The sequence below is a fragment of the Aotus nancymaae genome, unplaced genomic scaffold (assembly GCF_030222135.1).
Source record: "Aotus nancymaae isolate 86718 unplaced genomic scaffold, 86718_ANA_hifiasm-v0.15.2.pri h1tg000040l, whole genome shotgun sequence".
In the NCBI taxonomy this organism is placed as follows: Eukaryota; Metazoa; Chordata; class Mammalia; order Primates; family Aotidae; genus Aotus; species Aotus nancymaae.
Window position 1 is genome coordinate 112503239 of NW_026988454.1, and position 72089 is coordinate 112575327.

General features: G+C 35.2%; 1 protein-coding gene across 3 annotated transcripts; it reads left to right on the top strand.

The window, feature by feature from the left end:
* The first annotated feature begins 15382 nt into the window (after positions 1 to 15382).
* CRISP1 (cysteine rich secretory protein 1) lies at positions 15383 to 51137 on the top strand. 3 transcript variants are annotated; one of them, XM_012441520.2, is made up of 8 exons: positions 15383 to 15489; positions 27940 to 28007; positions 33125 to 33253; positions 36695 to 36785; positions 38592 to 38740; positions 44502 to 44599; positions 46920 to 47008; positions 49981 to 51137. In XM_012441520.2, exons 2-8 carry the CDS (start codon positions 27942 to 27944, stop codon positions 50106 to 50108), a joined length of 750 nt encoding a protein of 249 aa, XP_012296943.1. In that variant the 5' UTR covers positions 15383 to 15489; positions 27940 to 27941; the 3' UTR covers positions 50109 to 51137. The 3 variants fall into 3 exon arrangements, with proteins under 3 accessions (XP_012296943.1, XP_012296944.1, XP_064216494.1); XM_012441521.2 differs by lacking the exon at positions 46920 to 47008; XM_064360424.1 differs by lacking the exon at positions 15383 to 15489 and having other exon boundaries at positions 27937 to 28007.
* Positions 51138 to 72089: the final 20952 nt, after the last annotated feature.

A 72089-nucleotide genomic window follows, 5' to 3' on the forward strand; every position in this document is an offset into this window, starting at 1 on the left:
AAAGAGAAATAACATTTGAGTACCTGCATCTAGTCACATATGAAGTCAAAATCATCTCATACGACATCCTCTACACATAAGTTAAAAAATACGACTTCTGACTTCTTTTCATTTGCAGCTATACTGATTCATATGAATTTTACATTTTGGTCAAAATTTCCCTAAATATCCTTAAGGTGGAAACTAAATTTAGGGTGCATAAAATTCCCTAAAAAGGCTTATTAATGACAGATTGATGGCTTTATTCCTAGAATTTCTGATTTAACAGTTTTGAAAAAGAACCCAGAACTTTTTATTTTGCAGCCAATACCCTATTGTCTCTTATGCATCTGAAGGCTTGAATGCAGTAAGAAAAAACAGCTAGAAGGAGTAAGAAATGGTATATTTGCTTAGAAAACATCAACAATAATGCCTCATGCAAATATTAGGGCTCCTTCTTATACCTCCAAGTATACACACAGTAAGTAACATTTTCTTTGCTTAGTCAGATTACTGAAAAGATAAAATTAATGACTGTATTCTTATAGAAGCATCATCCTGCTCAATAATCACTGGTGTCTTTCCTCAACACTCGATATCCTTGCATACTAACAAATGATCATTGAAATTAAGGGCTTCGTATTGTACTAGGTTCAGGACAGCTGTTCCAGAATCTTCTAACATGAACTTACAATACTTCTCACTGCTGATGGCTGCCGTGGCCTATGCCATTGCACCATCTGCTCAGCTCTCACTCACCAGCAGCTGCTATTGTTGCTTTGGCACCATCTGCCTAGCTATCTCTTCATCCCATCTGTACTACTCGTTGGCACTGCTAAAATTACAACACATTTCACCCTTTATTCCTAAACAGAGGAATTCCTGAGTCATTTCTCCTTTTAGATTTAGGGAAGCCCTTTGTGGAAAATCTATAAGACTCACTTTAAAAATCTCTTTTCTCTCACAATTAAAAATTTCACACTATTAACGATTTCTTTTAATCTATAGGGAACTCTGTCTTGATTGACATCAAAAAACCACAGAGCTTCATAAATGCAATTATAATGATAACTGATGTTTGATAATGTGTCTCCTGTAAAAAATTTTTAATATATATCCAAAAATAGAACAAACTTTTAGAGATTTTAGCAATTTACATGTATAAACCAATCTGGTAACTATGTTTGTCAAGTATTTGATCAACAAACAAGTATGAGGAAAATATTCATACTATCAATGAGAAATATAACATTTGAAAGACATAAATTTGTAACTCAGCTTGGGAAATAAAAATGAGTATAAATGATGGAAATATAAGACCCAAAATGACTGATTAAAAGTTGTTATTTAGAAGAGTTAAACCTTCTCCCCACCACCCTTCTTCGGTGTCTTCCTTTACTTATGCAGTCAGATGACTCTTCCTCTGAAGAAAGTAGGAAACTTAAAAATTGAAGAAACTAAAGAAGAGCTTTGAAATTAGAAACCAAAAATGAAGCAGAGGGCAATGAAAAATCACAAGAAAAAAATGATAATTTATTACATGCTGAATCAGAATTCTCAGTTCTAACCTTCCACTCTGCTCCTATAATACCAGCAGCCAGGTCTTCAACTCTTTGCTAATTTAAATTAAAGAAATTTTTCCTGGTCAGGGGTGAGGGGCTCCAAATTTTGACATTTGAAGCGTTCAAATAATTTTTTCATAAAAACAGAAAACCATGATTTTTATATAAATATAACATGTACATGTCAAATGTGTCAAATAAAAAACAAATCCAGATTTAGTATAGACATTTATTTGAAAGGAGTATTGCACAGGAGGAAAGGGGCTATTGCAACAGGAGAGAGAGATCAGAACTAAGTCTGAACTAAATTATGCAGGAGCAGGAGGCTGAAGGTTTTTAAAGACTGGGGTGACTAGTGGAAAAATATTTTTAAAATGTTAGAGTTCAGTCACAGGGCATCTGTGTTTGCTAATTGGCTTTATCCAATGGAAAAATAAATTTCTCATATCTTTATGACAAGAGGAAGTTTTTTAAAACTTGGAGCAAGGTACTTACCAGAGTTAGATTCCAACATTTTCACAGAAAATGCAAGATAGGGTTACTATCTTCTTTGAAATAAATGAAAACAATTCTGGTAAGATAGAGATTTTTTTTCTATGTAGGTAAATTTTATAGAATGTAAAGGATAATCTTTCATATCAAAGGGGAAGAAATTAGCCAAAACACAAAAGCATAAGCCCATCAGAAATGAGCAAACGTTGTAAAAATTTTAATATGTGTTATGGCTTCTATTTAGACACAGCTAAGATAAAATTGTCCTTCTTTATATGTTCATTGCTATATATGCTTTCATATTCTAGAAGAAGCTAATACTTTGAGATAAAATTATTCCATATCTCCTTGGGAAGAAAGAGCACACACACATATTTATGTCATTGTTGCTTATTATATCGACTCCACTAGCAATATTAACTTTTAATGAGAATGATCTAACTTACATAGTACATTTAAAAAATAGCAGGTAGATAAATGAGAATTGATTCATGCAAATATTATAAAATACTAAGTACATGTAACTGTCGATGTCAAATTTTATCTCAGCCCTGTGTTCCTAGAAAGCGGCAACAACAAAGAAGTTCCCCACCCTTGTGATAATGTGCTTCATGGCAAAGAACCATCATGCTCTCACATATTTTGAAGTAAAATACTTCTCCCTCCTTATTCATGACTTTCATATGCTTGTAGATTACTCCTTTGTTTTCTAGCTTCTCTTAAATCCCAGATTCTTCTTTTGCTTTTGGGACGTTTCTCATTAATTAGCAATCTCCCTGTTCCAATAAAGTAAATAAGATCACCTCCCAAATTGTCCTGCGCATTTTGTCTTTTAAATAGCACAACATTCTACAGCCATGCACATTCTTTTATAATAATTTATCAATATATTTTGGAGGCAAAAAAAGACATTTTATAGTCAAAGGTAAATGTCAAAGCCTTCTTGTTTATAAACTCACAGACAAACAAGCACATAGAGAGCTTGTATTATAGTTTCAGCTCTACAACTTCAACCACAGATTACAAATAAACACACACACAAAAAAACTCACACATTTCTTCCCAGGGAGCATAAAATTATTCATTTATTTGAGCTCAAAATAGACAAATATATGAAAAATATTAACAAACTGCATTCGTCATCATCTCTCATAGGTGATAGAACACATTTCTCTCTTCCATCAGCCATAGTAATGAAATGATCAGATGATAAAGCCAAACTCTTCCTAGTTACTGCTACTAATGGAGAATAATTTAGTGGTTGTTAATTAACAAAAACAAAAACACAATATCAAAAAAGAAGATGAAAAAGTTTAAAATAAAAGATAGTCAGCAAAGCTAAGGTTCTATTGTCACTTGGAATTCTCACCAGGAGCCAAAAAAAAGACATCTCTGGGCTTTAGCATCCTATTAGATACCCTTCTTTATCAATACACTTTACCTGTCAGAGTCAGATAAAATGTATTGATATACAGCTTATACAAAATATAAACTACATCAATGTTTGATTAATCTACAGTAAAGTTTACCAATTTATAAGACCTAACATCATGTACTACCAATGAGTGTCTATAGTGCTTCACTGATAAAAATGAGCTGATAGCCAAGGACCAGCAAATGTTTTAGCATCAAAATAAAAGGTACCAAAGTCAGCAAACAGGTAGAAATATATACAATAAGCAGAGGTAGTTCAGTTTACATCTTTTGAAGAGAGAAAAATGACTACATGTTCTCAGATAAATACGCTCGTTGTATTATCACTCCTGTCAGAAATAGCTGTTACATGATTTACTCAACAAAACAAATGCTGATGTTCCAAATAAGGTTTAAGAGGTAAAGAAGGCAAATGAGCACAAAAAAGTTAGGAAGAACATATTCTGAGGGAAATTATCTGCTGACAAATAATATAAAATACATCATAAAAGCTATGAAGAACCGCTGGAGGATACTATGTAGGAGAAAATAAAGTATAAAGTGCTTTCACAAATACTGGCATTGCTGAAACTTAACACACCATAGATTTACTTGAGGATTTTTCTAATGTTCATCCTAACTTTTTAAAAAACAAAATCCTTACAATAAGCTACATATGATTTCCTTCTAGTTCCTTCTTTTCTAGAAATTAAAGTTCATTATTCTACATTCCAGAGTTTTAAGGTCTAGAGTTACTGGTTCCAGTGCTATGTAATCCATACGAGATATTTCTTTGTTTTACTAAGGTTGATTAAGGATGATGAAAGAGAAGCAGTTGGGGAAGTACAAAAGAATATGCCTATGAAAGCTCCAGTTTTGTAGGTTATCCTATCTAACTGTATATCTATAGGAAAAGAATCATTTTCCTACTGACTGTTCAGACGTTATCTGTTTACCCACCTGTTTTGTGCAATAAGAATGTACAAAGTTCATGGATTACTTGGCAGAGGCTTAAGGAATTTTGTTTATTTTTGCATTTTTAAATTAGCACTTTCAAATGCATCTCTTTGTTGTTGTTTTTTTCTGATTCTCTAAGTGACCTGTGTCTTCCTCTTGACATCTTTGCTTTAAATGTTTTCTCCACTTGTTCTCCATTACTCCTTGAAAATAGATTCTGGACCACTTGACCTTCTTGTTTATTTCATTCAAGCATCCTCTGTTTATGAAATATAAAGGATGACTTTCTCTACCCAAAATGTTGCTGTATCTGAAGTGAGGAGGACTGAACTTGGCTTCCATAGAAAATGATGACATTTTAAAATTTAAATAAGCCCAGTGTTGTGTGGGGAGAGTTATATTCTTGAGTTCACTTTAGTCTCATTATCCTTTTGTCTCTTGGAAATGGATGTCATAACATCTGACCTAAAGTATAAAAGATAATGAGGAACTGCAAAGGTAGGGAGACAGTAGGGAGGTAGTATAAAAGAAAACTTGCACATAATACATAATAACATAATACTTGTTAAAAATGACACTAAAATTAACTCCAGATGGATTAAGGATTTAAACATAAGGCTTAATACCATAAAAACCCTGGAAGAAAACCTAGGCAAAACCATTCAGGACATAGGCATACACAAGGACTTCGTGACTAAAACACCAAAAGCAATGGCAACAAAAGCCAAAATAGACAAATGGGATCTAATTAAACTTAAGAGCTTCTGTACAGCAAAAGAAACAATCATTAGAGTGAACCAGCAACCAACAGAATGGGAAAAAATTTTTGCAATCTACCCATCAGACAAAGGGCTAATATCCAGAGTCTAAAAAGAACTAAAACAGATTTACAAGAAATAAACAAACAAACCCATCCAAAAGTGAGCGAAGGATATGAACAGACACTTTTCAAAAGAAGACATCTACGAAGCCAACAAACATATGAAAAAATGCTAATTTTTTCTGGTCATTAGAGAAATGCAAATCAAAACCATATTGAGATACTATCTCACACCAGTTAGAATGGCGATCATTAAAATATCTGGAGACAACAGATGTTGGAGAGGATGTGGAGAAATAGGAACACTTTTACACTGTTGGTGGGAGTGTAAATTGGTTCAACCATTGTAGAAGACAGTGTGGCGATTCCTCAAGGACCTAGAAATAGAAATTCCATTTGACCCAGCAATCCCATTACTGGATTTATACCCAAAGGACTATATAGATTCTATTATAAAGACACATGCAAACCTGTGTTCATTGTGGCACTGTTTACAATAGCAAAGACCTGAAACCAACCCAAATGTCCATCAATGATAGACTGGACAAAGAAAATGTGCCACATATACACCATGGAATACTATGCAACCATAAAGAACAATGAGTTCATGTCCTTTGTAGGGACATGAATGAATCTGGAAACCATCATTCTCAGCAAACCGACACAAGAACAGAAAATCAAACACTGCATGTTGTCACTCGTAGGTGGGTGTTGAACAATGAAAACACATGGACACAGGGAGAGGAGCATCACACACTGGGGTCTGTTTGGGGGGGGCTAGGGGAGGGACAGTGGGGGGAGGGTGGGGAGGGATAACGTGGGGAGAAATGCCGGGTATAGATAATGGTGGGATGGAGGCAACAAAACACCTTGCCGTGCATGTACCTATGCAACAATCCTGCATGATCTGCACATGTACCCCAGAATCTAAACTACATAAAAAAAAAGACAAGGAAAACTTTATTCAATACTATTGTAATAAGTGTTAAAATTATATTGCAATAGGAAAGACAGATTAAATTCAACTCCACTGAAACAAAACGCTGGAAGATTTTAAAACACTGGAGCCAGCTAATGGAAAAGTCCTGTAGGACATTGAGGGTATCTTGGTCAATGTGATTAGGTTGTCCATGTTTACTGATTGTTAGGTGAGGTTCAACTTCTACTCTTCCACAGAGTTTAAAAGACAGTCTCTAGGTTCTATATGATTACAATTCAAACTGATGGTTTCAAAGTTCTTGAGAAAGATGTTCCTGGGTTATATAAGATTTACACCTCAAAGGGCCAGAGAAAAAATTTACAATTGCAAGTTTTCCCAAGTACATGCTCTAAGAAAAGGTAGATCAGAAGCCTATAATCAGGAAGAATCCTGTCTAAAGAGCAGGCAAACTGAGGGAAACATTAAGGCAGTCAATAGCATTCTAAGAAATGAATACTTAAAATCCTGTGCCCAGATGTGCTATAATAATAAAGGAAGTGTTTTTTTATCCTCACTTTTCATTTTTTCATCCTCACTTTTCATTTTTTTCTTTCTTCAATAAATCTTTACTGTACAACTTTTATTTGTTAAGTATCTTGTTTGAGAACCATGAAGTACACACACATTAAAAAGGAATGTAAACTTTCAACAACAGTGTGAATTAAGCACTAGAAACTACGACTTTTGTTCAGATCTATCAAATGCCAGGATAAATTTTTGCTAAACAATATTCAGATGAAAAATTGATCCAGAATGGTAGATTCATTGGCAGAAATAGGGTTATTGGAGAAACTATCAATAATTTCTCCACATAATTATATTCATTTTACTAGGAAATTATAAGAAAGTCAAAGAAAGGTGGGCACCAATTCTTGCACATAAGAGCTGCTTTTTAGAATGAGCAAAATATAGTGAGTCCTTGAACAACCATGGGAATTGGAGGCATCAACCCCTTGTGCAGTCAAAAACCCATGCATAAGTTTAGATCCCCAAAACTTAACTTCTTATAACCTGTAATTGACTGGAAGTCGTACGGACAACGTAAACAGTCAATTATATATTGTATATTATATGTATGTTTTACTGTATTCTTACAATAAAGCTAGGAAAAAGAAAATTTTATTTTTAAAAATCGTAAGAAAGAAAATATATTTGTTATTCAATAAGTGGAAGTGGATCATCCTAAAAGCCTTCACCCCAGTTGTCTTCACTTTTAATAGGCTGAGGTGTAGGAGTAACAGAAAGTATTGGTCTTTCTGTCTCAAGAATGGCAGAGGCAGAAGAAAATTCACATGTAAGTGGCTCCACACAGTTCAAATCTATGTTGTTTAAGGGTCAAGTGTAATAACCCTTCATTAGCAACTCATTTTTTAAATTAACGTTAGGACCTCCATTATTTCGTTTTAATTGAAAGCCCTTGTATTTAGGATTTATTACTTGAAGAACAAAAAAAAAAAAATGGCAAGTTTTAACAGCTATTGGTGTTTTTTGTTTAGTTGTTTCGTTTTCTCTTATTCACAATAATTAATCAGACTATTTGATATTTTTAGATAGTTGATCTGTCAGTAACAGCAGAGTCCTTAGATTATCAAAATTCTATTTAATAAACAAATAACAAACACACACATAATAATTAGATATTATTCATATTATTCTGCCATTTAGTTGGTTTTACAAGCATGATAATTTTTAATCGCAACCATGGTGACTCTATATTGAGGCAGGTCTCACTAAATAATAAAAAAGCTAAATAAAAACTTAAAATAAAAACAACAACTCAAAAAACCTGCAAAAACAAACTCTAATTTGGATAAGGCAGGAGGGAGTCATGGAATACCTCACCTTCGAGACTGGATCTTGAGGGCCTGGAGATGAAAGCAGACCATGGGGCAACTGTCAAAAATTAGATTTGGATCATATGAAAAATCTCTAAGAATGGTGGTGTAGCAGGTTAAGTAAGCAGTGGGCACTGCAAAGGTTTATTTATCAATAGTATAATTAGATCACTTTGGGCAGTCAAACCAAATAAATATGTCTTTTTACAATAAAGGAAAAACTCCCTACTGTAACAATCTAGACTGAAGATTTTTCCTTTTTGTCCAGAGCAGATCGTCTGATGGTAGGTGGGTAGAAAATGGGAATGGAGGAACCATGTTAGTATATATAGGACAATTGGATCTAGGGAAAAATTTGGAAGCAGTAACTGAACTAAGTTTGAATGTGACCCAGCAATATAATTTCTATACTCAGTAGGAAAATGTGCACATGTATCCCAGAGAAGTATCCAAGAATTTGTAAGACAATTACTAAAAGTTATAGAATTACACAAAATTATCAAAAACTAATAAAAATGTTCATTGTCAGTTAGTCAAATAAAGTGTGATACATTTGTAAAAATGGAATTACTATTCAAAAATGAAAACATAAATGGCATACCACTGACATCACCAAATTTCACAAATATAATGTTGAGCAAATAAAAACTTTAAAAAACACTGTGCTATAAAAAACACTGTGTGACTTCATTCATATATAATTCAAAAGCATTCACAAATTATCTGTGCTGTTAGGAAGAAGAATGCGGCTGGAACAAGAGAGGATTCTTAAGTGTTATTAACAGTCTCTTTCTTGACCTTGGTGGCTATGTGTTTATTAATATCTTAAGACTGGTGTAAGATATCATGCCAAACTAGATTGATTACAACAACCAATTTTTTTTTTCTTCACAAGTCTGGAGGCCAGAAGTCTGAAGTCAAGGTGTCAGTGGGGCTGTGCTCCCTCTGAAGGCTCTAGGGGAGAATCCTTCTTTTGCCTTTTCCACCTGTTTTCTGTTGTTTCTTGGCTTGTGGTTGCACAATTTCAAGATAGTCTCTGTCTCTGTCTTTCCCTTTTCTGTCCTTTATAAAGATTTGCTATGAATTTAAGGCCCACCACCCAGATATACAGGATGATAATATCTCAAAATATTTTGCTTAATTATATTTGCAAGAACCCTTTTCCAAATAAGATCACATTTATAGTTTCTAGGTATTAGGATATGGGCTTTTCCTTTTGAAGCCACCATTCAACCCACTACATGTGAGAATATTTATTTTGTAAATAGTCATTAAACTGTATACCTGTGTTTGTGTACTCTCCTCCTTATGAATTTTACTTCTTAAAAAAAATGTTTGAATGATTAATGACTCATATTTTATAAGCTTTCCAGTTAATTATGAAAATCTTGTTTGATTTGGCATATATTGGACATTGTAATCAGGAGAGAATATTGGTTTCCTCATGACTCCAAATTTTTTAGCCACAGAGTATACAATAAATCCACAGGCAGATTTATAATATAAAACATATATATGTTATGTTTAATAGAATTATTTTATTTTTTAATTTTTCTTACTTTTTAAAATTTTTATTTATTTTTTTCCATAAGTTATTGAGGTACAGGTGGTATTTGGTTACATGACTAAGTTCTTAAGTGGTGATTTGTGAGACTTGGTGCAACCTTCACCAGAGCAGTACACTGGTACACTGCACCATATTTGCAGTCTTTCATCCCTCACTCCCCTCCTACTCTTACCTCCAAGTCCCCAAAGTCCAGATAAGATTGGAAACTTCTCCCACAAACAGACCTTCATCTTCTCCAGGGGAGGTGTGTGTTCAGAAGAGGAGGGTCTCCCTTTCCCACTTCCACAGTTAGGGCACTCACAGTTTTGGAGATGTCTCCCAGGTCCTGCAGGAGCAGTTCACTTCTTTCAGAGGGTCTATGGGTCCTCTCAGGATTGCTAGTTTGTCCTTGCAGTCCGTTTAGGGCTAAAATTCACAATTCGAGCTTCTGCACGTTACTCTGTCTGGAGTTGCAATCTATCCTGCCTCCCATCTGCCCTGATGCAAGTCCTCCTTCTAATAAAGATATTTTAAATAAAACAGGCTGACAAAAATTAACACTGCAGAAATTAACAACAAAAACAAAAATTTCCATACAAATAAAAATTATGGAAATAATGATAATAATAATAATACATGACACTTTTGAAAACATTTTTACATTTAGACAAGGGTTTTTTTTTTTGAGATGGAGTTTTGCTATTATCTCCCAGGCTAAAACGCAATAGCATGATCTCGGCTCACTGCAACCTCCATCTCCCAGGTTCAAGTGATTCTCCTGCCTCAGCCCTCTGTGTAGCTGGGATGACAGGTGCTCACCACCACACCCAGCTAATTTTTGTATTTTTAGTAGAGAAGGGTTTCACCATGTTGGCCAGACTGGTCTCGAATTCCTGACCTCCAGTGATCCACCCACCTGGCCTCCCAAACTGCTAGGATTACAGGGGTGAGCCACCGCACCCAGCTCGCTCTTACAAGGGCATTTTAATGTACTTAGCTTTAAGTAGCTTCATCAACCCCCTTCCTCAAACATACACAATTTCTGCACTGGAAAGGCTACAGTGAAATGCCTTGCTTTGTGTTAAATATAAGCACAATTATGAAAACACATAAAGACAGGGAGACAGACAGGGAGACTTCCTGAAGCAATGGGCCTTAATCATTAACCTAATCCAAGTATGCGTCACCAAATATAGTTGCTAATTATTTTTTTCTGATCATAAAATGTACTAAACATCTTTATATCTCATTTTGCTGTGTACAGGTTAGGTTAAGCATCCCTAATCTGAAGATCTGAAATCTGAAATGTTCCAAAATATAAAACTTTCTGAGTGCCATGACACCAAAAGTGGAAAATTCCACACTTGATTTCATGTGACCAATTATATTCAAAATGCAGGCACACAAAACACAGTTTATTCCGCATCCCCAAGGGAAAAAGACTCACCTGGCTCCTTAAGCTCCAATATTTTTTTTTCTGCACATGCCCAGATTCATCCACACCAGTACACACACCAAGGGTAATAAAATGGCATGTGTACAGGTTGGACGCACTAACAACAGGTTTCACACAGTACCTTACAACTCAAGTAAATTTGACTGGGTCTCACAAGCAGCTGAAGTTTAGAAATTAAAACACATAAATGTGCAGAATTATCTACATTAACAGCTCTCTTAACCTTGACTTTGGGTCGATTTTGGCCAAAATGCAGGGTATATATTTTCTTACCTTCCAATCTGAAGGAGTTCTATGGGCTAATTGTGTTTCTATACCCGAGGCCACAGCTTCTTGCAAGGCAGCCCTTTCCACACAGCTCTCTCACTTTCCAACCTACAACAACTCCTCCTTTCTCTTACACATTCGGGATAGGAATGATGAATTTACTATTTATCATTCTGGTTCCTCTATTGTCCATACTGTTATTATTATACCCCACTTTTAACTTTGGAAATTCCCTTTATTAAACTCTACCTCAATTACCCAGTTTGAGTATGTCATCTTTTTCTGTTGGCATCCCAGTGGATGCAAATTCCAAATTAACTGTATCTAAATCTCTATAGTCATTTTCGAGGAAGATTCATGTGATTGCTATACTTCGTATTGGTTAGGAAGTTTGTTTGCTTTTGTGACAGTGCAATTTATTTATCTATCTTTTTTTTCAGTCTGTTTAGGCTATAATAAAAAAATACCTTAGACTGGGTAATGTATAAAAAACAAAAATTTATTTCTCACAGCTCTGGAGTCTGAGAAGTCCAAGATCAAGGTGTTGTCAGATTTGAAGTCTGATAAGAGACCTGTTCCTCATAGATGGGACCTTCTAGCTGTAACCTCACATGGCAAAAATGGCACAGGCACTCCTTTCAACCTCATTTGGGTTTAATGTCATGGGATTAGTGTGCTTATAAGTGAGTTTGAAAGAAATAGAACCCTCTTGACTTAGTCATTTCCCAAAAGGCCCAAACTCATAATACAATCACATTAGGTATTAGGTTCCAACGTATGAATTTTGGGGGAACACCGACATTTAGACCGTGGTACCTTCCTTTTCCATTTAGGTTTTTGGCATAATTTTTAAACACTTTTGCTCCTGGGAAAGAAAGGATACACTGTTTTTGTATTTCCAGCTTTTATACTGACATCTTCCTGATAACTCGAGAGGAATCACAGGACTTTCCTATAGAAAAAACTGAATTTAAAGTTAAAAAGAGGTTAGGGGTAGGAATGTATGATGGCAGCTTCCAGGATGGCTGCAATAATCCTTGCCTCCTGGTAGTTATGCTCTTCTGTGGTCTTCTTTTTAATCAAATTAGAGTTAGACTCAATGACCAAATAGAATATAAACGGTGTGACTTCTTACTCTATCTCATAAAAGGTAATTCAGCCTCTCCTGTGTTCTTGGATCATTTGCTCAGGAGTAAGTAGCTGCCAAGTTGTAAGGATAGTCAGAAGCCCTGTGGAAAGGCCAATCTGGAGAGCAACTAGGGCTTCCGACCAACAAAAAGAACCAACTTGAAAGTCATATAAGTAAATAAATTTGGAAGCAGGAAAGTCATCAGAGACATAAGTGTCTGCAGCCTCAACTGACAACTGATTGCAATCAATGAGACACCACAAACTAAATATGCTCAGTCAAGCTATCCTTGAATCACCGATTCCCAGAAAGTGAGAGACCACTTTTATTCCTTTAAATCATTGAGCCTTGGGATTGTTTATTATGAGAAATAGCCAACTAAAACAAAGTTGAATAGAAGAATAAATGTATATGGACTTTCATTCTGATTATGAAAGCTATAAATTGTAGAACAAGGGGGAAAATTTCAAAGGGCTACTAATCTCACAGGGTTCTTACAATTCAAATTCAAAAACTGACTTGACTTTATTTCATGTGCAACATAAGTTTGAATTTGTTAAAGTCTAGAGCACTTTTTGGCCAGAGTTTCTGAGCAAGTCTAGGGTCACTGAGGCCTTGCAACATAGAGGACTTTGAAGCATAAGCACAATTTTACTGAGTGGTGTGAAGAAGCAATCAGACACAAATGGGACTGTTGAAGGTAAGAGTTCAGCCATGGAGAAAGTGAACGGAGAGGAAAAGATGTCTGTGTCCAGTGGATAATTAGAATAAAGACACAGCCAGAATATGTGCAACAATTATTTAATAAATATGATTTAAAGTCACATTTAACACGTGAATGTTGGTTTTTTCCTTCAATATGTATTTTATATTTGTGCTTTCTAAAATTTTTGTTAGCCAATCTCAGAGTAAGTGATTGATTTTAAGGTTCTTTATAAAATGAATATATCCTCATAAACATGATATGATTAGACACATCAGCCTTCATCTATCTCTCTAAAGTTTTCTAGAATAAACCAATTAAAATATTATATCAGGTTGTTATATGCTAGATAAACATGTCAGATTTTTATTTTAGGGAAAAAAGTTATTGCAGATAATTTCCTACTATGCAAAAAAGCTTAAACAGAAAGAGAACAATCTATGAAAATAGGAGATTTATGAACAGAAACAGCAACTGGCACCCACGTTTGGGATTCAGATGCAAATCAGGTTATTCTTTGCTTTCCAACACTTCCCAATTTCTTTAAAAATCATATTTGAAACTGGATCGCAGCTCTATATGAAGACATCAGTGCTATAAATACAGACAGAATTGTGTTGGGTAGAGCAATGCCAGAAATTGACAGTACCAACAGATAAAACCAAAGCAATTAAGTTTCCATAAACACTTGACTTGATGTTGAATCAACACTCTACTTTATCAGCAGTTTAGCAAGAAATAAATGACAATCATACATTTCCAGTATATAAACCATGCTGGTTTGGTGAAGTAACAGAATTCTTTTCCAGCTTTCTTTTTACAATGTATTTCATTGGAGAAAGTTGTTCAATAATTTGTAAGTTTTAATTCCGAGATCATGTAAAATTATTTAAAGATAACCCATCTTATCTGTAAAAGAGTTTACACATAAGCTTTTTTATGTTTTTAGTTTAATACTGTCTCCCTCAACCAAAAAAATAAATTCTTCTGACTACAAGTGAGCAATTTTTTAGTAATGTTTAGTTCTCCTTTCCTTCAGACTGTTTTCTGGACATTCATTATATACCTTGGCAAGACCAGAAAATTCTGTCTTAAGATTCTCTGATCTTTCTTTTAATTTTTATTTTCTAACCACCAACCCAAAACTAACACAAAATAATTTATGACTACACACTTCTTACTTTATTTTCACTCTTTCCTTTTAGATATTCAAATGACCTTTCTCAAGCAAGACATGAGAAAAATATCTTTATTAAATAATAATATCTTCTTTCTTCCAAAGAACAAAGACTTAATTCATAATTTCAAAAAGATGCCAGCGAGCTATATAGAGGCTTCAATATAAGCAGCCATGCACTCACACTTACAAACATTTGCCAATTTTTCAGAATAATAAAACGATTCAAAAACATTTGATATATCTAGTTACAAAGTAAATTTTCTATTCTCATATCTAATTTCTGTCTGTATGATATTTCTTTCTTTGTTTCTATTGTCCTATTTATTTCTAAATGTCCTATTTTGTTTCTCATTATGTGACTCAAATGACATCTGGAATTTTTCGTGTTTTGTAATTTAGCGTTCAGTATAACACTGTTCAGTATTTCTAGACCTCTCAAGGTAGTTAGTTGCTTCCACATTGTTTCTGGACAAATCTCTATTAGCATTCTCCCAAACTGCAGATAGTTTTCCTGTTAACCAGGAAGTTCTTAGGAAAATTGACTATTTAATTTTTCATTCCCAGAACCTCTCCAAGTGTATGACACATTATAGAACAGTTACTATAAATGTACTGCACATACTGTATGCCAGGCACTAAATTGCAAACTCCATAGGACTGTGTAGTTTACGTGTTTCGTTATTTTATGTATCCTCAGCATCTAGAAGAGAGCATAAATCATCTTAAGACCTCAGTAAATAATTACTGAATGAATTTAACAAAGCTGAGAAGTTGCTACCCTCTTCTGGACCAGCAGTCATTTTCCCTTACAGTGACCTTTGTTATCTGATTGTGGCTCTACTGAATCATGCAGCTAATCTTTGCAGCTTGTTCCCAAGGTGAAAGTTTAAAAGTGGTGAGGTCCATTGATGATGTTGCCTGGGTTGCAAACTAGAAATGTCCCCACAATCATGATTTGTAATCTTCACAGACTCTAGATTTGTTCTGATTTTCATGTATTCATGCCTAGTATCCACTGTAATCCCTTGATCTGTTATAGGCATTTACCTTGTACTGACTGCCTCATTGAACAAATCTCCCCTGTGGACTACCATTTAAAAGCAAGAGTACACTGCAAAGGGAAAGGCTGGGTTCTCATCAGGACACAAATTTACAAGCTGCGTGGATTTGGGTAAGTTATATAATCTTTGTCAGATTCTTTATTTGAAAATGAGTTTCAAAAGTGACTACCCAATAGCATTGTTATAATATTAAACGAGATTACATACAAAACTTTATCCTAATACTATTGTTAGCTAAAAGTAAATGTTAGTTATTTCCATGCTTTTAATAAAGGGATATATAAGCTAAAATATACTATACAAATACAAAGTAATGTTACATGTTGAGTTCATTCTCATTAACTTCTTGGGGAGGGCTTAGAAGAAACATTTTTTCATGTAGGGACAATTACCATGTGGTTATATAGATCTGAAAATGACAAGGTAGGCATCTTTTATTTCATAAAATATTGAAAACAATGCCAAAAGAATCAGTCAGTAAAAAGGGGCCATAGTCAAATAGGTATTGGTTCTCTTTTATAACTTTACATTTTATTTTGGGGAGTTGCTAGGCATTTAATGGGTAATGGTGATAAAAGATTTGTTTTACAAAGACTGTAAGTCAGCCTCTATCAGAAATGGGGAAGCATGAGGGAGAAACTGAGAACCGAGTGGTGGGTGCAGGGGGCAGGATTTTAAGCTGTCCAAACTCCTTTCTGCCGTCTTTCCACCTGCCAGTCTCCAATCTTGCTTCAAGTCTCCAGAGTCTTCATGCTAGGTCTTGGACTTGTAAATCACACAACTTTTGTGCCCTACCTGAACTCAGCCTTCCTAAAAAACTTCCTTTGGACATTTCCTGCTCCCTCACTCCCTTTCCAGTTTCTATCTCCATCCCATTAATGTTCTGTATTATCTAAATAATTCTCCCCAAAACTGCTTATGGAAAATCTTACCTTTAGTAGTATATACCAAAGCTACCACCAACCGCCTTCTTCTCATTTTTACAAAGATGTTTTACATATAACGCAATGAACCAAATTTACTATAATGAAAGAAAATCATTAGACAAGAGAATTTGAAAGAAATGTGACTGCACCCTTCAAATAATATCAGACGATCATCAAGCAACTGGAATTTATCTCTTACAAACATGATAGCTTTTACATTTAAATCTGTAAAAATAAGGCGGTACTCACATTTGTGTTTGTTTTTTGTTTGTTTGTTTGTTTGTTTGAGACAGAGTCTCACTTCGTTGCCCAGGCTGGAGTGTAGTGGCAAGATCTCAGCTCACTGCAACCTCCGCTTCCCAGGTTCAAGCAATCCTCCTGTCTCAGCCCCCCTAGTATCTGGGATTACAGGAACGTGCCACCATGCCTGGCTAATTTTTGTATTTTTAGTAGAGAGGGGGTTTTGTCATGTTGGCCAGGCTGGTCTTGAACTCATGACTGCAGGTGATCCACCCATCTCGGCCTCCCAAAGTGCTGGGATTACAGGAGTGAACCACTGCACCCTGCTGGTACTCACATTTAAATCTCTGATTCAAGTGAAAATAATTTTTGTTTCAATGGAAGGTAGCAATCAGAATCTGTATTTTTTTAACCATTGGATATTCCACTGACTTCATGTTTTTTATAAAAATGATCATTCTTTCCCCATTCAATTGCATTTCAGACTTTGTCATAAATCAGGTAACTATGTGAATTTGTTTCTGTATTCCATAATATTCCATTTGTCCATTTATCTGTATTTGTGTTACTAGTACTCTGTCTTCATGACTTCAAATACTATAGTGAGTTTTAATACTTGGTACTGTAAACCCTAAAACTTTGTTCTCCAATATTTTGTCAATGTTAAATCTATCTTCTAGAAGAAAATACCTTTTATAACTCATACTTTTGGATAACCAAAATTTCTTAAATAGAATATACACAAAACACATGCATAAACACTAATACAAGAAAATAAAAATTAGCTAGATTTATCTGAATTAGAAACTTTTTTAACAAAAGCTGCAACTAAGATAGTTTAAAACATAAGCCATAGGCTAAGGAAAGATATTTGTAAAATATTTAACAATTGCCTTATCAAGAACATATAGAGAATTCATACAAACCAATAAGAAAAATACCGTCAACCTAATTATAACAATGGGCAAAACATTCAACAGAGATTACACAAAAGATGGGATCTAAGTGGCTTATAAACACATGAAAATAAGCTCAATATCTTGTTATTAAATATAAATTAAAAACTGCAATGAAATAATATTACACAAACATAATAGATAAAATTGAAAAAAGTTGAGAATACAAATAATAGGTGAATATATGAAGCTGATGTGAGAATGAATGGATAAAACTCATTTGGAAAACTATTTGACAATACCTACAAAACATGTATATACTATATGGCTCAATAATTCCACTCTGGGGTATATATCCAAACATGCACACACACATACACACACACACAGTGAATAACAGAGGTACAGATAAAATGTTCATAGAAGTTTTATTCATAATAGTTTCAAACTGAAAATAATCAAAATTCTTATAAATAATAGAATGATTAAATGAATTATACTGTATGTGTACAGTGGAATATTCTGCAGCTATTAACAAATACAAACTTCTTCACGTGCAACATGAATGAATCTCATAAGCATAATAATGAGTAGTGAGAGAGGTTAGACATTAAAAATACATATTCCATTTATTTAAAGTTCTAAAACTGATAAAACTAATCCTAGTTATATCAAGATAGTTTTCTTATTCTTGGGGACTTCAGACTCAAAGGGGCCCAAAGGACCTTCTTGAGTGTTGGAAATCATCTATATATTGATTTTGGTAGTGGTTACACTAGTATATACATAGTTATAAATTAATCAAACTGTATGCTTAAGACTGGCATGCTGTGCTATATGTAAGTTATAACTCACCTTCACTGAGGTGAGGAAGATTAAAAATAAGATGTATTTCTTATAGAGCTCATGTCTTAATCGTTTGGTTAAGGCAAGGAAGGGACTGTTCTTCATGTAAGTGCTTTCTGAGAAGGTCATGGTCTAACAATTGAATACATGAGAATGCATTCCCCAGGGCATGCCATAGGGCAGTACCCAGTTGTCCTCAGTCTTTCCCCTCATCTTTGATCTTTCCTCTCACAAAATATTAACTTTTGGTTGTTTAAGATCTACAAATTTGTCAATAAGAAACACAGTCTGAAACTAAAGTGTAAAGAAATACATTTAAATAGTGTATCAAGTGGCTGGTATTATTATCTAAAAATATTTTAAGAGTATTGACTTAAGATTGTCTTTTGTGAACATGGTAATTGTGTTAAGAAGAAATTGATGCTAAAACCAACGAAGTGATGCTTCTTCTGTTATACTTCTGTTCAGAAGAGCTAACTTTACCGGGGTTCAACCAGCTATGTAATTCCTCGGTTGAAATGGACATGGGCTTAGTACAACGTCTGAGACTTACCTCAGTCTGGATCTGCAGGGTCTTTTACTCTGGGCTCATTTCTATTTCCACCCTCACAACCTCTGATCCAGCTCTGAGTCATGCTCTACAATTCTAATCTCTATGTGTGCATTTTTCTTACATCAGCAGGATTTGCTGTTTGCCATCCTCTGTCTGTTTCCTGCAGTTCCCTTCAGCCCTACCCAATTTTGAGCTATACCTCCTAGAATTATCCCAGGCCCCAAAATCTGTACTATTATACTTCTGGGACAACAGAGATACCTTCATAATTGCCTGTATTCAGTCCTCATTCTAAAATATTTAATTTACTTCTGATATTGAATTATTAACTTCTACTGTCATGTTTTGACTCAGTTCCCCAAGTGACTATTTAGACCTCAAGCAAACAAAAATGACCCTTCTGTTTTTTCATAGTTTCTGGTTCTCTGAGAAGGTATAACATTGAGTATACACATTTTACCTATTCATTGACCTCAAGCCAAAACTTGGGCTTAAAAATCTAAGGTCCTTTCTTAGCAGTTTCCCTTAGCATAGTTGCCCTAAACGTTGATCAAACAGAATTCTTTGGACATGCCAACATGCTAAGGTAAACATAATCCCAGCTGACACCAATTATCCCATAATCATTTGTAAGAGATCATGATAAGTTTTCTTCTGGATGCCTTTAATACTTGCACAGAAAATAAGTTCTGGCATTAAGTCACCTAGATTTAGTATTATATCAAATTTCTTACGCATCTTATATTATACAACAAAGAATTTTTTTCACGTTTTTGACAAAAAAATTTAAATCTCTATGTAAAATATGCAAGTTGTATGTATGTGTGTATATATATTTTCTAACAATATCAATGACACTATTTTTTCAAAGATATTCTATTAGAATTAATTAGAGTCCATTTATAAAATATAGTATGCCTTCAACTTTGGATTTTGAAGTACAAACCTTTCTGAAAAGAACAACAGCAGTTAACTCTAAAGAATTGTCTCATGTAGTCCTATGCATTTCATCTATGTCTTCAACATGTTAGATTCATTCTAAAGAAAAGAAAGTTGATTTTCACAGAATGCATTTAGCAATCTTGTAGATAATAGTATAAACTAGATAAAATATTTTAACTTCAGGATTGGTATGACTTTTATTATAGCACACTGTATTGAATTAATAGGTTGTGTATGTGGTCAGAGTATGAGGTTGTGTCTGTGGCTCCTAATATCTGAAATAGCTAATTGTTGCAATTGTAAAAGAGTAAATTCATTTATTAAATATTTCTTTCTTTTTTTTTTTTTTTTTTTTTTTTTTTTTTTTGAGACGGAGTTTCGCTCTTGATACCCAGGCTGGAGTGCAATGGCGCGATCTCGGCTCACCGCAACCTCCGCCTCCTGGGTTCAGGCAATTCTCCTGCCTCAGCCTCCTGAGTAGCTAGGACTACAGGCACGCGCCACCATGCCCAGCTAATTTTTTGTATTAGTAGAGACGGGATTTCACCATGTTGACCAGGATGGTCTCGAATTCTTGACCTCGTGATCCACCTGCGTCGGCCTCCCAAAGTACTGGGATTACAGGCATGAGCCACTGTGCCCGGCTATTAAATATTTCTTAATCACTTATTATGTATTAGATACACTTAGAAGTAAAATTAGATGTATATTATTATTTTTTAAAGTCCACAGATAGTAATTGATTTTCAGTCCTGGGGCTCAAACTCTGCGATAATTCATAAAAAAAAAAAAAACTCAGCAAAAATAGTAAGGGCATTTGTGTCAAAATAGTCACAATAGCATTACTTAGGAAAAAAATATTAGCAGATTAAAAACAAAACTTTAGCCAAAATCATAAGTAACTTACAAATTAATCATATTTTCAAAATATTTATAATGAATAAGTAATAACAATGGAAATTCTGGGAAAAGCAAGATAATATTTTATATAAATTATGTTTTCATATGTAAATTCAACTAAGTATTGGTATTGTATATAAGGAAAAAAGGATACTTGAAAGACAAAATCTAAATTATCAGTATCAATTTTGGGCAGGTGGAAAACAAATTTGGGAGGATATTTCTTAAGCTTCTCATAACAGCTTTTTTGAGGTATACTTTAGGTACATGTAAGTGTACAATCATGAAAACATCATAACAATCAAGATAATGAGCACACATCACCCCAAAAACTGTCCTTCAGAAAATGCAAAAACAGCAATTATAGACAGCCTCATAATGAAGACTAATACGTATAACACTTCAGTGTGTATGTATATATATTCTGTATATTTATATGTATTTACATATATGCAATATATAATGTAGGTAGAGGTAAATATGTAAGTATATATATGCATGTGCATGTGTATGTATGTGGGTATATATATATGTGTGACTGTATGTCAATCTACTTTGTGTCAGAAGCTCCTTTTCTACTGAAATATAATATGTGTATATATTAAAGGGGCACATGTGATATCTTGCTACATTCAAAGACTGTGTAATATTCAAGTGTGACTATTTGGGGCATTCTTCACCTGGAGTAGCCTCACCTTGAATTGTTTTGGGAACAAATTAAGTCCTTGCTTCTTATTTGGAAATATACAATGCATTGTTGTTAACTATAGTCACCCTACTCTGCTATGAAATGTTAGAATTTATTTTTTCTATCTAACTGTATGTTTGTACCCATTAACCAACCTCTCTTTGTCCATTCCCATGTGCCCCAACCTCCACACACACTCTTCCCAGTCTCTGATATCTATTATTCTACTCTTATCTCCATGAGATCAACTTTTTTTTAGCTTCCATATGAGTGAGAACACACAATATTTGTTTTCTGGTGCCCAGCTTATTCACCTCAACTAATGACCTCTAGTTCTAGCCATGTTACTGCAAATGACATAATTTCATTCTTTTTTTTATGGCTGATAGCATTCTATTGTGTATATATGCCACATTTTCGTACTCCACTCAGCCATTAATGAATACTTAGGTTGATTCCTTATCTTGGTTATTGCAGATAGTGCTGAAATAAACCTGAGAGTACAGGTATTCCTCTGATATACTGATTTATTTTCTTTTGGATAAATACTCAGTAATAGAATTGCTAGATTGTATGGTACCTCTACTTGTAGCTTTTTGAGGAATCTCTATAATGTTTTACATAGTGGCTACTCTCACCAACAGCATGTAAGAGCTCTTTTTTCATTGCATCATAACCAGCTTCGGTAATTCTTTTGTCTTAATAATAGTCATTCTAACTGGGGCAAGATAATATCTCATTGTGGTTTAATTTGCATTTCCCTGATGATTAGTGATGTTGAACATACTTTTCATATATTCTTTGGCCATTTGTATGTCTTCTTTTGGGAAATGTCTATTCATGTCCTTTTCCCACTTTTTAATAGGATTGTTTGTTTTTTCACTGTTTAGTTGTTTGAGTTTCTTAGATATTCTGGATATTAGTTCAGCATATTTGCAAATGTTTACTCCCATTAAACACATTGCCATTCACTCTGTTGATTGCTTTCTTTGCTATGAGGTTTTTCAGTTTAACATAGTCCCATTTGCCTATTCTTGTTTCTGTCGTCCGTGCTTTTGAGGTCTTAGTAATAAAAGCTTTGCCTAGATCAATGTTCTGAAGTGTTTTCCTATGTTTGTCTAATAATTTTATAGTTCCAGGCTTTGTGTTTAAGTCCTTAATCTATTTTAGGTTTATTTTTGCATATGGTGAAAGATAAGGGTCCACTTTCATTTTTATGCATATGAATATCCAACTTTTTAGTACCATTTATTGAAGAGGATATCCTTTTTCTGATGAATGTTCTTGGTGTCTTTATCAAAAATCATTTGGCTGTATATATGTGGGTTTATTTCTTGGTTCTCTCTATGTATCTATTTGTCTAGGAATACCATGATTTTTATTTGCCTTAGTCTTGTAATATATTTCGAACTCCAGGAGTATGATAACTAGTTTTGTTCTATTTGCTCAGAATTGCTTTGGCTATTTAAGCTATTTTTGGTTCCATATGATTTTAGGAATTTTTTTCTATTTCTATGGAAAATGACATTGGTATTTTGACGAGAATTATAATGACTCTGTAGATTGCTTTAGACATTATGGTTTTATTAACAAAATTAATTCTTCTAATTCATGAGCATGGGATTATTTTCAATATTTGGTGTCCTTGTCAATTTCTTTCATAAGAGTTTTGTAATTTTCCTTGTAGAAGTTTTTCTCCTCTTTTGTAAACTTCATCTTTAGGTATTTTATTTGAAACACTGTTAATTTTTGCATGTTGATTTTGTATCTTGCAAAGTTATTGAACTTATCAGATCTAAGAATTTGGTAGTCTTTAGGTTTTCTTGATATAATACCATCTGCAAAGAGTGACAATTTGACTTTCTCTTTTCCAATTTAAATGCCTTTTATTTCTTTCTCTTACATGACTTCTCTGGCTAGAACTTCCCAGCACTATGTTAAATAGGAGTGCTGAACGTGGACAACGTTGTCTTGTTTTAGTCCTTAGAGGAAAGACATTCAGCTTTTTCCCATTCGGTGTGATGTTATATGTGAATTTGTCATATATGGCTTTTATTATTTGAGTTATGTTCTTTTTTCTTCTTTTCTTTTCTTTTTCTGAGATGGAGTCGTGCTCTGTCACCCAGGCTGGAGTGCAATGGCATGATCTTGGCTAACTGCAACCTCTGCCTCCCGGGTTCAAGTGATTCTCCCACCTCTGCCCCCCTGCCCCCCATCCCCCTATCCCCCGAGTAGCTGGGACTACAGGCGCGTATGCTACCACGCCTGGCCATTTTTTTGTATTTTTAGTAGATACAGGGTTTCACTGTGTTGGCCAGGCTGGTCTCGAACTCCTGACCTTAAGTGATCTGCCCACCTCAGCCTCCCAAATTGCTGGAATTACAAGTATGAGCCACCACACATGGCCAAGTTATGTTCTTTCAGTTCTTAGTTTGTTGAGAGTTTTTGTCAGGAAGAGATGTTAAATTTTATCAAATGATTTTGTGGAGTCTATTGAGATTACCATATGGTTATTTTCCTTTATTTTGTTAATGTGATGTGTCACATTTATTGATTTGCATATGTCAAAGCATCCTTGCATCCCTAGTATAAATCCCACTTGATCATGGTGCATTATCTTCTTCATGTGCTGTTGGATTTAGTTTGTTAGTATTTTGTTAAGGAACTTGGTCTCTATGTTCATCAGGAATATTGTCCTATAGTTTTCTTTTTCGTTTCATCCTTGTCTTGTTTTGGTATCAGAGTAACGTCAGCCTCTTAGAATAAATTAGGGCAACTTTTCTTTTCTTGAATTTTTTGGGAATAGTTTGAGAAGAATAGATGTTAGTTCATCTTTGTAAATTTGGTATAATTTAGCAGTAAAATCATCTGATCCTGGACTTTTCTTATTGGTAAAGTTTTTATTACAATTCAATCTCATTACTCATTATTGGTCTTCTCTGGTTTCTATTTCTTTCTGATTCAATCTTGGTAGCTTTTATGTCTCCAGGAATTTATTATTTTCTCTAAAATTTTCAATTTGTTAGTATATAGTTATCCACGGTTATCTCATGATTTTCTATATTTCTGTAGTGACAATTGTAATATCTTTTTTATTTCTGATTTTGCTTATTTGGGTTTCCTCTTTTTTATCTTGGTCACTCAACCTACTTGTTTATCAGTTTTGTTTATGTTTTCAGAAAATTAACTTTCCATTTTGTTGATCCTTTGTATTATTTTTTAAGTCTCTAATTTGTTTAGCTCTGCTCTAAACTTTTTGATTTCTTCTGCCAGTTTTGGGTTTGATTTGTCCTTATTTTTTTTAGTTCTTGAGATGCATTGTTAGATTGTTTATTTAAAATCTTTCTTTTGTTTGAGATAGGTGTTTATTACTAGAAACTTGCCTTTAGCACTGCTTTTGCTATATCCCCATTAGTTTCGGTATGTAATGTTTCAATTTTTATTTTTTTCAAAAAATGGTTTGATTTCCTCCTTAATTTCTTTCTCAGCTCAGTGGTCATTCAGGAGCCTGTTGTTTAATTTCCATGTTTTGTACAGTTTCCAAAGTTCCTCTTGTTATTGATTTCTAGTTTTATTTCATTGTAGTGAGAGAAGATACTTGACATCGTTTCAATTTTTACAAATTTGTTGAGACTTGTTTTGTTTTCTGACTTATGGTCCATCCTAGAGTGTTTCATGTGCTGATAGGAGGAATGTGCACTTTGTAGCTATTGGATAAAATGTTCTGCAAATGTCTGTTAGGTTCATTTCGTTAAACGTACAATTTAAATCCAATGTTTCTTTGTTAATTTCTGCCTAGGTTATCTGTCTAATGTTGATAGTGGGGTGTTGAAGTCCCCACTGTTGTCGTATTGGAGTTTATCTCTCCCTTTAGATCTAATCATATTTGCTTTATACATCTGGGTGCTCCAGTGTTGGGTGCATATGTTTAGATCTGTTACATTCTCTTGCTGAACTGATCCCTTTATCATTACATAATGACCTTCTTTGTCTGCTTTTGCTGTTTCTGACTTAAAGTCTGTTTTATCTTATATAGCTAAAGATATTCCTGCTTGGTTTTGGTCTTCATTTGTATGGAATATCTTTTGATATCCCTTTACCTTCAATCTATATCTATCTTTAGAGGAGATACAGTTTTTTATAGATGGAATACAGCTGGGTCATATTTTAATTCATTCAACCAATCTATATTTTTAAGTGGAAAATTTAATCCATGTACATTCAATGTTTTTATTGATATCTCCTTTTATTAGTTGATTTCTTTTTGTTTTGTATATTTTTGGTTTCCTTTTTCTCTTACTGTTTATCATTGTGGTTAGGTGGTCTTATGTAGTGATAAGATTTGAGTTCTTTCTCTTCCTTATTTGTGTTTGCTCTACCAGTGGGTTTAATACTTTTGTGTGTTTTCATGATGGTAAATATCTTTTCACTTCCATGTGCAGGACTCTTTTAAGCATTCCTGGTAGAGTCAGTCTAATGGTAGTAAATTCCCTTAACTTTTGCTTGTCTGGAAGATACTTTTTTTTTTATCTTTCATTTATGAAGGATAACTTTCTTGGTTACAGTATCCATGGGTGGAAGTTGTTTTTTTTTCTTTCAGCACTTGTTAAATATATCATCAGTGGGAGCAATAGCTAGCTGCAGCAGATGCTACAGGTGGAAAATGTCAATGCGGTTCCAGAGATGTGGATATGCAAGGACCGTTTGCCCCTGTGCAGGATGCAGCTGGGTTGGAAATAGACTGTCAATAAAGCACCTTTCCATAGCTGCCAGGACTCAAGAGTGTGTGAAACCCATGGGACGTACCATGAACATTCCTCTGGAACTGTGCCTTTGTGCAGTCTCAGGCAACTCTGTTAGTCTCAGGGGTCTGTGAGAGCCTAGAGGCATCCTAATGGCTAGGATGCAGAAGTCCATGGTGAAAATGTGCACTAGTGAGGGTCACTCACTTACCCTTTGCATGCATTAAAGAGTCTTTCCAGGCTCCCAGCCTATCCCAACTGAGCAGACTGCCATGTTTTTCTCTCCTTCCTTGGTTTAGGTGTTTCATGCCACTTCTCTGTTGAATACTAGATGGTCTATTTGAATTTTAATTATCTATTCCTTATTTTGGTGCTTCTTTATGGAGAAGACAAGTGCCAGGTGCTTAGTCTGATATTTTGAAGGTCCTCCCCTCAGAATCTCTCATTTAGTTTACTTTTTTTTCAGTTACTTCAGGGTTAAAATTATCTGCTTTACTAGATTTTTTGAGGATAAGTAAGAGAAAGGGATATTTCATCACCTATGTCACCATATTATGATAAATCTTGACATGAGAGGTTATGTGAATATTTGGAGGGAGAAAGAAAGGAAAGGAAATAGATGAAAAAGAGTGATAAAGGTGAGATTGCTTACATATGTATGTTCTCTGAAAGAATTGATTTAGAGAGTTCTCTCTCATATTAAGCATGTCTGGCAGTAAGCAGGGGAAGTGTGAGAGCAATGGTGAACTACATCATTGGGTGAAAAAGCACGAGTAATTGCACTGCATTATTCTGCACAAATTTGTTATCTTGCTCTTTAAAAGTGTTTGGTTTTATAAAATGAGAACCAAACTTAGCCTTTTTTGCTTCTCACGCAGCAGCATTAATTCAGAAATAAACTTAACAGATGGTGAAAAGAAGGTGTCAACTGAATTTAATCATCTATACTTATTAATATCCTAGAGTTAGCTAGCTATGTTAACTAAAAATAAAGGAAAAGCTACATTAGCTCTGATTTTTCTGACTCATAATGACAGCCATGCTTAGCAAGGTGATCAAACATTATAGAATATCTCTAAGTCACTTACATAAATTAGTGGTACCAAATTATTCCTCTACTTTGTAGCTGATGGAAAGTTTAAATCAAATCTTTCTGTGTTCTTATATTAGTTTCTTCTTGCTATAATAACAAGTTACCATAAATTCAATGTTCTAAAATAAATATAGGTTTATTATCCTATTGTTCTGGAGGTCAGAAATTCAAATAAGTTTCACTGGGCTAAAATCAGGTTGTCAACAGGGAAACTCTAAGGGCAGAATCTGTTTCCTTACCTTTTTCTACGTCCAGAGGCCATCCATATTCCTTAGCTCAGAGTATCTTCCTTGTCTTCAAATTCAATATGACTGCTCAAGTCTGTCTCATGCTCATCACTGATGTTGACTCTTCTGACTTCCTCTTCAACATTAAATACCCTTATGATTATATTGGGTCCACCCAGATATTTCTGGATAATCTCCCTACTTTAGTGTTAGCTGATTAGCAGTTTGAATTCCATATGCTACCTTAATTCCCTCATGTCACACAATATAACATATTCAAAGGTCCAGGGATTGAAACAATTTATATTTTTGAGAGTCTGCTATACTTCCAACAACAGTCCTGTCTTCCTATATGGGTCCCACATTAAACCTTGTTCAGATCCTGAAGGTTTCTTTTGGAAAAAAAAAATGCAAACACATGTAAAAGTGGTTCAAATAAAGTTTATTACAAGATGTTATCCCATGAGTTGAGAATCATCTAAAATTGTGTTATTTTTTTCTTTTCAGGGATGGCAATTAAACACCTCTTGTTTTTGGTTGCTGCTGCTTGCTTACTGCCTATGTTGGCCATGAAAGTATGTGAGGGTTGTATGTTTCATAAGTACTTTCTAAATAAAGCTAAGAGCTAACACTTAAATAGACTCACTACGCTAGATGCACTGTTGTAAGGCCACTACACCCATTACTCACTTTGTTTTTACAATAGCCCTGTTAGGCAAGTACTCAACACCATATTATTAAGAAGAGAACCAAAGAATGGGAAGGGTGAGTCATATGGCTAATATCTGAGAACTAGGACATGGCAAGGCCTGAAATTATACTTAATCAGTTAGCTCCATGGGTCCATATCTATTTCACTGTAGCCCCTCTGGATAATACAAGCAAGGAAGCTGAGAATGCAGATAAACTATATAAGTTTTTACTATAATAAGAATTTAAAATGTCAAAATTAAATATAAAATGGAAAAGTGCCAACAGCAGAGTGACATGAGGAGCCGTAAGTGATGGTATCAAGATATGACCTGAATCTCACTCATTCTTAAAAACAATAATTTTAACAGTCACAAAACAGAGGTAAAACCCTCAATGATATAATATTTTATGATCAGAGAATAATATTCACCTTTAAATAACTTCAATGATATAAAGAAAATAATATATATTTTAATTTCCTCAAAATTTTATGACGAACTGAAATAAATAACTTTGGTATAGAAAATGAGTGGCTTTTATATTTTCATAGGCCAGGTAAGAGGGGTAAGAAATGAAAGGCACTTAGTTTTATGGTTGAAAAAAAATCCTATGCATTAGGCTATTTGGGTGTTGGTTTGGTGTTTGGATCCTATCACTCACTCCTCTTCCCCAAAGAGAGACTAAGTGGAGCTCATGTTTAATGTCCAGTAATCCTCCAGTAAGCTGGAATTAGAGTCTTCAATAAGACTTCTTCCTTCCCTCTGATTATCTGACCATTTTACTTCCCTGCTGTGAAAGGGTGATTTCCATGCTTCATGATAAGGAAAAAGCTAACCTGAAGCATAGCAACCATTCCAGAGGAAGGGAGAAAGGCAAACAGTCAGAAACCTATATTTACCGTCAAGACCTAGTACTAGGCTGTCTAGACCACTTAGGCCCAGTTCTGGGAAACAGCCTAGCCCAGATTGCCATGTGAAAGAAGAAATTAGTATCACTAGTTAAAAGTCCAGAGCAAAGAGCAGATAGGTAGAACTCCACCCATCCAAGAGAAACCCAATTCGCTTTCGACCAAGAATATAAAAGAAAAAGTAGAAGGCATTGATAAAACAACATGTTTATGTTCTGTAACAGAGAATTATTAGAATATTTTCATACATTTTATAGATAGTTTGGTCACAAAATAGAGGCTTAAGAATTTTAAATTTAAACCAGATGATAAATTAAGCCTCCAACACAAATTTATTACATAAACTTTACATGAATCCCAGTTAAAGTAAATAATGTGTTAAATTTGCCCACAAAAAAAAAAAAAAAAAAGTCTTATGCTTTCTTTTTTCAGACGCCAGTAGAAAGCAAATAAACTAACCACCAGACCTGAATGGTATTTTAAACTTCCAATAGTGTCAGAGTTTGCTGGGATATTAAGCATCTAATTTAACATAAATTGCTTTTACTATTGATATAGGTAGTTTTCCATGACAATCTGGTAGATGTTACCCAAAAAGCTTTTTAAGGAAAACTATAGGGAGTTATGATCAGGTAACGGGCAGGCTGAATCTTGTCTGAGTTAATTAGACACTTCTCTGAGCACATGGTAGACCTGGGATCTGAAGAATAAGTTGGTCTTGCAAGCTCACAAGGTGTACTATCAAAGGTACAGGCATGGGCAAATATTCTAAGGCAGGAAGGAAATTGGCACATTCAGGTAACAACAACCAAAAAAAATCAGTGAGTCTACAGCAGAGATAAGGGTTTATATGTGTTTCTATCCTAAATAGAGGCTGAAAAATAAACAGAATATTCAAAGGCCTTGTTAAAGATTTAGTTCCTCTTTTCATGAATGGTAAACTGTTTTTAAATTTTTTATTCTGAATGATGACTGGAGAATGGATTATGAAAGATGCATCAAGGAGTGGGAGAGAGAATACAGACCTAGTAAAGCGTTAGTGGATTTAGGGAGGCCAGTGGAAAGCAGGCAGTAGCCACAATCAGTCCAGGTGAAGGAAGCAGAGAAGTCTGAAAGGAAAGAAAAAAATAGAGTGTTTTGTTCCTTACACCGGAAGAAAGAGTATTTCTACACTGAAAACTTAGTCATAGGAGTCAGCTGCCAATAAACCAAGTAGAATAAAGTCAGTAAAACAGTATTGCATATGCAAATTGAGCTTGTCAGAGACCTTAAAAGGAGAATTTTTAATGTAGGGTTTCCCAACTTGAACCTTATTGCCATTTTCTATGGGACAATTATTTGGTGTAGTGGGGGGCTGTCCTGTGCCTTGTAGGAATTTAGCAGTAGCATCTTGCCCTCTATTCACAAGATGGCAGGAGCACTCTCCCCCTATCATGCCCATCATGACAACACCAAATTTCTCCAGACATTGCCTAATGCCTAAGCAACGGGGGAGGTGGATCACCTGTGATAGAGAACATATTATTGAAAAAACGGGGGGAAGTAAATGCAAGAGTCTATTACTTGGGTAATTATAGACAGCCAGATTTGGCAACGTTTTCCAGAATATTGGTAGGGAAAGAGAGTAGAGACAGAGAACAACAGTTGAATGCGAAAGTGAGGCAAATGAAGAGATGTTTGCTTATTTAAGATATAAGCAGCGTGCAGCCAGGCATGGTGGTACACACCTGTAATCCCAGCTACTTGGGAGGCTGAGGCAGGAGAATGGCTTGAGCCTGGAGATAGAAGCTGCAGTGAGCCAAGATCATGCTACTGCACTCCAGCCCAGGAAAAAGAGCCAGATTTCTTCTCAAAAAAAAAAAAAAGATATAAGCTGCAGAATCATAAATGAACACCACTGGGAAGGGCCAAAAGGAAAGAGTGGCTGTCAGCAAACACAAAATGAAAAGAAAATAAATAATGTCAGATTTGGGGGGATGATAGAAGACAACGGACTTAATAACACTGTTGGAAAGTTGAGCCTTAGAAAGATTAGAAAGAGTGACCCATTCTCTAGTACCACAGAAGAGGAGGAAAGAAAAGGACAGATACAGGTAGACTGGTAGACTGGGTAAGGCAATTGAAGCAGCTGCCTCTGATGGCTTCTCTTTACTGAGGGAAGAAGGGGGTTTCACAACCTATTGAGAGAAGGTAGTTGTGAATAGGGGAGAGTGCAAAAGTTCTACAATAATGTGGAGAGTGGCAAAGTGAGCTAACAAAACAATTCATTAGAATTGATTAGAAGAATTAAGGAACTATTTGGGATCAGTCATACTGATTTGGGGTCATGCAGATATGTGTTGTTTTGTGAGACATTTTCCTAGCGATGCTCAGCTGACAGAGCAGGCAGGAGAATTGTCACTCTCATCCAAAGTTGGGGTGTTTTAGGTAGATATTTCTAGATGAGGGTGTGCAGACAAAAGATTCAATATTGTAAAGGGAGAGTTGCTGAAATTAGAGAACACAGAGAAGAAAGAAAAGAAGAGAGGGCTAGTAGAGAAAAGGAAGAATGAGAAGGCTCTATTATATTGAAGGACAGTCAGAATGGCTGATCTTGGCAACTTGCAAGAACAAGAAATTCTGATCAGGCAGGGAAATGCTTGACCAGCATTTTGGGAGGTATGGTGTTTTGGGATGATCATGAGATATAGTTGGTCACCATTAAAGTGAGGATAATGCGGATCGAAGGAGAAGTCTACAGGAGGAAGATTTTAAGGGTCTATGACATCAAAGGGTTGGAGTCATCCATGTGGATGTTAAAGTCCTTTGAATTGACTTCAGAGATTTGGGTAGAAAAGATGAATTCATTTCAGGAAACCCAATTTCCAGGAATGAGAGGAAGAAAGAAAAAAATTCATGATAGGATGTTAAATAAATGTTCAGGAATGAGGTATGAGAGGCATATGTCATGAATTTTTCTGGAGCAGAGGTTTTCAGAGGAGCAAGGAGAGTTAGCATCTGGAAATAGTGTGTGGAATCATGTGGGTCCTCAGCCTCTCCTCTAGTCCAAATCAAAGTGACTTATAACATGAGAAAAAAAAAATGACACCACGTGAGTACGTCCACAGAGGCAGTCTCTAAAGGGGTCTTCTAAATTCCATATTTATGTTTTCTCCCCATACCCTAAACTATTGATATAAAATAAATAACAGTGAATACTTCTATATTTGTGTAAGTTTGGTGCTAGATCTTATCCATTCATAAATTGTGTTGATGTTCATGTGGTAGTTAAGGAAGCAACAGACACCCCTCACATTATATAGTACATTAGTTTTGCCACATTTTTAAAAAAATGAAGTACATGTGATATCACACACACACACACACACACACACACACACACAAAGATGTTCTTTATAGCAATTAATGCTAACCTAAATACTTTGGCCATATATTTTTCTTCTTAGTGAGTTTCAGAATAAAAATATAAATAAATGAAAAGAACAATCACAAATTCAAGATTGTAGGCTGAATTTGAATTCCATGTTATACTGTGTCACACATACACTTGAGAGCATTGATGTTTTCTCATATGAACAGGAAGAAGACACAGAATTTGTATTGAAAACACTTCCAACTTTGTCCTCAATAATGAATCTCTTAGTTTGGGTTCTCCCAGACACACACCACTAGACCAGGGTTCAAGTACAAGTAATTTATTTGGGAAGCAAAGAGGACGTTTGTTGTAGGGTAGGAGGTGTGGAGAATAAACCAGAGAAGTGAGTAAAAGGTGTGATTTTAAGACATTCCCTTTTTGGATCTTATTGCCCAGTTAAAAATGCTTCAACATGGCCCAAAGTATGAACCTGGAAAAACCCTAACCACAGGATAACCAATGCATTATTCTGAGGACTAATGTAACGTCAGCCTGACGTTTGGAAATCCTCAAAACTAGCACTGGAGAAATTGAATCCAATATACTGAGACATTATAAATTCAAAAATGCTATAAATCACTGTTTATTTAATATTAAACTATAAAACTGCAAAATATATGTGATAAATTCCACTTAAAAGAAGTAACATTAATTAATTAATAATTTTCTGGTAACAGAAGAAATCAGCTAGAGAGCAATTTAATAAGCTCCTCACTGAATTAGCAAATGTACAAGAAGAGATCGTTACTATACACAACAGCCTCAGAAGAGGAGTAGTTCCACCAGCCAGCAACATGCTGAAGATGGTAAGATCGAACAATAGCAATGCCCATGATGGCAATAATAGTAACGTTGTTTACTGAGTTTTTATTAAGTTCTATGCACTTTTAAAATGCTAAAAGTTTTATCTTTTACATAAAGAAACAGAGGCCTGGAGACGGGAAGTAACTTTCTGATGATTATGTGGTTAGTCAGTGACAGACCTCAGCCAGTCGAGCTTCACCCCTCTCCGCCCTCAGACAGTGCTTCTCCATCTTTGTAATGTGCTCAAGAATCACCTGAAGAACTTAGTAAAGCACACCTTCCTGGGCCTCCTTCTCGGATACCCTGATTCAGGAAATCTGACTTGGATACCACAGCAAGCTCCCAACTGATGCTGCCAGTACGCATGACAAATATTGATTCACAAGTTACCTATGCATTTCATAGCTGTCTTCATTGGGCAGTAGTCCCGAGGCTAAGACACTCACCTGAGAGTTAAAATGTCCGGATATCTAGTTACTTGATGTGGCCAGGTAAATAAATATTGGCAAATTTATCCCCCACTTTCATTGCATCCCATAAAGAGGCAGAGAAATTCTTTCCATTATAAACCTGGTATGCTCTGCTACAAGACAAATCTCAGACGTTTAGGTGATTACCCTCACATTTGTTATCCGGCAGCACCACTAAGTTTCATGAGCACCCTCAGTCGGCTTCCTTGAACCCTGGACTGGCATATAGCAAAAAGGGTTAGAAATAGTGCAGGCTCTGGAGGGTGATTTTAAGGAACACCTTTCTCTTGCAAATGATGAAGAGGATGAAATAAGGAAATAGATAAATGATTTTGAAATTTATCTTTTAATCACTTTAAAATCCAAAGGGGTATTTGAACTAAAAATAAAAATCAATAGCTTTCATAGGCATTCCTACATGGTGTTGCAGCAAACATGTGTATTGTGTTTATTATTGACAGACATTTTTCTAATACCTTGTTATATTAACTCATTTCATTCTCCCAATACAATTTTCTTCATTTTACAGATTATAACACTGAATCTAAGGAAAATTGAGTAGCTTATTCAAAATCATAAGTACTAGAGCCCGGATTAAAATGCAAGTGGGCCAGATCCAAGAATCTGGAGAAGTAGAGTTCAAATTCCTTGATTGCCAGATGAGCAAATAAATTTACCTGGGAGATACAAACAAGGTTAAAGTGAAAAATACAGCCTCCGATTGGAGATTGGAGAGAAAAGGCACATACAGAAGAAACACTGGAAATAATATAAAAATATATATCTTCAAGTGCTAAGGTACAAAGGTATGAAATACCAGCAAGTTGATAAAAGTAAGTGTACCAGTAAAACTGAGCAATATTTCAAAGAAAATATGAGGGTTCAGCTGCTCCACAAACAATGCATAGGACGTGTATAGGATTGAACTGATACAAGTAGCAACAACAAATTTAAGGAACAATAGGACTGAAGAGTTAAACGCAATTACAGGCAGAGATTTTCTAAAAAATAAAAAAAAAATGTTTCTGAACATAATATTAGAACCTGACTAAGTAGAGCCACTTGTTAAAGCTGGAATTCAGACCTTTGGTACCATCATAAATAGCAGCTTTGATTTTAATTTTGAATATGTCACAAAAAAGAAGTATCTCACCAACATTAATCAAAAGTAATGTTCCTATACAGCTTCTTCAAAGTACAGACAGTCTGCTTCATTTTAACCAGATAAGTTCCAGTTCTGGCAAGTTTTCTTCACTAGTGAGTGTGATGAATATTCCCCATGCCCAGAGAGCCTATACACTGGTCAATGTGTGGTGTCATCTCTACTCCATCAGTTAGACACAGCCATGACTAAAATAAATCTTTTTTTTTTTTTTTTTTTTTTTTTTTTGCTTGAAATTATCAAAACCTGCAAAACCATGTTTTTACCCCGTGCTAGGTACTGAGTTATTTAATTCATCTCATGGTTTAGTCAATTCAACCTCAAGGGTAATTCTAAACATCTACCACAAGATGGCAGCATATACATATAATAATTATATTTCACGTGCTCAGGACAATACTGAAAATGAGAGTCCTCCAAACATTCTAAAGAGTAGCAGAAGTATTTACATAAAAACCTACAGTAAAAACAAACTCTACAACTTCTGTTGGCAATGTGTTATATGCACATATAAGGATATTCTTTTAAATGGATATATTTGTTGCTGAACACCAGAGGTTCAGCCAAGGTCTGGTTTCTTGTAGCACAGAAAGCCAATCAGTAGATGAATATTACCAATTACCTGGGAAGAAAGGCTTTGTTGCAGGTGACGTCAGTCTAACTGTTAAATCCCTCCCTCTCCCTAACCAACCAAAGTTAAAAGTTTATATAGGATGGAAGGAAAAACAAGAGACAAGGAAAAGGAGTTGGCCAACAGGCAGCAGGTGTGTCTTCTTGTACAGGTGTGATGATCAGGAAAGCCTCACTTCCCTGCTTTCATCTGGGGGGCCTGATGGTGGGTTTCCTGGAAAGGGAACTCAGGTAAGACAAATGTTCATAAGCTCAGTTCTTCATGAAAACTGGGCAGTTTCATACACACCACAACAATAGAAGAGTGTTAGGGAGATCATTTGTCACAGATGCAGAATTTCTCCCTTCCTGCATTGGGAGAACAGCTGTTACTTAGTCATACCTGACCAAATGCTTCAACTCAGCACAGCTGATGCACACTGAGAAGTCAGTACTCTGAAGCCAGCCTAAATGGATCCAAATTCTCTTTTTGTCAATTATTTATAGTGTGACCCCTAAAAGTTACTTAACGTCTCTGTGCCTTAGTTCCCTAATTTACAAATAGACATAATATTACTTCTTTTGTAGAGTTGCTGTGAGGTTAAAGTGAGAGAAAATACACACAGAATTAGTGACAGATTCTGGCATGTGGAGTTAGCTTTTATTTTTGTGATTCATCATTTTAGGTGTAGATGTGACTGTGAACTTGCTTCTAATCACAGCCATCATTTATTGAATACGTAAAATTTAGCACATCTCAATTGTATTCCTTGGATTATCGCATTTGAACAAACTTTTGGGCATAAATTAAGGTAACAGTTTCCAGATGGATAAACTGAGATTCAAAGAGATAAAATAATATGTCTGAGTTTAAACTACAAATAAATTACTAGGCTGGATTTGTAACTCTGGTCTGTTTTCCTGGAAACATTTACCTAAATTCTCTACTACAGCTGAGAGAGAAACTATCTCTGAATGTTATTACCAAGTTTTGAATTTGTGAATTCAAGGACCAACATAATAAATGAACATTGTTGTCTTTCTCTTTCTACTAGGACATTTAACAGTAATCTCATTATTTACATTTTTAATGTACACAATTAAAGATACTATATCTCATGGATTATTAGAAACAATAAATTAGAATCTTATGAAAATATTAATTAGAACACGTGCTTTTTTTTTTTTTCTTTCCACTGTAGAATTGGAGTGAGGAGGCTGCTCAAAATGCCAGAATGTTTTCAAGGTATTGTGATATGACAGAGAGTAACCCACTTGAGAGGAGACTTCCAAGTAAGTGTGTATCTATATGATCTGCCTTTGGACTCAAAAAACAGCAGTAAATCAGGGATTGTTAAGTAACTTGATGAGAGTAAATTAAGTCATCTAGATTTCTTTATTTGCACTGGGTCATACACGGCAGTGAATCGTGAACTACTATGGTATTTTAACTCATTAATTCTTTTAAGGTTTATATGTTTACATTTTCAGATCCCAAGTTCTTAGCATCAGGAAAAATGAATGAAAGCTCTCAGTATGGCAGAAGAGTAGAGACGTAGGTCTCCATTCGGAGTAGTCACCTCAGCTACTCAACAGTAGCACCATGGGGATCTGTTCCATTATTTGGAACAATAATGTAGTTGAGAAATAAGTTATATGCAACCCTGTTGAGCTGCCCATAAGACAATTTCAGGTGCTCAAAAATGAGCCCATCTTAAAGCATATAAATTATATGAATTAGGTAACTTACTGCTAGTTTCCAGGAAATCTAAAAAAAAATTAGTACTTCTGTATTAGGCTGTTTTTGTGTTGCTATAAGGAAACACCTGAACCTGGGTAATTTATTAAGAAGAGATTCAATTACCTCACGACTCTGCAGGCTGTAGAGGATGCATGGCACCCACATCTGCTTGGCTTTTGGAGAGACCTTAGGAAGCTTACAATCATGGCGCAAGGTGAAGGAGGAGCAAGTGTCTCACATGGTGAGAGAGAAAGCAAAGAGAGAGAGTCGGGGGGTGCCACACACTTTTAAACAACAAGATCTTGTGAGATCTCACTCGCCATTATGAGGACAGCACCAAGCTATATGAGGAATCCACCACCGTGATGTAAAGATCTCCAGCCAGGCCCCGCCTTCAACACTGGGATTACATCTCAGCATGAGATTTGGAGGGGACACCCAAACTATATTGCCTTCCTTCACAAATAAACATTATATTTTAATATGATAATCTTTGTTATAATTAAGATCTTTTAAAAGTGCTAATTCACATTTATATCTACAAATTATTTGAAATCTTAGTCCAATGCTTTCGAGCAGGGAATTAGCAACATGGTTCTTGCCTGCATTAGGAAAAGGCAGATACTCCTGAATACCATGTTCAACCAAAAGCCCACACCGTAAATGAATGGCTAAATTTAAAAAATGTCGGGGCCGGGCGCGGTGGCTCACGCCTGTAATCCCAGCACTTTGGGAGGCTGAGGCGGGTGGATAACGAGATCAAGAGATCGAGACCATCCTGGTCAACATGGTGAAACCCCGTCTCTACTAATACAAAAAATTAGCTGGGCATGGTGGCGCGTGCCTGTAATCCCAGCTACTCAGGAGGCTGAGGCAGGAGAATTGCCTGAACCCAGGAGGCGGAGGTTGCGGTGAGCCGAGATCGCGCCATTGTACTCCAGCCTGGGTAACGAAAAAAAAAAACAAAAAAACAAAAAATGTCTATTCAACATCTTTGTCTTATGAATACCTGTGTGTAGCTTCCATTAAGCCATAGACCCTGTTAAAACTCTTAGGCTTCTCTGATTTGGTTTTACCTATCTCCAGCAGCTTGGAAGCAGCAGAGAATGAAATGTTGATTGATTTGATTTCAAAACTTGTTCACTATCTACTATCAACTTTTCACCAAACCTGAGTACCACATGCTCACTCATCAATGAGGAAAAAGGCTTTCGGCAGGGATACAACTGATTTTACTCCCTCACAGCAGATGTTATCAAGATGATCAGCGAACCATTCGTAAAATAAAAATGAGGAAAGTCTCCTTGCATAGTACTTCCAATTTGTTCAGAGTATGACCAGCCCATTTCTCATTTCAGATACCTTTTGTGGAGAAAATATGCATATGACACCTTATCCTGTATCATGGTCAACTGTAATTGGAGTTTGGCACAGTGAGTCTAAGTATTTCAAACATGGTCAATGGACGTCAGCAGATGACGGCATAACGACTGACCACTACACTCAGGTAACCTGTGTGCTGGCAAGCACACACATTGTTTGAGAGATAAGCATGAATGTGGAAACGTAAGCAAGAAACAATGGAAAGTCATTCCACCTTCTCATGGCAATTTTTACTCAATTTACCGAGTTCCTCTTACAATTTGAAATAGAAGGAAGGGTTCTGTTCAAAATATGGCTTAGAGAAGATGCCTAACCTCTTAGTTTCCTTCTTTACTCACTAGATTTTCCAGAAAGTCACAAAATCATGAGACATCAATCTCATTTGACATTTGCGGTGTGTGTAAAAAGTGAAAATAATGGTACCTTATAATACAGAAAACCTCCTGATTTCTAACTTCAGTTTTATTGTGGTAAAATATGCATTTAAAAATTAGCATTTTAACCATTTTTAAATGGCTTCATGTTCAGCATTAATGTAGTATGAATGTTCAGTGGCAATATGTCCTCTCAAATTGCTGTGCAACCCCATGAGCAGAATGTTTTCATTTTTCCAAGCTGAAACTCTGTGCTCATTAAAGAATACCTCTCCATTCCTCATTCTACCTCCCCAAACCTCTGGCAAACACCAGTCTACTTTCTGTCTCTGTGAGTTTCACTACTCAGAGTACCTCATACATTTGGAATCATACAGTATTTGTCCTTTTGTGTCTGCTTTATTTCACTCAGCATAATGTATTAAATTCATGATCATCCATGTTGTAGCTAAACAGTATTTCACTGTATGTATATATCACATTTTGCTTGTCTGTTCTGATGGGCATTTGAGTTGTTTCCATTTTTTTTTTGGCTATTGTAAATAATACTGTCTTAAACATTGGTGTGAAAATATCTGGTTGAGTGCCTGCTTTCAATTCTTTTGGGGATATGCCAAGAAGAAGAATTACTGGACCACATATGAATACTATGTTTATTATTTGAAAAACTGAAGTACTGTTATATTTTCTACTGCAGCTGCACCATTTTACATTCCCACCAGCAATTTACAAAATGTGCAATTTCTTCACATCTTTGTTTTTGAATCTGCTTGGAATGCTGTAACAAAATACCACAGCTGGGTGGATTAAATGATAGAAATTTATTTTCCCACATTCTGGATACTGGAAGTCTATGATCCTGATAAAACACAGTGTCTAGTGAAAACTTTCTGCCTGGGACCTTCTCACAGTGTCCTAACACAGCCTTTCCCCACTTCAAAAGTAGAGCCAGACAGAGACAAGGATAGAGACAGAGACAAGAGAGATCAAAAGAGCAAGCTGTCTAGCATATTTTCTTGTAAGGACACAAATCCTATTGGAACAGGGCTCAAGTCATATGACTTTATTTAACATTATTTCATTACAAACTCTATTGTTAAATACAGCTACAATGGATGGAAGTTATGGGTACAGAATATGAATTTTAGGGGACCAATTCAGCTCATAACATTGCAGTATTGCCCCTTCCCAACAAATGTATTTTCACCTCACATGCAAAATACATTCATTCCATCCCAAGTGCCCTCAAATTCTTAATTTATTCCAGCATCAACTCTAAAGTCTAAAGTCCAAAGTCTTATCTAAATATTATCTGAATATTATCTAAATGCATGAGATTCAAGGTGTGGTTCATCCGGAGGTAAAATTTCTCACATCAGTGAATCTATGAAACAAGAAAATTTATTTACTTCCATAGTAAGATTGAAAGACAGGCATCAGATAGACATTCTCACTTCAAAAGAGAAAAATAGAAAAGGAAGCAGTGATGGGTCCCAGGCAAGTCCAAAACCTAGCAAGAGAAATGTCATGTGACATTAAGGCTTGTTAATAATTCTCTTTGGTTTTACGCTCTGCACTCTTGGCCAACTTGGGGGCAGTCTTTGGCTGCCATGGCTCTGTGGGCAGTCTTTTCCCTTTAGCCCAGTGAGGCAGCTCATCAAATGACTCTCTAAAGAGGCCCTGCTAACATGGTTGTTTTCAGAGATCACCTAAAGAGACAATACTCTGAAACTAAGCAGGAAGGAACCGTGCCCCTGGACCTGTAGTGGGAAGGGCAGCCATCATGATCTTTGAAACATTTGGGAATTCATTCTTCCCTTTTCTTGAAGGACAAAGCATGTTTGCAATAAAATACATCTATCATTTCATTCTGAAGAGACTAAGAAGTCTGACAGCCTTTCTTCCTTCACTTAGGTCTGTTTCTCTGTGCACTTTAGTTCACACTGGCAGTACCTCTGCTGTATAATCACGCCTCTATTTCTGCTGAGATGTATGATTAAATTTGTAAATCATATCCATGGTATCTTTATCAAACTGCTGTTCAGCGACATCCTTAGGGTATTCTTTTGAAAATACTTTCTCATTTTCTGCAATATAGATGTGCTAGTAATTTTGTAAATCTTCAAGTTCTGGTTCTTTTTTGCATAAAGATTTCTTCAATTTCTTTCTCTCATCTTGTAGTTTACTATAAGTGGTAAGGAGAAACCAAACCACTCCTTCGACCCTTTGCTCTGAAATCTCCTCAGCTAAATATCCACGTTTGTTGTTCATAACTTCTGTCTTCCACAAAACACTAGAAGACAAGGCAGCAGCCATTTTGTTTGCTACTTTGTAACAAAGATTATCTTTCTTCCAATTTCCAGTAACATGACCCTCCTTTATATCTGAGACAGAATAGACTTTAATGCCATTATTTCTCTCAACAATCCCTTCAAGGAAATCTACATTTTTTATAGCATGCACTTGAAAACTTCCAGTCTGTACCCATTACCCAATTCCAAGGCTGCTTCCACATTTTTAGGTATTTGTTACAGCAGCATCTCAGTTCTTGATACCAAAATCTGTTTCAGTGTGCTCAGCCTACCATAACAAAATATCACATTCCTGAATGACCTCAACAACATATATTTCTTTTCTTGAATTTATGAAGGCTGGAAGTTCAAGATCAGAGTGTCAGCATGGTTAGTTTTTTGAAAGGATTCTTTTTCTGGCTTGCAGACTGCTTCCTTTCACTATGTTCTCACATGTGCCCATTGGTAAGTTTCATAAAATCTAAAATAAAAATCTACTTGAAATAAAGCCTACTTAAATTTGATGTTAAAAGCCAATGAAGATAAAGCATTTTAAAAACCAGAGGCATAATCACAGAAATTAATGCAGAAACCTAAATAAAACATCAGTAAATAGCATTTTCTTTTAAGATTGATACACTTAGACACAAAGGATATGTGGCAAGAATCCAGGAGTATCTTAACATTAAACTATTTCATCATATAATTTACCTTATAAAGTGATTAGAAGATAAAAATAAAATGAATATCTAGAAAGCTAAAAATCTAACAAATTTGTGGCCTTGATTCAAGCCTTCTATTTCCTATATAAGTCAACTAACCCACAATTTTATCACAAAAGCATTATCTTATCACTGTGATATATTAACTGAATTCTACAACCTTTGAATAATCTTAATTTGTCTCCTTCAAAGTCAGTCAGCATCACTTTCAAAATAGAACACATTTTATCACAATAATTTATCTCATTTCCTGTTTCCAAGGAATTAGGACAATGAAATCAAATAAATTTGCTTTCATTTGCTTAAAATTTAACTCAGTAGCATACAGAAACATTTTACAATCCACCAGTTATGCATTCCTTTCATGACTAGTAATGGAGGAGCTGGGACTAGAACCCAGGTCTGAATCCTAGTCCAGCAGTATTTACACAGCTCTTAGTCTTTCATATGCACTTGAGGGATGGGAACTTCATTTCACATGATGTTCTAAAAATCAGAAGCAGGTGAGGGCAGGGAAGGGCAAGGAACAGATGATAGGGTTCCAAGCAGAATGAACTGAACAACGAGAACGTTAATTTGAAGTTGAATAAGCCCATGACAGCAGGCCTAGTGGGGGAATATACTACAAGGTCTTTCCAGATATTTTCTGACATTTTCTGTAGCCTCATGTAAATACATTAGTATGTTCATAGAAAAGTTTTGCACTCATAGGCGGGTGTTGAACAATGAGAACGCATGGACACAGGGAGGGGAGCACTACACAACACACTGGGGTCTGTTGGGGGGAAATAGGGGAGGGACAGCGGCGGGTGGGGAGTTGGGGAGAGACAGCATGGGGAGAAATGTCAGATATACGTGAAGGGGAGGAAGGCAGCAAATCACACTGCCACGTGTGTACCTATGCAACAATCTTGCATGTTCTTCACATGTACCCCAAAACCTAAAATGCAATAAAAAAAAAAAAAAAGAAAAGTTTTGCAAAATAAAAGCTCTTTTTCTAAAATCGTTTGTGTCTGAAGACCTAATGAAAAAAGTTTCATTTTCAGTTTTTCTTTGCTATGGGTTAAAGGAACAAATGAATAATTTCAATAATCTTATTACCAATTAACGTATATTGAGAATATTGCAAAACAGATGTTCAGCTGCATTTTTATTAAAATTATATTTCTAGTTATGCACTCCATTAGATTCTGAGTTCAACAGGGTCTCTTATGGAAAATACACATTGGTAGAAAATGATAAGGACCTGCAAACAAAGAATCTACACCATAAAAATTTTTATTCCTAGTTAGAGCAATAGTTTTAGTAAAAGCTTAGGTTAGCAGCAGGTAATTAAAAGCCATACAGTGTGGAGAGATTGACACCCATGCATGACTCTCTTTGTAAAGGCAAAACAATGTTTCATCTAAAACAGTCACAGCAAACATGTTCTCAAATCAAGAGCATGAACGGAAATGTCAGAAAAGTCTCTAGGACTAGCTGTGAGAAAACTACCCAGGTTCATGTAGGGCAGGGAAGGCAAGTGGGAACAGTCACATTTACTGAAAACATCGCTTTTTTAACCACTTAGATATTTGAGTGTTTAATCCCACCATTCACTTGTAATGCAGAGGACAGCATTGTTGTATCCCATTTTAAAGCTGAGAAAATGAAACTCTGAGACATAAATAAAATTTCGAAGTTCACCCTACCCAAGAAGTGAATGATGGAATTTAAACCTGGGCCACTTTTCCTCAAAAGCCAACTTTATGCTATGTACTCTACACTATGCCTGTTCTCTGACCAATAAGGAAAAGTTTCTTCCAAGCTTTGATTTTTATATAACCACCAAGCGGCCTTCATCATGTAAACTGATAAATTATCTTGTCCACATAAGTTTGACAAGAAGGGGAGAATGAGCCAGCACTCATGACAGCCACTCGTGTTTTGTTCCAATAAGAATGAGTCATGGAGAGTTGACATGGAGTTTTGATCATCTCTGAGTATACTGGATATGATGGGATAAATGAGTCCTACGCACAGCCATGTACTGCCCATGTACGGAAAGGCCACATTCAAGTACCCTTTGAACATCAGCCTGTTTATAGCAAAATGATCAACACTCCCTTTTGTACCTTTACCATTTCTCTACCCATCTCTCCTATCCCAGAGAAAATGAACATTGGGATTTTTTAAAATTAGAAATTACATCTACAAGCCCAACTTATTTTCAAAAAGGAAAACTGACAATAAACAGAGACTGCCAATCATCAAGTCACCCTCCCCTGTCAGCTGATTTTCTCCACCTGGCTTTCATTGTGTGCGGCTACGTGTGTGTAGGTGCATATCTGGTATCTAGACACGTGAGAATCCTTTTGTCTCTATGACTTCTTGTTAAGTCATGCCCAAAGTAAACCTAAAAGCAAACATGTTTACTTTTAACCATGGATGACAATATTGAAATTATAGTCATTTAGTAAAATATCTAATCTGTAATAAACAACTCTTGATCTTTGCAGATTGTTTGGGCCTCGTCTTACCTGATTGGCTGTGCCATTGCATCATGCCACCAGAAAGGATCACCTCAATATCTCTACGTTTGTCACTATTGTCATGAGTACGTATTATTCGTTTTTAACATATATATCCTTCTAAAGTAACCCAATCTAGTTTTTCAAACATTGGCTTTTTTGTGCACAAATGTTTATAGCAACTTTATTCATATAGACAAGAGTTGGAAATAACCCAGAGGTCCTTCAAAGATGAATGGTTAAACAAACTATAGTTTGAATCTCAGCTACTTCCTAGTTACGTGAAAACACGTACTTAGTTATATATTATTTTATTCCTTTGCCTGCATTTTCTCTTATTAAAAAAACTCCATTATATTTTCAGAGCAATTTACCAACAGTCTTCCTACATGTCATTGATTCTTCAGGTAATTATTATATGAGACAAACAAATTTGCTTAAGCAAAGAAACAAGAACATTTACTTCAACAAAACAAGAGTATGGTTAGACCAAAAGAATAGATAAGCAGTAGAGTCTTGAAATGGGAACGAATGTAAAGAGCCAAGTATCTTTCCCTGTACTTAGCTATTAAGTCAAAAAGTTGATTATGTCTTCTCTTTAAAAATTAAATTTACACATTACAGATTCTATCACAGATACTAGTTGCAATTTCTAGAAAATTTAATCTAATTGTTTCAGTGAGGGTCTGGTGCACCTTCTTCTCCTATCAGCTGTGATTATGAAGCAAGATTAAGTAAGACAAGGATGACTGCAGGCCCCTCTGTGTGGCTCCAGTGATGGTTATCAAAAAAGGGGAGATTGTTCAGAGCTGGATAGAACAGCCTGATATTTGACTAAAAATGCCAGTTCAATATCACTTCTGCTGATGAAAGTCGGTAACAGGTCATTATGTATTTCCTTCAGCTACATGTATTTCCTAGATTAACACATAAGCCTTTCCTCCATAAAGTGAGCTCTATGCATGGTTCTTAACCACTGTCTCCCATGTAGGTAGCATAATACAAGATGTTCAATAAAAATCAATGAACGTGATTTATTTGAAAACACACTACCATACTTCACATTTCAATTGGGGCCTCCACTATCACTATTGACTCAGAGTGTAATATCATCATATAATAACTCTATACAAGTTATATATAAATTGTGCTGAAGACAGTAAAATCTCTTTGCTCCTACAACACATCATTTGCAAAATGTATTTGCAGGGGTTGGTGGTCTGCAGTGAATTTCAACTGATCCAAAAGAGAAAAGTACAAAACGTGGAGATCTATGACAGGAGGATTTTCTTGGTTGAGGATTAGTCCAAGTTGCTGACTAAATTTCTTACAGAATTTAGTAATAGCCTCCTTTTCAAAGTGAAATTTTAGCAGCTCAGATAAACAAATATCAGATTTTAATAGGCTTTTTAAAACCAGAATATTTACTTTTGTAAGTTATGTTAATTAAGAAGCAGAAATTATCTACACTGTGTTTTTAGAATTGTCTTTTCTTTTTTACTTTTCCTCTTGAGATAGGGTCTTGTTCTATCACCCAGGCTGGAGTGCAGAGGTGTCAACATGGCTCACTGCAGCACTGGCCTTCTGGGTTCCAGCTATCCTCCCACCTCCCCACCTCAGCCTTCCAAGTAGCTGGAAATACAGGCATGCATCACCAGGCCTGACTTTTTTTTTTCCTCCCAGGCTTATCTCAAAGTTTTGGGCTCAAGCAATCCCCTACCTTGCCCTCTCAAAGTGCTGAAATTACAGAATTACAGGGATAAGACATTGAGCCCTTCCTGTCTTTTCTAAAATTTCTAATTAGTCCGGAACTAGAACTTCTCATCTACTCTCTTTCCCACACCCCAGCACTTTAGTTTCATCCATGCTGATGTTCTTTCCGCTTATATATAAACCATCTGTTTCAACAAGAGACATTAACATGTAAAAAGTTTCTCATGACATAGTGAAAGATGGAGTTAGAACCTCTCTAGTTTGCCTCACTTGAGATTGTCTTCTTAACATTGGTAAGAATCATGCCCTTTTAAGTGACGGTTTACCGAGTCCTTATAGGTATTAATGAAGAACAGCGTTCTATTGTAACTGTCTCCAAAGCCCTCTTGCTTGTAAGTTTTCTTGCTTGTACTTGGGAGTATCCAAAGTTTCCAAGTACTGTTAGGACTCGACTGTCCAAAGAGATGTGCAGACTGCCTGAAAAATATTTTCATGTCACTCACATTTATTGGTTCTATGTGCTAAAAACTTATAGCTATAAGACTGGAAATCTTACACCCGTCTTAAAAATTATCACTGTTCTTTACAAGAATGTTTACACAATTTGTTTTTAAAACTGGTTGTACACTGTAAAATGTTATATGTATTTTTCACAGATAGGTTTTATGAAATCACTTTTTTAAATTCTTTAAGGGGAAATGATCCTGACACAAAGAATGAACCTTATAAGATGGGCGTTCCATGTGCAGACTGCCCAAATAACTGTGAGGACAAACTTTGCAGTAAGTTTTATACATTCTATTTGTTTGCATTTAACCCATACATCCTTTAAATTAAGCATTGAAAAATATTGCACTTTTCTACAACTTTCATCTCACTCATACCACAGAAAATATGCAAATTATTTCTGCTTACCCCTCCCCAGTTGCCAGAGTGACTCAGACCATTGATTTAACTTATGGCAAAGGAAATTACAATGTCTAGGTCTGAGAACTTGAGTTCCCACACAATAGATCAAAATACTTAATTTGAGTCAAATAAGAAAAAATGTTGAGGTAAGTGTAGATTTTTCTCTGCTCCCTAAAAAGTTCTTGGCCCCCCTTATTGCAGCCCATAATTTAGTCCCATTGCTTTCAGTTTACGGGTGTTCTCCAATTGCCTGCTACTCCATGACTACCCAGGCTGCCTGACCACTTATAGCAGTATGCAGTTTTTCCTGAGTGATCCTTATTCTTCTGTGCTTCCTGTGAAACATCTAAGAAGTTAGCTGATGCTCACATTATTCCTTACAGCCTCTTTTTTTTTTTTTTAATTTCTTGAGTAAATCTTACCTAAAGTGAAGTATTAGCCAAATGGGTGTCATTTATGTTTATTTCCTTAGGTAGCAAAATTTCATTTTTTTAAAGCCTACCTGCAAACATAATTTCTTAATTCTTAAGAATAATCTTAAGATAAATTATATTAGCACTAAGTTTATGGAGAGAAAATAAACCTAAGAAAAATATTCTGTGACCTCCAACTTGAAAGGCCAGAGGCTTATTTTTCTTCACCTTACCAGGTTACTCTATTTGCTTTTAGAGTAAGAAAGAAAATGGATTCTTCTTCCTTCTTATATCTTTCTCACATTTCTCTTTTCTTTTACTCTTTTATATATATATTTTTTTGAGACAGAGTCTCACTCTGTTGCCCAGGCTGGGGTGCAGTGGTGCAATCTTGGCTCACTACAACTTCCACCTTCCAGGTTCAAGCTATTCTCCTTCCTGAGCCTCCCAAGTAGCTGGGACTAAAGGTATGCACCACCATGCCCGACTAATTCTTTGTATTTTTAGTAGAGACAGGGTTTCACCATGTTAGCCAGGCTGGTCTCAAACTCCTGACCTCATGATCTGCCTTCCTTGGCCTCCCAAAGTGCTGGGATTACAGGTGTGAGCCACCGTGCTCTGCCACTCTTTTTTATTTACTTCTCTATCTGTATCCCTCTCTATTTCTCTGTATCCACTTCACTTTTTATACCCTATTTCTGGGAAAAAATTTAGTTGGGAGAGAGATTCACCTCCAACCAAAAAAAAAAAAAAATCAAACAATTATCTATGCCTTAGGGAAAAAGGGGATGGCAATTGAGTAGATTTTTAAAATCTAGTTGAGAAAAGCAATGTCTGCAGTGATACAACAATTTAACCAAAGTGAAAGAAGAGTAGGAAAGAGAGAAATATTACTCAAGAAGATTGATTCTATCACATAGAAGATGTATATCATAAGCTTTTCTTCACTTGTAAGTGTATGAGAAAATGAGACCTATTAAAGAAATATATGAACTCAAGAATTGAACATATTGGGCACAAACGATGCTAAAAATATAAAACCTGGACCTGCAGATGTAATTCATTTAGTGTAATTCAAATATAATTGATAAAAATAATAATTCTTAGTTATAATATTAGGAAAAGTATATAAATTAAGAACAACAGATAAAAGAAAACAATGGATTAAAACACTTTATAGATTCAAAGAAAAAAATGTTATCTCTAAAGAAAAAAAATCCACTGATAGCATATTTCACCAGAATACTACATAAGAGAATAAACTAGGATAATGATAGATAACTGATTTTTTTTTTAAAAAAGGAGTAATGACTTTGGCAAATTACTAATTGTAGGAAAAAGAAGCAGAGATACACTATCAAATATACAATTGTTCAGGCAGTAATATAACATTCACATTTCATCTCCTTGTTTCACCTTGATAAATCTATTGTAGTTATTCCCCAAGTTCCTGAAAGGTGAATCAGTTTAATAATTTAGGAAGAGGAAAATGTATATAGCATAGAAGGATATTGATTACAATAATAAACAGTAAAACGTAAATGTAAATTTAAAATTTATAGGATTGTTATAAATTTCATGCAGTGATCAAACTTTACAATTGAAAGAGAAGAGATACAATGGAAAAAATTAAGTTGACCATCAAGTTACCAAGATTTGAGATTCAAGACTGCATAATAAAGTCAGAAAATCTTTAAAGAGAGAGGGAATTAAATTACTGTTATTCTTGCCTTTATATAGAGACAAATAGATACATTTGTTAGTTGTGATAGAGACCAGGTTAAAAAATATTTTAGTAAGTTTTTTGGTGCTATTACCACAAATTTAAAATGTTGGGTATCTTCATACTGACTGGAGAATTTTGTGTGCATTTCTGTATGTACCAGAATGTTGCTGTGTGTGCATCCATGGAATAGAGCAAGGTGAGAAAAAAATCACTAGAATATTAATCAAAAGTAACCTCTGGGTGGATGGAGAGATTATACATGCCATCCTATATGTACTTTTTAATTCCATTTTTCCATTGGCTATACATTACTTCTAATAATCTAAAGCAAATCTTTAACCATTAAATGATGCAGCATTAGATAATTAGACAAAAAGTGTGAATATTTTATATTGCAATTGCATAATTAATACTTTCAAAATGACACTGTCATTAAAAAAAATGATTCCTCTCCAATCTGTTTATATTGGATTTAAAACATTGTGATAAAGCCTGTTTCATACTAAGACAAAAATTTTACCTTTTTCTTTCATACATGACCTTAACTCATCACCTGTTTTGCATTCAGATTTAGCTTATACTAATCAAATTTAGTTAGCTATTGTTAATAAAAATTTATCTTTATGCCTTTAATAAAATGGTCTCTTTCCTTAGCAAATGAGATTTTTAAAAGACAATGTTGTAAAACCATACTATTTTCTTTCAGCTAACCCTTGCCTCTACTATGATGAATACTACGACTGTGATGAACAAGTCCATTATCTTGGATGCAACCAGTCAACTACTATCCTGTTCTGTAAAGCCACTTGTCTGTGTGACACAGAGATAAAATAGGTCTTTGTTGTTTGCAACTGTTCTGTACTGTGATCATGAGGAGGAGATGTCTGTTGTGTCTTTTGCATAGTTTAGTAGCTCCTGCTAAATTTTATTTTATTTTAATCATGCTGGAGGTCTTAATTCCTCTCCTGATACATCCTGAAGCAGCATTTTTTAAAACTTTCTTAGTGTTGGAGTAAAAAGTCAAGTCCAACACCTGCCTTAAATTTAAATCATGTGATTTATAGTTCTTAAGTTGGCATAATTCAACTTATGGTATAACTGGGTCCCTCAAGAGTAACCTGGTCTAAAGTAGGTCTTACGTGATTTAACTCCCACCCCTGCTTTCCCCATGTTTTCAGCCACTCTGATTATCTTCCCTGCACAACTAACCTTCCGTAATCATTCTTCACTTTTAAAATGTTACCTCTTCTTTAAATCAGTCATTAAAGGAATCCACAAAGCAAACAGAGTCCAGCCTCATCTTGCAAGGTAAATATCACTTAATCAGAAGTAGTTTAAATGTCTCACCATTTTATTGACACATCTATATACACACTTGTGAAGCATGAAACAATAAAAAACTTCCTGCGCCATTAATTTAACAAAACATGTATTCCGTATTGATTACATACAAGATGCATGTTTATATATAGAGAGAGAATATAGTTTCATTTCATTTCAAAAACAGTATAAAAGATATATAGAAAATAGTATAAGAAATAAATAAGTCCCTAAAGACATACCAGTCATGTATTATTATTGCCAGATTAGCATGAATAGCTTCTGTTTGGAGATTCAGGAAAGCCTTAAGGGTAGAATGAGGAACATCTTCTGAGTAAACAGGGTTGCAAAGTCTTTCAACACAATAGAACAGCACAGTTAAGGCCAACTAACATAAAATGCACTGAAGTCTTAGCAAATATTGAAGGGCCTGACATGGAGAAAGGGAAGCCCAGAAATATTTGGTCAGGTTTTAATATTATATCAAATTTATACCCAGCTCTACCTACTTGTATATTTCTTTACTCATTTCAATAGTGTTTGGGAGAGAAAAAGTATATCACGCACTTCCCGAAAGTTAAAAAGTAAGCCATTCTGCATCATATGGTGGTTCTTATCACAAGTGCAAAAATCCTGTGTGGCTCCAAAAAAAGAGGTCAATTTGAGGATGATTTCCTCTTGGCATGAACCGTGTCTTTCCATCTAGATCCAAGGGGATTTCTCCCACATAAATGCTTCAGACCCTTTCTCACTTTTTATTTAAACTACATATGTTAGGTCAATCTACTTGATTGTATCTATCTTTTGAGTAATTGTCATTAGCATAAACATGGACATATTAACATTAGGAGAACAGTGAGTCATCCCAGGACTCTGTAATAGAATGGTACCTTATAGCTGAAATATTTAATAAATGTAACTCATAACCAAAAAAATCAAAGTAATAATAATTTACCCTAAGAAAATTAAATGTGTGTGCTATAGAAAATCTTTATTCATTTTTGCATTACCAGGCATTATGATTTATCTTACCTTAGAAGTAAATTTGTTATAATTTATTTTACCTAAATTAGAGTTCTGAATTTTGCATGCTAGATAACCAACTAATCCTGCAGTCTACTGTTACATATTGGCCAGCAGTGATACTGTGTTCTTACACTACAATATGCTCTCTCTAGAAAATAACATGATACTTCTCAAAATTTGCATTCCAGTTATATCTTTTCCCACCTTGCATAAGAGTAAGCATATTCAAATATTTCTTATGGGTTGGGGAAGGAAGAGGAAGGATAAGTCTACATCTAAGGAAAATCAAACAAGCAAGTAACAGAACAATTTCTTTGTTTACATTATCCAAGTTTAATATGCTGGCTTCTTTCACAATATATTATATTTATTAAATGTAAAAAGTATTTCCCCCAAAAATATCTCAGAGCACATTGACTGTGTAAAAACTACCCTGTAATGAAGAAGACTGGGGGTGGAGGACGACCTCATGTATACCATTCTTCTATTATCTCAAAAGCTTTCAGAATCACACAGGTTGTTTGGAAAATTGTAAAAAGAGCTATATTAGATGACAGTGGAAAAAACTCTTATTTAGCATGCAACACCTTTCTAAAAAATGGGAATAGTCTTACATCCCTTCCTAAATGTTACTGAATATAGAATAAATATTAACAAATCATTTTGACGCAGAAACAATATCGAGTGGCAATCTGTACTTTCACAGTAGTAAACAAAAATAGTTCTAGGTGTATAATATAAAGGTTAAGTGCATGAGCAGAGGTGTCACCCAGCTGGTTTGAATTCAGGGCACAATATGTGCTTGTTCTGTGACCTCGAAAAAGATTATTGTTCTTTGTCCTCATCCATAAGTTATAGTAAGAGATAGAACCTATTTTATAGGTTTGTTTTAAGGATTGAATGAGTTCATATGTAAAATGCTTAGAAAGGTATCTGGTGCTTAAAATGTGCTCAATAATTATTAGTTGGCATTACTATTCATTCTCTTCAAACCCCAGCCCCTGAGCTCTGCCCTTCAGACATAGTTGAGTGGTGCACTCTGGACTCTTCCCTTTTGTGAACTCAGCAGTGAACATGTGTTATGGTGCTAAGTGAACCATCTCTTCCCCATCCCAAACAACATAACAAGTATGGAGTAATTTATAATACCATAAAAGGGCTTTCACAGAAATCTATAGTATAAAACTACCTTTGATTAAACAAAATATTCAACTTAATAGAAACATCTGATTTCACCACATTATTCAGTAATTCAATGCAATTGCAATGGAAATATCCAGAAGAGCTTTTACAGAATTTACAAGTTTATCCTAAATTCATTTGGAAAATAATTATCCAGTAGAGTCTACCAAAAATAAAATAAAATTAAAATATGTGTTTTTTGATAAGGATATTTATGTATAAGAAAGATAATTTTTGGAAAACAGTATTAAAATACTAGGGCAGGAAATTTAAACAAAATTATGACATTAAATCTTGAACGTATTTATTTGAAGACAATAATTTCACTGGAAAACTTTAAAAAGACATGTATATAGGCAGAAGTAGAGCAAGTGAAAGGTTAAGATTAATTTTTAAATCTTTTATTTTAAAAGGTCAATATATAGTTGTTCTATGTGACTTATGTATATTTACATAAATATATAAAAATGAATCTATAGATTGATAACAATGCAATGTATTGCATTAGAAAAAAAGAGGAGAGAAAAACCACTAAATAGATACAGAAATACACATGCCGTTAAATAGAAATGTTATCTCTTTCATAATGCAAAAAAGAAGTATTTCAAATATAGTCAGGATTATCTTTCTGTCAAGCTAAGAATAAATTAATCATATAATAAAATCTACCCATCAGAAAAGTGGGAAGAGGCAACCATTTTCATATATCATTAGTGGGAACTGAAAGTTTGTAGAAAGACCCCTATTTAATGATATCAAGTGAATTAAAATAACATGCTTTTTGATTTGTCAGTTTCTCATGAAGGAATGTATTATGCTGAAATATTCACATGAAAAAATGTGTCTCTATAAAGATTTTTACTTAAGCATTATTTGTAATAAAGGAAAACTAAAAGCTATAAAAATACACTTAAGTGCAGAAATAAATGAGTAAGTAAATTAGGAATGATCCATGATATGAAATAGTATGCAGGTGGTTAGAAAAATGATTAAAGTTTTTATATTCTTATGATGAGAGATGCAGTTTTCTAAAAGTCAAAACTATAGAATCTATATACATACGACATAATCTAGTCTTTCCCTCCCCCTCCACTTCTGCTGTTGCTCTCATTCCTTTCACTCAAACATTTTCTGATTTTTTACATTTCTAACATCATAACTGGAAACACTTTATACCTTTGTAAGCTATTTGAAATATTTAATCCTTTGATTTCATTTTATTAAATTACATAATTTGAAAAAAAAATGCAGATAAACCCTTTTAGACACAATGTTTTAAGTAAGTAAAGGAATGACAGTGAAAACAAAATATTAAACAATGAGCCCTTAGTGTTGTAAAATATTAATATATTCAGTGATCAAGAAGCACAAATCTTTGCCTGTTTCAAATGAGGACACAAACAGTAGTAAATTTGAACATTAAAGAAATATGGCCAATAGTGTAGCTACAAATGAAGCCCAATACCTGGTATTTGTTTTAGCTTCAGTGTGTTTTATATTCCCAAAAATCGACTATTTCCTCCTGAGAGTTGATATAAAAGAAAGTTCCCTAGGTTTCCACCATGTGTCACATCACTTGCAAGAGGGAATAGAAATCATGTTTACTTCAAAGATAAACATTGTTTAAGTGACTTTAAACAGTTTCATGGGCTATCTCCAAGAAAATGTGTGGCAAACAGCTGTGTAATTTTTCGGAATGGTCTTCAACATCACCCTTATGTCCATAGCTTATCAACAGTGTTTACGGACCGAGTAGCAGTAGCACACTTGCTCATAATGTGAAAATTCTTATGGCATATTTCAAGGTCATTATCAGGGGAGGAGGGTCTCAGCAGCCCAAAACAGATATGTATTTGTGTGTGTGTGTGTGTGTGTGTGTGTGTGTGTTTACATGTATGAATGGTATGAATGAAGGTCAGGATGTCCCGTGAAGCAAAGGTAGAAAAGATCAGCGTTTGGAATAAAAATCTGATTACGTTGTCAAGTAGCAGTGAGAGGAGGGAGGCACAAAATAGATCTAGATTACTGGGTAACTTGAAAAGAAAGCCTAAATGCTGTCCCACAGAAAGGTAACACATTCTTGACTCCCCATTATAAGAATACTACAATATAAACTATGTTCTATATAGATTTATATGGAGACAAAAATAATAAAATCTTTCAAAATATTCAGACAGATAATTGCTCTACAAGATAATAGTGAACTTTCAAAATGTGCTCAAAGCCTAAATAGCTGGAACATCATGGTAAATACTGTTTTCCTTAACAAGGAAGGGCACTACTCTTCCCTCACTGCTAAAGGAATGGTGATACCAGAACAGTTCTGGGATCATATACAGAAAACCATTGCATCATACTAGGGATGTGGTATGTTTTTTACACTTATATTAGCCTGTAGTTATGGCATGTTATTTAATGGGAAGAAAAATAATGAAGCAAAATAGAAATTTTCAAACTGTGAAACCAACAGCCTCATGTAAAAATGGAATAGAAATGTTTTTCTCTGGCTTCACTGAACTTAAAGTTCAGAATTCATAACCACTTAAACGCAACGTTCCAGAAAAGTACACCCAAAACAAAACCATGAGGTGGTATTTATGGCATTCACAGCAATATACATTGCATTTAGTAATCCTTTTGGAAGGAAGCGTTTGGGCACAAAAGAACCATAAGTACCATGTCTGGTCTTTTACTTAATCTGTACAACACCCTATAACACTCTTAATGAATTATTTGTGTAAATACCTCTAGTGTATGAACAACTTCACGTTTCTTGGAAAAATTTTGCTAATATTGTAGCTTCTTTAAGCATATAAATGAATCATATTACAAAAAGAAAGGAGAATATTTAGTAAAAGATTTATCAAAAATGAACATTTTTAAAATAAAGCTAAATTATCTCTGAAGAGACATGATAATTATTTCACTTCCGAAAATCTCAACTGCATTTAGGTTTCTGGCTGGAGGTTGTAAATGTCAAATCATTTTTCAAGTAGTAACTACATTCAGGGGTTGAGAATTATGCTGAATGTTAAGAATACGTTATGTTATTTATATGATATCACTTCAACTACATAATAGCCTTTTGTGGTGGGATTATCACAATTTTACATATGTAGACACTAAGCCTCCAAAATTTTACATGTCTTCTTCATGGTTAAATAGCTTGAAAGTTATAGAGAGATTTGACACAAAGAATAGCTCCTTCCAAAATTTAGATGCCATAAAATAATTCATTACTATATAGAGCTATAACAGGAAGTTATTAAAAGATTTTAATGTGGAAAGTATACACATGAAATGTAGGTTTTGAAGTTCTTTTCTTTCTCATCCATTCCGAGCATTTTATGAACAAAATTTTTAAATGCTTGTTAAACTAAGCATTGAATAGAGCCGTCAAATAACAATTAGAATGTTACAACCATGATAGAGAATGAGCGTCTAGGCGAGACATGTGTTTCAATTTAGAGAACGGACCTGATATGGAGTTCTAGCCTCAATACCTGTCTTTCTCTCTTAAACTATGTGAGCACTTTGATGGGGTTCTTATCTCATTTTAACCATTCCTCTGGACTGACTCTAATACCATTCCCACTTCTCCATCATGCCTTGCAGGAGTATTCAGAAAGACTCAAGTATCATTGAAATTTTCCTTGCCTGATGTTCTTGTGATGAACTTGACTGAAAATGTATCCATGTGCATATCTAAATTTAATGTATTAAATGATGTTGTCATAGCAGAATTCTCACTTTGACCAAGCTTCTAATTCTATTTTTTACTGCGTTATGTCATGATCCCTCTTGATGCTCTTGCCACCAATTTATCTCTTTGTGCTTTTTAAAATTATTAGTATATTTAGGCTTAAGTTGGCCTAATATTATTTCTTTTTGTTTCTTTCTTTCTTTGTTTTTCCTTTGTTTCTCTTTTCTTGCCTTCCTGTGAGTTATTTGAACATTTTTAATGTTTCTATCTTAAATTTATACTGTTTTTGAGTGTATCACTTCATATAGTTTCTTCTAGTGGTTATTCAATGTATAAAATATATATATATATACACAGTATATGTCAAATCATTTTTTATAATTTTTATATATATATATATAAATTATCACAGTCTATTTGTATTGATATTTTGTCACTTAGAGTGAAATGCAGAAACCTCACTTTAGGTATCTTTTCCTCTCATTCTAATAATATATTTATATTAAGTACTAACTTTACATATACTAAACATCATCATGTGTGGTACAACAATATGTGCTCAACCAACAAATATTTTAAGAAAATCATAAAAAGAGAAGTCTCTTGTATTTAACCCTTATTTTTGTCCAACCTACTGTCCTTTCTTTTCTGAAATTTTGAAACTTCTCTTATCATTTCTTTTCTTTTTTTTCTAGAAAATGTCCTTTAGCCATTCTTTAAGGATAGGCTTACAAATAAATTATCTGACTCTTCTTTATGTGAGGATGTCTTTATTTTCCCTTCATTCCTGAAGTATACCTTCACTGGATGTAGGATTCAGGGTTACTCATTATTTTTTTTTAAGCACTTGTAAAGCGTGACGCTCTCTTTTGACCTCTGTGGTTTCAGATGAGAAATCTATCACTAAAATTGGCATTCTTCCATGGGTATATATTGTTTCTCTCTGCCTATTAAATTTTTTCATTGGCTTTAATTTTTCAGAAGTTTGTAAGTGTTATGGCCTCTGCTGAGTTCTACTGAAGCCATTCTAGGCATTTTCTGGACAATCTTTTCATTGTCTCTCTGGAGTCAGTTATTGCCAAAAACATTTTTCTATTATATCATTCCACTCTTCTCAATCCTTTGACTGAGGTGAGCAGGATTACCTTGTTCTGTTTTGGTTTGTTTGTTTTAATTTTTGTCTGATCCTGTTAGTGGTTCTGTGGCTAAGCCTTCTGCAATGCTCTGTCTAGTAGACATGGGAAGCAAAAAGGAGACTCAGTCATTTTCACACTGATACTCAAGTCCAAGGTCCTTACGGAGTCTGCTTTCTTAGCTTTACTTTAGAGTCTTCCTATGCTTGTTTTTTACGTATGCTCAAGTTTTTCACTTTTAAGAAGGAGGACCTGAAGGAATGTGGTTCCTCTATCTTGGCCATTACCCTACCACTAGGTGAAGCTGCATATTTTTGCATGAATGAATTAAGACTTTGCCTAAGTTTGCCATGTAGCAGGTCAATTATCTGCTGATGCAAGAAAAAAGAGGTTTCCTGACTTTGCTATATATATATATATATATATATATATATATATCAAGCAAGTCTTCAAATTGGTGCATTAACTGTAACTACTTAAGATGAAAACATCTTCTAATGTGGAGGGCCTTTAAAATCTGGGTAAGAAGTTCTCCGCTGTGGTTCAGGACTATGAAAACATATCTGTAAAGTGACAAATTGTTATGACATGGTATATGCAAACCCTATCAATAGAAAACTCTTTTATATTATATAAAAAGAAGCCATTATAATATGCCTGTTATGACTGCAGTTGTCCAAAATATAAAATATAGCTGTAATTACTTAACCAAGTTGTTTAAAATACTCAGGAGTATTTTGGAGACTAGACATCCATCTAGGTCTTTTCTCTTATATGTGATTTATTTTCCCTTTCTAAAAACTTTAAACAATTTTCCTTCTTTCCGTGTTGTTTAAATTCATTGTGCTGTTTCTAGGTATGTGTTTTAAATCTTAGCTGTTTTGCATAATGCATGATCTCCTCTCTCTCTCTCTCTCTCTCTCTCTCTCTCTTCGTCTCTCTCTCTCTCTCTCTCTCTCTCTTATTTTTTAGAGGTGAGGGTCTTACTATGTTACCCAGACTGGAGCACAGTGTCTATTTACAGGCACAATCATAGTGCACTAGAGCCTTGAAATCCTAGACTTCAGCATTCCTCCTGCCTCAGCCTCCTGAGTAGCTGGGACTACAGGAGTGCACCACCATTCTTGGCATAATCCTCTTTTTATGCGAGATCTTACATTATTTTTCATGATACATGATACATTATGATTTTCTCAAATACGTTATCACATTTATTTATACTTTCTCTCCTTTTATGACTCTCACTGGTGGATCTTGATGATTTCTTTTAGTTTTCACATATCTTGACTTTGTTATCATTCTCTCTCTGTCCCTTTCCAGTGCGTTCTAAAAGCATTGCACCCTCTTGCTTGGACTCACTCATTCTCTCTTTACATATTTGTATAACTGATGAACTATGCAACCTACCCTTTTGAGTTTTTATTTTAACTATTTTTTGTTTCATTTCCAATATCTCTAAGCAGTTATGTTTTATAATAGCTTGATCATCATTTAGATTTCCATTATGTTTATTTCTTTGACAACTTTTGTGCTTTTTACAATTTGTATTGATTTTTTAAGTACTTCAGTTTCTTTTAGTATATGATATTCCACCGTTCTCTTCCTCTCAATAGGTTAAATATTTTTGAATCAATATATTTGTTGATTTTTTTGGTATATCTGAAGACATTAGACAAGAATTCTCACTTTACTTTTTCTCTCTGTGATAGGTTAAGTTGAAGAAAGGCACAAGACGTGAGATGCTTTATGTTGCAGTTGACAATCTCTTCCTCCCTATCCTCTGTTCTCACAAATGGACAATTCCTTTTCACAAGGAAATCTCGGTCCTGCTGTACTCATAACTTCTTCCTTCTCTGCTGCATCTCTCCTAATTGCCAAGGGATCGAGGCTGCCAGACATAAACGCATTTGTTCTAGGTTTTTGGCTTCTCATTTCGGCCTGCCTCCAGCATTGTTCTAAAACTACTCTACAATTGCCAAAGTAAGAGCAGCAGATGCTCTAAATCTATTTCTAGGATACCTGTCACATGATCAAGGTACAAGTTTCTTTCACCTTCTTTTATTTTTTAATGTTTCCTTTTGCTAGACATTTTATTTTTTTGATTTCTTAGAACTAAATTCCATACCTAGCCAGCACTTATTTCATCCCCTTCCCACTGCTACCCCAATTACAACCATTCTAATTTCAATCACTGGCTTGATAGCAAAAGAGATGAAGAAAAGATAGCCCAACAAAAATTCTGTACAGCAGCCTGTCTTTTCTCCATGAACTTTGGACATCTCTTACTGAGCCTATTTCTTTCTGCTCCCCAAGAAAACAAAAGAATTAACCATCCTCCGGCATATCAATGTCTCTCAGTTTTATAATTGAAAAAAGTATTAAAATTCAGATCTAATTTCTGTCATCTCTAGGGCAAGGTGAAGTTCAGAAAATTAGTATGTCTTACTTAAATTTCTATCTTATAAGGAAATTAGGGATGTCTGGCCATTTTATGGAATGTGTATATTCTTAAGGGATATTTCTATTATGGTTACGAGGGTCAATGATCCATGTTGTCCCCTTACACAGTTCTGTCTTAATCTCTGTCTAACTCTCCTCAGTTCTATCTTTCTCAGTTCTTTCTAACTCTCCTCAGTTTCCCTACTTAATGCTGGAACTAAAACACACACTATCTTTCCTTTTCTTTGCTGGAGCAAGACCCTATACAGACCACAAGTCTCTCCTCCCCTGCCTGTATCCTGTATGACAGTGGAAGATATCACATCATGTATTACAGAGTGAATGTTTTAAAGACATTAAAAATTATACAATCGTGTGCATTTATTTAATGAGAAAATCTATTTCACATTATGCAGACTTCTAGAGTATATAGCATAACTGTGATGAATAAAGAAAGGTGTGTTTGGCCAGGTGCGGTGGCTCATGCCTGTAATCCCAGCATTTTGGGAGGGCAAGGCAGGCAGATCATGAGGTCAGGAGATCAACACCATCCTGGCTAACCCGGTGAAATCCCGTCTCTACTAAAAATACAAAATATTAGCCAGGCATGGTGGCATACATCTGTAGTGCCAGCAGAGCTTGAGAGGTTGGGGAAGGAGACTCGCTTGAATCCGTGAAGCGGAGTTTGCAGTGAGCCAAGATCACACCGCTGCAGTCCAGCCTGACTGACAGAGAGAGACTCCATCACACACACAAAAAAAGGTGTGGTTTATGAAAACTGAATTTATTTTCATCACATTCTTCTATTTCCTTTTGGAAGGTATAAACTCTGCAATGATCAAAATTTATAAAAGAAAAAGAGACTCCTGCATGTGTGTATTAGAAGATAATTATGCAGGCATGTAGAAGTTTTGTATTCTACTTTTTGTTAATAAATTCATTATTTTATTTAATGATAAAACATCTCCATACGACTAAAAATAAGAAAATCTTAGTAATGAAGTATCATTAGAAAAGTAACTTTGTTATTGTGGATTTGAAATCTCTAGCCCTTAACCGCTATTTTAAAATTGTATTGAAAGGACCATTTATGAAACATTTTATGAAAAACAAAATATTTTAGAACATAATTTTCTTTATGCATAGTGACTGCAGCCAGAATTTGGATTCTAAGAGATTATGAAACACAATTGAATCTCGGCAACACATCAATCCTCTTCTAGGATTAATTTAAAAAGAAGATGATTTGCCTTGTTTATTTTGTAATAATTCTTATTTACTTCAATTTAACAAAATTAAAATTTTCATGTAGAACCTTACATCATAGATTTATCCTATTCTGTTCTTACCTGAAATAATAACTAATAACAGAGATGAAGAAGTATTCAGTATGCAAAGTACCTACAAAAAATATGTCCTTGTGATGTGGGTGGTTTAGCCATTTTACTCCATCCCTATGTTTATCTAATGCACCTTGCATTCACTTAGGAAACAACAAATGCCCTTACTGGAGAAATTAAAATTAAACAAAACTAAATTGTCTTAATATTTATGCAATAGCAATCTGTTAGAGAAAAGAATAGCTAGATAGATGTAGAAATAGAATAATAGATAAAGCAGGTACATTAAAATGTATACATTGCTTATCTTTCTACAATGTGATAGAATAAGAATCTCTTAATTTTTAAAAAAGTTGCTCTGCATTGAATAATGAGTAAATAGAATTGCACTGACACTTTTTTACCTTTAAGAACAAGCCTAAAAGTTCATAGAAACTTTTTACAATACAAACTTTGTGGCTCATGGCTAGTACCAAAATGAAGATCATTTCTTCATAAAATGTATATTTAATGTCAAATTAGTGAATAATTCATTTTGTTCATGAAACAGGTGATTAAATTTGCTTATAGTAATATAAATGATTGCTCATCTTGGCATCCTGACTCTGCACAAGCCTAATAAAATATATATTTTATGTTTATTTTCAAGAGAAAGGTGAATTTAATTTCACTAAATTCTCAACATCTTATTAATAGAATAAATAATAGATTATTGGTAGTGTCATCTTTCAAAGTTGATTTCCAAATGTACTTTCCTGAATTTAACAATCTGTATTGATATTTTCTTACCTTTAGTTTAATCATCACTCTAGGAAAATTGGCCTAAGCTAGCAGCCATCAAAAGATTGCTAGAGAATCAATCAGAGGACATCTTCACCAACAAAACCTGGGAAACCTACCCAGGAGCAACAGCAGGATATAGGAGGCTATAAAACTAACTCTACGGTAAACATAGGCAAAAACTTGCCTCAATAAAACACGTATTTCAGGTTGAGCAAGATGTGGGGTCATATGGTGTCATCAAGATTCATACTTGTAAAAGAAAAGCTGGGTAAAATCGGTGAAAATTGGCAGGGAAGTCTCTACCTCCATAGACTGGCTAGAATTTTGTCCCATACAAACATTTACCAGTCATGAAACTTGCGCCTAATGATGTAAATATCCTGCAATTTACCCTCTATTAACTTCTGTTTCTAATATTACAATGAGAAATCAAGTTTTCTTTTTTATTTTCTTGAGTTTTTTAAAAATTAAGTTCTGGGGTACATGTGCAGGATGTGTAGGTTTGTTACATAGGTAAACATGTGCCACGGTGGTTTGCTGCACCTATCAACAAATCACCTAGGTATTAAGCCCACCATACATTAGTTACTTTTCCTAATGCTTTTCCTCTCTCTACCCCAACCCCAGACAGTCCCCAGTGTGTGTTGTAGCCCTCCTTGTGTACATGTGTTCTCATTGTTTAGCTCCCATTTATAAGTGAAAACATGGGGTATTTGGTTTTCTGTTCCTACGTTAGTTTGCTGAGGGTAATGCCTTCCAGCTCTATCCATGTCCCTGCAAAAAACATGATATCACTCCTTTTTGTGGGTGCATAGTATTCCGTTATATATGTACCACATATTCTTTATTCAGTCTATCTTTGATAGGCATTTAGATTGATTCCATGTCTTTGCTAATGTGAATACTATTGCAGTGAACATACGCGTGTGTGTATCTTTGTAATAAAATAATTGATATTCCTCTGGTTATACACACAGTAACGGGATTGCGAACTCAAATGGTATTTCTGCTTCTAGATTTTTGAGGAATCACCACACCATCTTCTGAAATAGTTGAATTAATTTATATTCCAAGTTTTCAATGCATTGGCAGATGAAGCATGGTAACCTAGGAACGAGTATCAATATATTAAAGTATTTCATCTAATAGAAGATGCCATTAAGTTGTAAAACACAATTATTCTGTAAGTCACCTTAAAAGAAAAAGACTATTGTGGAGGTTAAACTACATGTAAAATAAATCAGCCTAAGAAAATGTCAGGTGATTGCATGAGTCTTCATCCTCTTTTGTCTCCCTTTATCTGGATCACTCTAAAAATTTAGCTGAAGCTTGATGATTTAAACCTTCTCAAAAAAAATCATTCCTTCTAAAACTGGAATAGACTAAGTAAACTAAATCTGTCTCTTGCTTCTGAGGTTAGATGTAATGAGTACCAACTCTGTGTCCTCTCATCAATTTGTTTTTAAAAACCATATATAAGGAATCTATGCAAAATATACATGTTTATAACTTAGATTAAGTTACAATCTAACTTAATGGAACTTAATCTAACTATGGAAAACTACATGCCTGCACATACATTTACAGTAGAGCTCCTACTATGGATTCTAAAATTGTTAAAGCAATCTTAAGATAGGTAGCATTTTTATTTTTTATCCATTGTTTCTTTGCAGTTTTATTGTTTACCATTTAAATATTTAATAAATGTAGTGAAAAATTTTACCACTTAAATAACAAACATTGAATCACCAACTGTACAAGAAATTGTGAACACATATGACACCTTCAGGAGAGGAATCATTTTACCAGCCAGCAACATGCTGAAGATGGTAAGATCTGAAAAATAGCAACGTCAATATTGGCAATAATAGTAATGGTGCCTACTGAGATTTTGTTCATTTCCATGCACTTGCAATATACTAAAGTGTGTGATCCTCACAACAAACATGTGGTGGAGAAGAAGAAATAGAAGCCCAGAGGAGGTAAGCAAGTTTCTAACCATCATACAGTTAGTCAATGACAGAGCTCTGCCAGATTAGCTTCATGCTTATGTACCCTAAGACAGTGCTTCTCAAACTTCAGTGTCCTTAAGAATCTTCTGAAGAACTTAGTAAAACACACTTTCCTGGGCCTCACTCTCTGATATTCTTATTCAGAAGGTCTGACATGGAGACTACCACAAGCTTCCAACTGATGCTGATGCTGCCAGCACATATGGCAAATATTGATTAACAAGTTATCCGTGCATTTCATAGCTTTCCTCACTGGGCAGTAGTCCAGAGGCTAAGACAATCATCTGAGATTTAAGATATCCAGATATTTAGCCTGTTGTTGTTGCCAGATTAAAAAAAAGAGTTGGTATATTTACTTTCTAGTTTCACTGCATTCCATAAAAACTTAGAGAAACTGTCTTTCCACTCTAAATCTGCTATGTTCTTCCACAAGACCAATTTAGGAAAGTCTCAGGTGCATGAGGTAATTAGCCTCACATTCATTGCCTACCAGTATCACTCAGGTTTATGAGCACCCTCAGCCTGCTTCCTTGAACCCTGGACTGGCCTAGAGCAGCAAGGATTAGAAATAGTGCAGGCTCTGGATGGCGATTTTAATGAACAACTTCTTCACACAAATGACATAAAGAAGGAAACAAATGAATAAAAAAGAATTTCAAAACTTTAATCTCGGTCGTCTTAGAATCCAAAGTGTGACTTGAACAAAACAACGCAAATCAATGGCTATCATAAACATTCTCCTGTTGGAAAAGTTGTAGCTAACATGCATATGGTGCTTATTATTGACAGGCAATTTTCTAGTACCTTCTTACATTGACTCATTTAATTCTTCAGTAATCCTGTGAGGTAGATGATACTACCATCTCCATTTTACGGATAATGACACTGAGATTCAGAAAAATTAAGCACCTTATCCAAAGTTATAAACACTGGAGCCCATATTCAAATGGAAGTAGGCTAGCTCCAGGTATTCTGCTCTTAGCTACTTTTCTTCCTTAGAAAAAACAGGGTCCAAACTTCTTGGTTGCCAGATGAGCAAATAAGTGTGGCTACAAGGTACTAAAAAGACTGAAGGGTAAATTTAAAATGTAGCCTTATATAGCTTATTTAAAAATAAGGTTTTTCATTTTTCTTATCTAAAACCAAGATTTTAGAGACTTTATTACTGGGGAGTTAAGATGAGTACAAAGGAAACATTCAAAAATATTATAAGAATGCATATATTCAAGTACCAAGGTACAAAATTATGAAGTAGAAACGAGATTGTAAGTAAAGTTTATTGCTAAAACTGAGTAATATTTCAAAGGAAATATGAGAATATAGAATAAGCTGTTTTATAAGCAATGCATGGGATGCGTGGGGTGAGCCTGATAGAATTAGAGTTGGAGTGAAAAAAATTGAAACCTAAAAACCATGTTTTTACACAGTACCAGGCTAATGAATTATTATGAATTATTTCATTCATCATGTAGCTTAGTAAATTCATTAACATGAAATGTAATCCTAGAAAGTTATCATCAGATGGCAGCACACACATATCATAGTTAAGACTTCTTCCACTAAAAGAAAAAATACTGAAATTCTAAGTTACGTTGTCATTCTAAAATTATTCTAATATGTAGCAAATAACTTACATAAAAGCCTGTTGAAAAAACAATGTTCACTTTTTATTTTTTGGGTAATCTTTTGCATGCAGATATACTGGCAGTCCTTTAAATTGATGTAGAGAATCAGAGGATGAAACAATCTTAGGGAGATTTTTTATCCAATACCTACTGATAAAGAGGTTCTACTTTTCACCTTGCTTGTAGAACAACTACTGCTGACAAGTACCCAAGAGCATATCTGTGCCTCAGTTTCCTAATTTGTAAATGGAGATAACAATAGTACCTCCATTTTGGAGTTTCTGTGAGGAAAAAGTAAGAAAAAAGTATGTGCAGGCTTAGTAGCAGATTCTAGTGTGTTGTATTACCTATTAATTTTTATTATTCACAATTTCAAATATAGATGCCAAACACTATAATTCTTTCTAATCATAGTTATTATTTGTTAATTCAGCACATAGTACAGGATTTAGCATGTAATAATTATATGGGATGGATTTTCACATCAAACCTTTTAAACAAACATTTAAATATGAATTATGAGTCAAAGAAACTGAGATACCAAGAGATAAAATAACATGTCAGAGGTAAACCTACAAATAAATGATGTGATGGATTTCTACCTTGGTAGATCTACTGAAAGTATTTCCTTAAGTCTTTATTACATCAGAAAGAAAGGCTACATCTGATTGTTATTATCAAACTTGGATTTTGTTAATTTAAGGAACTATGTTTTATTTTTCCTACCATAATATTCAAGAGTAATTTCATTATTTAAATTTTTAGCTTATAAGTTGAGGATATTGCTAGATGTGTGTTTTTTGTGGGTTTTTTTTTTTTTTTTTTTTTTTTTTTTTGAGACAGAGTCTCACTCCGTCCCCAGGCTGGAGTTCAGTGGCACATTGTCAGCTCACAGCAACCTCCACCTCCCGGGTTCAAGCAATTCTCCTGTCTCAGCCTCCCGAGGAGCTGGGACTATAGGCGCGCACCACCATGCCCAGCTAAATTTTGTATTTTTAGTAGAGACAGGGTTTCACCATATTGGCCAGGATGGTCTTGGTCTCTTGACCTCGTAATCCGCCCGCCTCAGCCTCCTAAAGTGCTGGGATTACAGTAGTGAGCCACCACACCCGGCCAGATATGTTTTTAAAAAAACTCTAGACTCACGGAAATTTTAATAAGATCATGTGTTTGATATTTACTATAGAACTGGAGTAAAGATGCTGCATAAAAAAAAAAACAGAATGATGTCAAAGCAGTGTAAACTGATACAGATCAAGTAACAGGAGTGGAAAACTGCAAGTAGGGATATGCAGTGGGTCTATATGGCCTATCTTTGTGCTCAAATTTCTCCAGGGGGTTGTTAACTTCCTGGAAAGAGGAAGTTACATTATGCCGTCTGCATTTGCATTTGTACTCGTACTTGCCAGTGAAATGTAATCTAATACACAGGATTTTTATTATTGTTATTTAATTTGAATTGACATTTATAGGTTCCAAATTCAGGTCACCAACTGCAAGGATCAGACAAGGCTGAATTCTAGCTTTATTTTGTTCTTGGTATGCTGAGTGGAGCTGAAAGAAAGACATAAATTCTGAGTGCCTTTTAATAGCTGTTGGCAGTCCCACATTCCCTGTTCTTTCTCCCATCAGATACACCTTTTCTGTCTGCAAGAGAACATCTCAGGCATTCTATCTAATATCTCCTTTTCTTGGTTAGCTACATTCTTTTTTTTTTTTTTTTTTTTTTTTTGAGACAAAGTCTCATAGGCTGGAGGACAATGGTACAACCTCGGCTCACTGCAACCTCTGCCTTCTGGTTTCAAGTGATTCTCCTGCCTCAGCCTCCTGAGTAGCTGGGATTACAGGTGCACGCTGCCACACTCAGCTAATTTTTGTATTATTGGTAGATGTGGGATTTCACCATGTTAGTCAGGCTGGTCTCGAACTCCTAACCTCATGATCTGCCCGCCTCAGCCTACTAAAGTGCTGGGATTATAGGTGTGAGCCGCTGCGCCCAACAGCTACTTTCTTTTTAATTGACAAAAACCAGAGGTTGCCAGACCTTGAGTGTATCTGTTGCTCTTGGTTAGCATTATCCCAACATCACTCTACAATTGGCAAGGTAAGACAAATAGTTATTTGTATTCTACTTTTACAAAACTCATTCTGGTGAAATTTTTCCTTTTTTTCTTTTATGGTTTATTTTTTAAATTTTATTTCTGTCTGCTTTCCTGATAGAATTTTTGCTGAGTCCTGAAACCAAAATTCCAATCTTGACAGGCACTTAACTCTTCAAACTTCATAAGATGCACCGCTCCAATTGTTACACCTATTAACCCATCTTAATTGCACTCACTGTCCTGATATCAAGACACAAGGGAGAGCAAAATAGTGCAACAAAATCCTGTATAACAGCCCGGACTTTCTCCCTGGACTTTTGACATCTTCCACTGAAGGCTGCTTCTTTCTGCTGCCCAGAAAATGCAAGAAATAAACCATGTTAGGGACATATGAGGATTCCATAGGCTTTTGTGGCCGCTTCAAAGAACTCCATTAAATTCCCTGTCTCACTACTGACATTTCCAGAGCTAAATGAGGAACACAACATTGGTATCTATTGCTTATATTTCTAGTGTGTAATAATGTTACTGATGTCTTAACAATTTTTGGAACATATATACTCTTAAAGGATATTTCTATTAAGCGAGCTTATCAGAATAAGCGGTCCCTGGCCTCTGTAATGAGTCTGTGTACTAACTCTCCTCAGTAGCCCCACTTAATACTTGAGGCACAAAGACATATATTCTCATTATTTTTCTTTCTTTTACCTAGATATAACACAGACTACAACCCTCTCATCTCCAGGCTCTACCCCTTCTCTGTGGGACTATTTTCAATAGAATTTTATAGATTAAACAACATGGTAGATTACAGTGCAAAACTTTAAAGACAGTGAAAATTAATCAATTAAATATAATTATTTAATTATAAAACATAAAATGTTTATGCATCTAAACAAAATATTAAAAATTATAAAACATGATTTTTATTATGAAGGCTATTGAATACATTACAACTATAATTAAACATTATCCCTTGAATAATGAAAAGATTTGTTTTGCAAAAACTCAGTAGTTGGTTACCCTAGTCATAATCTTTTATGTCCTACTGAAAGTTTTGAGCTCTGCAAAAATAAGAAGTCAAATGTGAAAATAAGACTTCCGTCTATTCCAAGGTAATCATGCAGGCATATAGAAGTTATTTTTCAATTTTTAAGGACCTCTTGTAAGGCAAATATGGTGGTAACAAATTTTCTTAATATGTGCTTGTCTGAAAATGATCTTATTTCTCTTTTGCTTACAAAGCTGAATTTGTCTGGATGTGAAATTTTTGGTTGGAACTTCTTTTTTTAAGAATGCTGATTAGGCTGCCAATCTCTTCTGGCTTGTAGGGTTTCTGCTGAAGGTTCTGCTGTTGCTGCAGCAGGGTTCCCTCTGTAGGTGACCTTCCCCTTCTTTCTAGCTGCCTTTATAGCAACATGAATGGAGCTGGAGGTCATTATCCTAAGCAAACTAATGCAGGAACAGAAAATCAAATACTGCAGGTTCTCACTTAGAAGTGGGAACTAAACATTGAGTACTCATGGACACAAAGAAGGGAACAACAAACACCAGAGCCTACTCAAGGGTGGAGAGTGGGAAGAGGGTGAGGAATGAAAAACTACCTATTGGTCACTATGCTTATTATCTGGGTGACAAAATAATCTATATAGCAATCCCCTATGACATGAAATTTACCTGCAACAAATCTGCACACGCACTCCTGAACCTAAAATAAAAGCTTAAAAAAAAAAGACTGCGCAAAAAAGGAAATGACGCTTTAAAAAGACTAATAAGCTATCAATGGCAATCTAAAATAAATCTTAGGGTGTTAAAGAAAAAAGAAATCCTTAGAATGCAAAATTGTTTTAGAACATTGCATTAATAGCTTTAAATGGGATGGTAATTGTTTTATAAAGAGTAAGTATGCATATTTACTGAAGGATTAGTCTATTTTGTTCCTGAGAAAATTGATTAAATTTGCTTATATTAATATTGCAAAGACCAAAGATTATTGGTCATCTCAGCACCCAGAATTCTATACATAGGATAATAAAAAGTACAATTCACATATATTGCCAACAGACAGGTGAAACCAACACAAATTGAACAAAATTTTCCATATTTTCTTACTAGAATGAATAGTATATTTTATTCATCTCTATAACTCACTTCATTGCCAGGAGCATCCTGATTTCAGAGAAGTTAAAATTTGAAAAAAAAAAAGTGTGTCTGAAATATTTTTGTATTAATCTGTTTTCACACTGCTGATAAAGACATACTCAAGACTGAGAAGAAAAAGAAGTTTAATTGGACTTACAGTTCCACATGTCTGGGGATGCGTCAAAATCATGGCAGGAGGCAAAAGGCACTTCTTGTGTCAGCAGCAAGAGAAAATAAGGAAGAAGCAAAAGTGGAAACCCCTGATAAATCCACTAGATCTCGTGAGACTTATTTACTATCACGAGAATAGCACGGGAAAGAACAGCTGCCATGATTCAATTACCTCCCCCTGGGTCCCTCCCACATGTGGGAATTCTGAGAGATATAATTCAAGTTGAGATTTAGTGGAAACACAGCCAAACCATATCATTCCAACCCTGGCCCCTCCAAATCTCATGTTTTCACATTTCAAAACCAACCATCCCTTCCCAATAGTCCCTACTGTCGCCGCCCAGACTGGAATGCAGTGGCATGATCTCGGCTCACTGCAACCTCCACCTCCCCTTCCCATGTTCAAGCAATTCTCCTGCCTCAAGCAATTCTGCTGCCTCAGACCACCACCCTCAAGTAGTTGGGAGTACAGGTGCACACTGCCAAGCCTGGCCAATTTTTTTTATTTTACTAGAAATGGGGTTCTACTGTGTTGCCCAGGCTGGTCTCGAACTCCTGAGCTCAGATAATCCGCCCACCTGGGCCTCCCAAAGGGCTAGGATTACAGGTGTGAGCCATCATGCTGGCCCAAAGTCTTAACTGATTTTAGCATTAACCCAAAAGTCTACAGTCCAAAGTCTCATTTGAGACAAGGCAAGTCCCTTCTGCCTATGAGCCTGTAAAATCAAAAGCAAGCTAGTTATTTCCTAGATACAATGTGCATACAGGTATTGGGTAAATACAGCTGTTCCAAATGGGAGAAATTGGTCAAAACAAAGGAGTTACAGGGCCCATCCAAGTCCAAAATCCAGCGGGGCATTCAAACTTTAAAACTCCAAAATGACCTCCTTTTACTTCAGGTCTCACATCCAGGTTACGCTGATCCAAGATGTAGGTTCCCATGGCCTTGGGCAGCTCTGCCCTATGGCTTTGCAGGATACAGCCACTTTCCTGGCTGCTTTCACAAGCTGGCATTGAGTGTCTGTGGCTTTTCCAGGCATAGTTCAAGCTGTTGATGGATCTACCATTCTGGGATCTGGAGTATGGTGGCCCTCTTCTCACAGCTCCACTAGACAGTACCCTACTGAGGATTCTGTGTGGGGGATCTGACCCCTCATTTCCCTTCCACACTGCCCTAGTAGAGGTTCTTCATGAGGGCCCCACTCCTGCAGGTAACTTTGACCTGGACATCCAGGTGTTTTCATACATCTTCTGAAATCTAGGTAGAGCTTCCCAAACCTCACTTCTTCACTTTTGAGCACCTGCAGGCTCAACACCACATGGAAGCTGCCAAAGCTTGGGGCTTCCACCTTGGAGCCACAGTCCGAGCTGTTCATTGGCCCCTTTCAGCCACAACTGGAGCAGTTTGGACACAGGGCACCAAGTTCCTAGCTGCACATAGCAGAGGGACCCTGGGCCCGGACCACGAAATCACTTTTTCCCCCTGGGCCTCTGTGAGGGGCTGCCATGAAGGTCTCTGACATGGCCTGTCAACATTTTCCCCATGGTCTTGGGGATTAACATTAGTATCCTTTCTACTTATGAAGATTTTTACAGTCAACTTGAATTTGTTCCCAGAAAATGTTTTTTTTTTTCTTTTCTATTGCATTGTCAGCCAGCAAATTTTCTGAACTTTTATGCTCTGTTTTCCCTTTTAAAACTGAATGACTCTAACAGTACACAAGTCACCTCTTGAATGCTTTACTGCTTAGAAATTTCTTTAGCCTAAAGAAATTTCCTAAATCATCTCTCTCAAGCTGAAAGTTCCCCAAATCTCTAGGGCAGGGGCAAAATGCAG

Coding starts and splice junctions, on each gene's coding strand:
- CRISP1 (XM_012441520.2), top strand. CDS start 27,942: ATGGCAATTAAACACCTCTTGTTTTTGGTTGCTGCTGCTTGCTTACTG. Junction 36,786..38,591: donor ACTTGAGAGGAGACTTCCAA/GTAAGTGTGTAT, acceptor TTCTCATTTCAG/ATACCTTTTGTGGAGAAAAT. Junction 47,009..49,980: donor CTGTGAGGACAAACTTTGCA/GTAAGTTTTATA, acceptor ATTTTCTTTCAG/CTAACCCTTGCCTCTACTAT.